Source organism: Silurus meridionalis, chromosome 25 (genome assembly GCF_014805685.1).
Source record: "Silurus meridionalis isolate SWU-2019-XX chromosome 25, ASM1480568v1, whole genome shotgun sequence".
Taxonomy (NCBI): domain Eukaryota; kingdom Metazoa; phylum Chordata; class Actinopteri; order Siluriformes; family Siluridae; genus Silurus; species Silurus meridionalis.
In genome coordinates, this window is record NC_060908.1 from 14,186,012 (window position 1) to 14,246,959 (window position 60,948).

Consider the following 60,948-nt stretch of genomic DNA (forward strand, 5'->3'; position numbering starts at 1 on the left):
TTAAAAAAAAACAGTTTTATTATTATTTACAAAAGGCTTAAACAAGGTGGTATCAAAAGTTTTGAGTTTTGTAATGCTGCACGCACAGTCACAGGGCGCACCGACCTTCATAAGTCAGTGTGCCAAAAGACATGGTTCATCGGGAGCTGTGCAACCAACCACATGCAAACTCTGTCATCGAGCTCTCCTCACACGTGAGTTTCTCACCTGAAACAACACGAACTCGCTTCTGCACCCACCCTACTCACCAGATTCGGCTCCTGTGGACTTCTCCCTCTTTCCCGAAGATAAAGATCCAGCCTGCCGTTTTGGCACCATTGCGGAGATCCAGCACGAAACACAGAAGTTGTTTGACACGCTTCGAAAGGCAGACTTCCAGGCATTTCAGAGAAGGCAGGAATGCCTGGATCGCTGTACGCTGTACAAGGGGACTTTTTAAAGGTAATAGTGAGTAAACTTCCTTGTAAACAGAGGTAGTCTCAAAACTTGACCTGGCCTGAAATCGCATACAACATGGAGCCTGGTAATGATGCCGAAATTCCCTCTGTGCAGAACTCTAGAACACGATGACCATTTTTATAAAAGGCTTCACAGCAAACCCTTATTGTGCACCACTCCATTGCTCTATTATAACTAGTAGCAAGGGGATCTTAACGAGCTTGCAATGGTTCCAAACAATTCCCCCAGGATCAAGTCCAAAATTCCCCATTTCCCTGCACCACCTTGTATAAGTCCATATTTAGCAGGATTGGTGTTCCAATGCTACATCATGTTTGATAATCTTATCATGATAAAGGCCTCATTCAAAATAAAATATCACGTGTACTTTGAAATCAACACAGTTGAAAATCACCCTACAAAGCAATTAAACTGCTCTTCTTTGGGCTTTTCTGAGTATCCTGAAACTTCTAACATCAGTATTTGTTAGTGTTGGACAGTAACAAAGAATTAGGATTTTCTTTTCAAATATCTGCACTTTGTCAGAGTATTTTCTAAAAACAAAGCTTGCATAGTTTATTATTCACATATAGAGTAATTATCATTGATCAGTATTTTGCATTTGATTCGTACAAATCTTTATGATAGAATGGACTTAGACACATTCAAAAGCAAGACCTTTTGTACAGTTACTCAAATAGAAATGCAAAAGAAGGACCTTTTTTACGCTTTCTGGAGTAATTTTTAAGCAGTGGATTTAACATTTTTACTTAAATACAGGAATTATGTACTTCATACGCCACTGCCATGTGTAGGTCAGAATGACTAGAAAGAAAGCGCTTTCCTAAAAATAACGTGTTGGTCTGTTGCTGTTTTGAGAAATGAAGGCTGCTCTAAATTTCCAAGACTTTGAAGTGAGAAGCCCTGGTGCAGAACTGACACAACCAAATACCAAGAATCCCAACTTGGCCACACAGGTCCTCAGTTAGAAGCTCTAATAGATAATGCAACAAATATACATCTAAATCAGTGACTTACATTTTCTGGCTTTATATACAGAATGTCAAAGAAAAAGACTTTTAAGAAAAGTTTGAGATGCTGAAAAAAGAATTAAATAAGATACTGGACAAGTATTTGATGGCATGAAAATATGGTGGTCTGAGAGAGCTTTGGAGCTGGTGAAGTGGGAATCTTGAACAATAAAGGTTTATACACCATGACACTCTGATGGTGTATAAATGGTGTATAAACCAATTACATTCGACAAACAGGACAATAAACCAAAGCACAGCTTCAAAATATGCAAAACGAATGTAGGGTAGAAGCAGTCAGCTGAAGTTGTGTCTGTAACCGGTCAACGCATTCACTGAATCTCGAACTAAGTAAGATGTTGTAGAAACAGCTTAACTGAATGGTTGCCCATTCGACAAACAACTCCAGGAAGCATGGTTCCATGACGTTACTAAGCAACTGAAGAGCTTTAAGGACGAATTTGGACTGTAATTAATATCAACTGTCTGTTACAATGGTTCAGGACCACAGGTTGCATGAACAGTTCCATGTTTAAGCACATATTACTGAACTGTACACCTCAACAATGATGGAACTGCAATAAATCAACATTAGGTGCCACCCTCATAAGGATCGTTTCCATTTTGAGTATGTTTCTGCTCAAGGTTTCTTCCTCATACCATCTCAGGGAGTTTTTCTTCTCCACAGTCACCACTGGCTCACTCATTAGGGACAAACGTACAATTATAAAATAATAATGTGCATCTCCATAACTGAGGCCAATGCGATTCGCAACTCGATGCGTAAACAATTTACTTAGATGCCGTCTGACTTCTAACTTTCTAAATCATGGCCCTTTTACAAACAGGCCTTTGTAGGGCAAAAAAAAGAAAGGTATTTAGCTTAAATAAAAAATAGGCATTCTTTTCTTGTTCCGTCTCCAGCTCTACCTCTGCCATGTTAATCTGTATTCTATGTTTCTCTCAGGACACGCCTCGTCTCCGTAGTTTTCGATACGTCATGTTCACGTAGCAGCAGCGGTGCTCGAGAAACGGTTTAGCAAGGAGAAATCGATCTACGTAGAAAATATTAGTTCTAAATAATAAAAGTCTAGCCCATCAACTAATGATTATATATAAATAAATCACCGACGTTCGCAATATGTTCAAAACGATGCAACGCGACTCAAATGCCAACTTCTTTACAATGTACAATGTACAATGTACAAATACGATGTAAATAGGTGAATCTCACCATCTCTAATATACTGTATATAGTGATTGGACAACTGACACAGACATTTTTTAATTTCTTCCTTTAATAAAGCCATTTGACCCACATGCCATCCGGGTTGCTAAGACAACCAAAAAGATGGGCTGCGTCCAGCTGGTGTGGCTCTGAGCAGAGCCTGCTGTGATCAAGCGATAATGCCTTTCATTACGTACAGCTCCCGCGACTGCTTCATAATGTTCGCCAGACCAGGTGTTCCAGCCACTGCCTGCAAAAAAAACCCCACTGCTTGGACACATTATCGACGATCGATTCTGGCAGAGGCGTGTGCTCTGCATTTAAAAATAAGTTAGATCAAGCTCGATCTTTAACGCAAGCTTTTCTCAGCGAATGAATTTGGGAAACAGCTCATGCACGAACACTTATCCGGTTTGTTTTGTGAAAACCTGCCTGATTTGCATAAGCGGAGACTTTACATCGCATACGCTCCTCCGAAGTGTATAAACAAGTCTTTTATTAGAGTAACCCGCATCCTAAAAATCTGCTAATTGACAGGCACTGTAGTCTCCCTCGATATCCATAGTGTTCCTGGAACAAAGTCTTAAGACAGAATCAGGACCCAAGATGTCATTATCAAAAGATATATCTCTTTTGAAGCTTCTTGTCACAGCCAAACTTTCAGCACCATGTTTTTTGTATTTGTCTCCGGATTGGAGCCGTTACCTATGATTGATACGCTCTGGTAACAAAGTGGCTGTTGCTTTTTACGATATGGCTCCGGTTTGCAGAATAGTGCAGAGGAGTTCCAGGAGGTGAAGGGACATTCAATCTATTATGCAGGTCCTTTACTTGAATACAAGCCATTCATCATCCTGTGACACTATCAAAGCATAATGTCTTCACCACTTCAGGTACATGCCCTTATTCGTAGGCAAACAAAGGACATTCACACTTATCACACTATATTGTCATTGATTGTATCAAGAAAGTTTTTGGAAAGTTTTGCTCGAACAGAGGACAAGACAAATATGCACATGGGATGTCTATTAGTCATGGAGTTCATCGCCCAGATGGAGAAATATTTCCATACAATTTTGATGTGGTAATAGAGCTGCTTTTTTATATTTGTCACAAAACCATTCCACGTTTGACATGAGCACAGGAATCTATCTACGGAAAGGATTGCCAGCAGAACGTACTGGTGGATCAGTTCGGTTGCTAATCCTTTAGAGTTCCGAATCACATTTCTTGGGAGATCATTAGTATATACCTGGACTGATTCAGTGTAGCTGATAAATCTCTCATATTCATGAACTGAAACTTTACAGAGGTTTAAAATTGGTGACGCACACACATGAAAAAAAGACCACTCAAATCTCTAATTTTCCAGAAGGGGTTTCAATCATTCTCTATATAAAAAAAATCCCAAAGTGTTTTATTTATCTTACAAAACAGCACTTTTTGTTCAATTTCAGCTGTAGCTTCTTTAAAGCAAGAAAGTTTGGCTATACCTTATCGGGCGTTATCAGGATATCCAAAATTCCTAAAGATTTTCCAGTGTTGGAAATCACTCAAAAGAAATAAAGCTTTACCTCTGATTCAGATTTTTAATTGGAAATAAAGTTTAAAATCTGTATATTTATATGTTTGTTTGGTCAAATTAAACCTTCTAAATGACAGAGGAACATGCATGTGTCTCTCAAAAACCATAAAAGACAACGTGTTTCCTAATTATTAACAGCCACTGTATATGTGGCTCAGGTGATTGACAGACGCATGTCTCCAAATTGTAACATCGAATCCTCTGAAGGCTAAAGCCATTGCCAACTAACGTTTTCTTAAGGGCAAGAAGCACCTCCTTTTGCATGCTAATAAGCTCACCTGGGTATTCATCAGCTCTTAAATAGACCTTTCCTTGCACCTCTAGCTGGAAAAAAAAAACAGGCGGTGTTTGAAATTAGAGTTCAATCTGCCATTTATGTCTGTAGGGGATTGTCTCATTTCTATTACTTCGTTTCGGCTGCAGTTAAAATAATTACTTCTGAACTGCTCTTTATTATTTATAACCTCGACTCCTCAAGGAAGAACGGACTGCTTAATTACGACGCCACTTCACGCTAAGACCGCAAAAAGTTCAAGCATGAAACCTGCCGTCTGCAACACAAAGAATTTGAATATTTTTCAGGCAGAAAAAAAATGCTTAAGGTGCCAATCGTGAAATATATTACAGAGGGTATAAACTGCAAAAACAAGCCAAACGTCCAAGCAAGTGGAAATATCCTGAATATAGTCAAATTGATCAAGCGTTTCCCATCAGAGGATTACAAAATACCTATTATAAGAGTTTTAAACCTATTTCATGCTATGTTTATTCTCATTTTTTATTTAAATTAACCCTGTGCAGTCTTGTTTTGCTTCATTGCTCATTTCAAGCATTGATTTCTAGAAAGATCAAATGTACCGAAATGTAAAGTAAAATGTCCAGAAATGTATTTCATGGTTTAATATTGTAATCTTATAATAAGGAAATACTTTAGCAACTGGACTTTGCACCTTTTCTGGTATCAGGACCCTACAGCTGATATGGGGGACGGCTTAGAAGATTATCAGGGTCTTTTTTTCCTTAAAGGATGGACGTTTACACAATATGCTGCATCTGCATTGTGAATGGACACACACAACTTTCATATACACTCCTTTGTCATCTGGAAAAAAAAGGTACCAAAGCATTCAAGCCCTCATGGCCAGACTGTGTAACAGTTTCTTCCCACAAGCCATCCTCAATAAGAGACTGCACTGATACACATACTTATACATACTTATACATATATATAAAGACACACTAAAACACCTTCATTGCAATTTTTTGAGACGTTTTGAGACGTTTTGGAGACAAGGTGAGGGAGGCGAGATTGAGATGGTCTGGACATGTGCAGAGGAGGGACATGGGGTATATGCTGAGGATGGAGCATGCAAAAATCATTCCTTAAACTCATTAGATGTTTACAATCGTTATGACTGTATGATACCATGGTTACAGTTGTATATAAGGCAGCGAACTCAAATATCGCACACGTCCCTCGAATGTAGTGCACCAACACCACTCCATCTTAGTAAAGAATGAAGTAATTAAATGAGCCGATTTGTGTAAAAAAAACTTACATTGAAGGTGTGATATGTGATTTCGCACGTTTCTTTTAGTGGTGGTTTTTACATTAGCAGCGTATTGTGTTTCCTTATGAATCCCATTTCATATTTAGGACACGGCACCTTTTTTTGGTCACAGAACTCATTTCAATACAGTGATACACAAAAGCACAGCAGGCTATTACTACAAAAAGCATACATGCAGCAAATTTAGTTGCAGGATATGAAATTTTCTATTTTCAGTACCTTAGGAACCCCAAAATGCTGCTTGATATTTATGGGTGCAATGAAACACAATGTGCTCATGATGATCCCTTCCTATCAGCTCGGTATATAGAATATAGAAAAGGTCATGTTCACATGAGCCCGCAGGGGAAATAATACAGTGTTGAGTACATTTATTAAGGCATTTCCAGGAATTACTAATGATTTAAGCTAAAAGATAGGAGATGGAGCTGGAGGTAGCAGAGCTGAAGATGTTGAGGATGGACAGGATTAGAAATGAGTTTATTAGAGGGACGGTGCATGTGGGACGTTTTGGAGCCACCAGGAAGGAGGAAAAGAGGAAGACCAAGGAGGAGGTTTATGGATGTGGTAAGGGAAGACATGCAGGTAGTTGGGTTGAAAGAGGCAGATGTAGAGCACCAGGGGGTACGGAGACGGATGATCCACTGTGGCGCCCCCTAATGGGAGAAACCGAAAGAAGACTGATGATTTAAGCAGGTGGATAAAGATAGCATGGGAATAAAATATTTCTCATAAGAAATGATAACAGTTTTCTATTTGATACACGGGTAAGCGTGTTGTAGCGTTGCACGCTGCATATCACAGTGCTGGTGTGAGGGTGAAATATGTGACATTTACAGTTAAATGCTTTGTGGTTTCTCGTTACCACGAAACAAGCAACATTTTTTCCACTTCAAGAGAAAGGAAAAAAGACAGGGTAGGGAACAAGTGCCTACAGCTACTATGATGTATTTAATGTGGGAGGTAGTAGGTTAGCATATATTGCATTGGACTTTGGATCTAAAGGTTATAAGTTAGAATTTCAGCCACATCAAACTGCCACTCCTGGGCCTTTGAGAAAGGCACTTAACTGAGGAACTGTATGAATAAAAGTGGCTTTGTATAACGGCATCTGCCAAATGCCATAAATGTAAATGATGAAAGAAACTAAATAAAAAAGTATCCCGTTGAATTGTGGAGGTATAAGAGGAATATATAAACGCTTGGCAAATCAGTGAAACAAGACCACAAATTCCGCATCTTGCAATTACATCGAAATGGTGACTACACTTTTTACAGGCTGTAAGTCAGTCTGAGCGTTGGCATGGCAACACACAACATTCTATCCATCTGTGGCTTCTACAGCTGAATCCCAGCCGCTCAGATATTCAGCACAACAGCACATTTGCACATGGGGTATTGCTTAAAAAACAAGACATTTACATATGATGCAAGCTGCAAGAGTAATAATAATATTAAAAAAGCACATTTTAAATATACAGTTTTGCTTGATTTGTTCCATTTTCTGCGCTCTCTATTTCTTTATATAATCAACTAGTGTTCTGTGTACTGATTATAATAGCAGATGTATTGTGGGTGAAGTATCTCATATTGTGAGCCATTATGAGGGGAAAAAAATTACATTCTCACCAGAAAAATGGTGCACCTTTAAATATACCAACAAAATCCCATTTTGAGGTCATTAGTTAGAGCCTATTGACTTCCTTGGGTTGTCACCTTAGAATTTATGGCCTCTCAACAAAAGCATCGCCTCAGGTCACAGCAGTTGGGGATTTTGTACACTCCTGATCCTCTGCTTGGAAGGATCATGACTACCAGGCAGGTAATGCGAAATAAAAACGTGTTGCAAAAAAATTAGCAATGTAGTCACATCATGACCGTTTCGAAGAAAATAATAGTGTGTAAGGGATAAAATATTCTGTTAGAGAAAATAATCAAGGGTTGGTGTGATACCATTTTTTAGGTCACAGAACATCCTAACATCCTGTTTGTTCATCTAGTACTAAAGAAAAGTCTCAAGGTTAACAGGTTTTCTTTTTTTATATATGGACATCACTGCCTTGACGTTTCATGTGTACGATGTAATTTCATGTTATGTTATAGAAGATACAAGCAGTTAATTCCCTCAGCGGAAATTGCAGCTCGCCATGCTACTGAGAAAACAGAAAGCATTAAATCCTCAAACATCTTTTATAAAAGCAATTCAAGTACAGCCTTTATATTAGAAAGGATAATCTATCAGAACAAGCAAGAAACCTGATGGTGGAACGACTATCAGATCTGCTGAAATAAAAACCTGACAACAATGTGGAATATTAGAGTTTTAAATATAATATACTATATATACAAAAATGGAGTGTCAACATAAGTCAGGCCTCTACAGCATTTCAAAAAGAACAATGATCAATTGTTTTACTATTAATTTACCAATGGTACCAGATGGTTTCCAATTCAAAACAGCATTATCCCTTATTATAACAACATAGAGCTGCCGCTGAAATCCCATTTCCAGCACCATATTCCAAGCCCGATTATCCTTCTAGGATTTTAATAAAGTTCCTTGCAGAAATATAGCAGGACATTAACCATGAGGTATTTTTTGGCTGCTTGGAAAAAGGGGGGAAAAAAAAGAAATGAAATGTAGAAGAGAATGTCATACTTTTGGACAGACGTATTATCAGGGGAAATACTACAGCAGCCCAGCTCAACAATGGACTCTTCAAGTAAAGCCTGTGAAAGATTGTTGAAGAGATTGTTTTTCAAGCTCCGGCGCAATTGCAGAACTATCTAACATACAGTCAGCACATTGCACTGTTTTTAAAATGAAGTCCAGATGAAGAAGTGAAACTTTTTAGCCATAGCTGACAAAGTCAAATCCTGTCACAGTGCATGAAAATGTATTAAAATTCGCTTCTCCGTCTCAAATACCTCTGCCAGGAGAGCAGATATAATTAAGATATGAACTTTTTCCTCCACATTGCAATTTTTATACCTTGAATATTGGACTCCAATAAAATAAATGACTGTAATTAATGCTTCAACAGCTATCAGAATGAAGCAAACACTTAGGGCATAATGATCACATTCGTTTTCCTATTCTAATGACCTATAAACCTTTCAGCTGTACAATGACATCTTAAATGCCATTCCCATTACAGTAAAACAGCCATTCACTACGCTCAAACTAAATTTCAATGACAAAAAAATAAGTATGATAGTATTCAATAATTAAAACATTGTCATTTCTGAAATGCTAACAGGGCTTTAGCAGCTTTCACATGGAACATTGGATTTTGATGAGGGTTTAATGAAGCCTATTCGGTTATAAGCACATGACCATAAACGTATTGTAAAAGTTGGGGATGGGGTGAAATCAATTTTGGAAATGCTAATGAATAGATATTTCTTAATGTCTAAGTCTAACAAGTAGCACACTGGCATAAACCTTTTTTTTGCGATTCGAACTGAAAGTTAAAGTTCTGAGAGAACAATTTCTATAAGAATCCCTTATCAGAAAAAGTTTCATCCCTGTTATACAAAGACAATAAAAGTGGGCAAATTATTTATTCAAGAAATAAGTACAGACAAATTCTTAATGAATATAATTATAAGTATAAACTTTTCCTCACAGTATTAAATCACATGTCGTCAAATTATTGCCTCTTTCACCAAGGAAATGAAGAATGTGAAGAAAACCATGTTAATTAGCTAAGGCTAACTAGCATTTTACAAGCGTTAGCATATTGCCGGTGTTCTTATCACGCTAGGTCGTGTTTATGTTTAAATGTTGGCGATATCAACAGATTACATGCTAACAGCTAACTTAAAACTGATAACTGTTTACATTAAGGCAGGTATCTAATAGCATAAAGCTACAATTTTGGTCATTAGATGTTTTATTGTGCTAGCTTTTTTTTTTTTTTTTTAGCTGTAGCTGAATGCTGTTGCTAACTGACACAATACAACCATTGTGTCCATATTAGCATTTAAATTACAGTGATGGGTATTAGATTGAATACTTGCTCTATTATCTGTTAAAGGTGAGATTTGTAAAGAATCACAACATGATTGAAGAGAAATACTGTATAATGATTTTCAGTAATAAAATGGTATGTGGGATGTAAAGCAGAGAAACAAACTTGTTTTATCCAAATGAATCAAGAGTCAATAACAATCAGCCCACCGGTGGAAATTGTGTAAGTTGGCATGTCATTTTATATTTCACTTTGGCATTGTAGACAGGAGAAGGGTTTAATGGAGTAATCATTTGCCAATGTTCATAAACAACATATTGATCCAGTTGAAATCACATTTCCAGCATCTTGGGGTGCAGGTAGCCATGGTACAAATGATGGGTATGGACAGGTTTGCCGTATAATACACTGATTGGCATTAGTATGCAAGATGTGTGTGTAAATCGGTAGGCCAAAAGGAGACTTAATAAAATTGAGCATTCATTTTTAAACAAAAGTTCAGCAGTCTTTTGCAAATTCTAATTTGCAATGCGTGAGCTGAATTATAAGACAATGTACTGTTGAGTATACATTTGCCATCGCGAGGGTCTGGTGTGTTTAATAAAGTGTGCAGTTCATACATTTGCATTCATGCCTTTTGGCGGACGCCTCTATCCGAAGCGAATTACAAAAGTACTTTGAAGTCAGTATCAGTATGTATTTCTAAATGCACACTGATACAAGTGCATTAGGTCACAAACTAAGAAGACCATCAGTTTAAAATCTCAGTTGGGAGGGTTTATACTTAGAAAAGCATGTCTTTTGGCGTATAGATGAGGTTTGAAGACTGTTAGTGACTCGGAGATCTATGAAAAGTTCGATCCACCAACTAGGTTTCAGAACAGAGAAACTTTTTGATGTATTCCTTCTTTATACCCTGGTGGGATTAGTGAATTAGTGGAGTGGAGTGCGGTGTGGGGTGTGATAAGTGCTTGGAGGTAGATGGGTGCTGGTCCGTTTTTTGGCTTTTTAGGCCAGCGGTATGAAGTGGGAGAATTTTTTTTGGAACATTTCTATTTTGTTACACTCTATTTGATAATCCCAATAAACAGGGTGTACAATCACATATGATCTTCAATTAAGATTCAATGAAAATGACAAATGACCTGAGAACAAAAGTTATTGCTACGTTCTGCTTACATCAACAACCACCATGATCCAGGCTCAGAAAGATTCAGAGCTTGATTATTTTTTAATTGATCTTTTTTCTGTACAATTGCAAGTTTTGTTGAAATATTGTCATTGTCATTTTTATTAGCATACTGTGTTCCATGTGATGCTATGCTTCTGAGAGTGGATGGTAGCATTTCTGGATCATATTCACGCATGCCTTCTTCTTTGCACGATAGAGTAAAACCTTAATAATAACACTTGCTTTTTTCAGACCTTTGTTGCCCCGTCCCAACCTTTTTTTGGAGCTATCAAATTCGAAATTACCTTTTTTTCCCCTAAAATGGTACATTTCCTCAGTTTAAAGCTTTGATATGTTTTCTATGTTCTATTGTAAATAAAATATGGGTTTATAAGATTTGCAAATCATTCTATTCTGTTTTTATTTACAAATATAAAACTTTTTTGGAATTGGGGTTATATATGTAAATGCCAGACTTTGCTGGATTGATTGAGTGACGTCGGTTGTGGCGTCTACCACAGGCCTCTCTTTAGCAAACCCATAACCCAAGCAAGGTACACATAGTCCTTTTAAAAAAGCTTTTATCAAGGTCTTTTGGATCATTCAATGTCTAACTTCTCCCCATGTCTCTCCTCACCAAGGGTGGCACTATTAAAAGCATTAAGCCCCTTGTAAGAACACCTTGACAAAGTCTTTATACCAGAAGTGCTGCACACCATCTAACTTTCAAGGTTGTTAGAGCTGATTTGACCTAATAGTTGGGTAAAGTTCCAACACTTGTTAGTGTCCTAATAACGACAAGAACATCAATTTTTTCATTTGGGACAGAACTTGATCTCATCTTCATCATGATCATGTCTGCATGCTGCGTCCTTGTTGGTTAAATGGATCATAGTTAAGCCTTTATGTGGTCATCATGACATGATGTATTACTATTTTTTACCAATAACACAAGTGTCACCCAGCCTTCACTGACACAAAGACACGAACTTGACGATGTACTCACACAAAAGCGCATTTCCTTATGGAATGCATTAGCATAAAATTAGCATTGCACTTTGACAAGGTCTGTCCACGTTGTAAATTTGGCGCTTTAAAAAACACACAACCTTGGCCATTTTTAGCTGCTGACAGGATTCTCATTTGTCTTTTAATTAGACAGACTACAAGGTTAACCTTTACGGCTATTTTTCTGCTCGTTCAATTTACCTCAGGAGAGGACAAATTAGCAAAGAGCTTAGCATCAAAAGAGTGGCTGCATTCATGTTTGAGGTAGTAATCGGATGAACAATGCTCCAGCATGAGCCACACAAGAAAGGAAATGAATACTTGTCCCTGAAGACCTGCTTTTTTTTTTTTTCTCGGTCAAATGGATATTACTTGCAATGCTGTATTGGCTTTGATGGTTGTCTATTGCCAGCCACCTTATTGAATAACAAATTAAGTCCTCGTTGGACACACAAATTCTTTTTTGGTCTAATTTCCTTTACAATGCCTAGATCTGTTATCACTTAAATTCTCATTGGGGGATTTATTACTAAATTATGTACCGTTCAGACTGATGGATACATGGCTCTGAACTGAATATCCAAATTAACTGCTTTCTTACAACAGTTTGAATATTAATTGCATGAGATAATAACCAATGGATAAGGAATAAAGCCAATAATGCACTAGTAATCCGCTGTGTTTTGTGGAAGTTTGAATTGATTTTTTCCCCCTGTTATCATCTAGGGTTAGGAGGTGTTTAACAATCAATATGAATATGCTTCAGTGGTGCTGATGCTTAATTATTCCTTAATACAAGATCTGGCAACAATACATAGAAGTGTTTCATTTATTCCTAGAAGCCCTTAGCTAGAGCCAGAAACTAAGGTCGTCCAAGATAGACGTCCGACTCAAATGTAAAACTCTTCATCCCTGACGAAAAACATTGTATCATCTGCGCAGTATACATTGTGAACAGTCTGTGTAATTGTCTGGGTGCCCAGTGATGACCTTGTGTCACATTCAAGGTGTATTACAGCTTCGCGTCCAGTGTTTCCAGAATAGGCTGCAGATTTGTGGCAACAATGATGACATTGCAACGTTTTTACATTTCTTTTTTACTTCAGGTCCAAATGGTGCAGCACACAAAGAATGACCCATTCACATTATTGAGAGTAAAGAGTGATGGTGTTCCTAGTTTTTGTTTTGTTTTCTGTAGGACAGAAAGCTCCTTGTTGAAAGAGGTTCATTTCAGATTCAGAAAGAATACTTTCGTCTCCCACACAGATAGCAAATTAGCAATGGGCCAATGCTTTCACACATGTACCACTTTTATCCCTCCCATCTAGCAACATGGAATCATATTCACTATATTTATACTGAATTGTTTGCAAGGTTTTTGAGATTTGTTTGTTTTGTTGGTTCTTGCTGTTGGTGCTTTTGTAATGTCCTTTGAGAAATTGTTAGCTAAAGTCACACATGGCTAGTTACCAATAAGATGCATGATGTTGTGGATGTCTGTATGTAACTAATTTCCATTCAATATTATTTGTATAGCGCTTTTAACAATTAACATTGTCCCAAAGCAGCTTTATGGATAAAAATAGGTTATAAAATTTTAATTTATACATTAGTGCCTATAAGGTGCCAATGAGCAACCATTGGTGACCAATGGAACTCTTTGAAATGGAATTAGAAGGAAACCTAAGAGGTTCCAGACTCAGAAAGGAACCCATCCTCATCTGGGTGGCACCAAAAGTGTTAGTATTAGCATGGACATTAAATTTTAGAAATGGAGCTGAGTGTACAGATGAGGTGTTTAGGAAACTGGACAGACTAAAGGTTTAAAGCACTGGTGAATCACTTGGTTTAGATTCAGAAAAGGTCTAAATCCCATTAACACAGTAACTGTTACGTAAATTTAAAATGACATTTTGGTACAGGGTCGAATCAGGGCCAGTTTAAGACATTTGGAGGCCCTGTAATTTATATATTTTATATTTATATTGGGGAGCCCCCAACCTCCTTCCCTCCACCTTTCAGAATAAATAAAAAGCTCAGATTCAAAGCTACATTTGTGTACTTGTAAACACACTCCTACATGATGACAGCTCACATAGCTGCATCAGGAGCTGTGCTTTCTTTGCATGCTTGTTTAGCTTTTCGCTTAGCAGCCCCCGCGGGATGCATTCGTTTTGCTGTCATCAGGTCAGTATGCTGGAAAAGCTGGAAAGCCACCATGATGGTATACACAAAAAGTGGGAAATTGGGATTTTCACATATCCCATCTTCAGAAACTGGGGTTAGAGTGCATGGTAAGTCATGGTACCCTGCCCCTGGAGTAGATGGGGTCAAGGACCTTGTTTAAAGGCCCAACTGTGAGAGCTTGAGAGTGCTGGGTCTTCAACCCCCAACCTTATAATCAGTAACCCAGAGCTTTAACCCCTGAAACACCACTTAAAGACTTTGTCGGTTATAAAAATATTATCGTTAATTTCATCAAGTTGAAATTGTTCTCTAAGTATTGGCACCCCTTGTCTAAGGACCCCTTGTCTACCCATAGGTAGGTTTTTCCTAGCTTTGTGAAACTAATTTGAGTTGGAAATTAGAATAAATCTCATTTTGATTGAATATTGCAGAGTCCATACGATAGCCATGTGAATATTTAGAAACTTTCGACTTGTTTCTAAGATTTTATTTTTATTATATGAATAACTGGGGGTATTGGGGTCCAGTTCATCTGCCAGTGCACTGTGAAGAGGGTTGTGCTCCAAGCCCCGCCCCTTTTCAGTTGCGCGAGCGCCGCTTCAGTATTTGAGCGCGCGGATCGAGGCGCGTGCGGCGGCGGTTCCTTTCGCGCCACGAGTAGTTTTTTTCCCCTCAGTCAGTCAGTCAGTGAGAAGTTGAGAACCGCTCAGGCGGAGTTCAGTCTCCCGCTACTACTCTGTGTCCGGGACAGGACCAATGTTTTACCGGCTTTATTTCTAATGTTCCTGTGCTGCAGGACACACTCATTACCGCCCGGGAGAATCATGATAATGGGCAGCACGACACGGGGGGAATTACGGACCCTGGACGTTAAGAAGCTCCGGATTTAAAGGACAGGACTGTCGGGACAGGAAGGAAACAGTCCTCCACTCCTATGGCCTGAAGGTAAAGAATTAAAACTGAAAAATGTTTGTGTAATTATGTGTAATGTAATTATACTATATACAGGTATACAGTATAGTACGAGAGCCAGAGAAAGATGGAAAGAGGGAGAGAGACAGAAAAAAAAGAGAGCCTAAAAAAAGAGATAAACAGACAGAGGGATACAAAGGGATATAGAGAGACAGATAGAGAGAGAGAGAATGACAGAAAGAGGGATACACAGAGAGAGACTGATAGAAAGAGACAAAGTGAGAGACAGATTCAGAAAGAGACAGAGACAGACTGGGATATAGTGAGACAGATAGAAAGAGAGAAAGTCAGAGTGAGCGAGGGGCAGTGAGACAGATAGAAAGAGACAAAGTGAGAGACCCAGAGAGACAGACAAAGGGATATAGAGACTGATAGAAAGAGAGAGAGAAAGACAGAAAGAGGGATACAGAGAGAGACAGGGATACAGAGATTGGCAGAAAGAGAGAGAGAGAGAGAGAGAGAGAGAGAGAGAGAGAGAGAGAGAGAGAGAGAGAGAGAGAAGGATACAGAGAGACTGATAGAAAGAGACAAAGAGAGAGAGAGATTCAGAGAGAGACATGAGCCTGAGCATGCTGGAGCTCGAGCTGGGTGAGTTTCTCATACAGGGTTTAATTTCATATTTTATGTGAAAGAAATATCTATGATAAAAATATATCACAAATCATACTATGAACATATTTATTTTATATTTTCTGATATAAATTTTATATTTACATTTACCTTCAAGATACAATTATTTTTACATTTTTTTCTGCAATATTCCTTCCATTTTAAAGTTAATTATTTTATTTTAATACATTATTACATAAATTCATATATAAATTTATATATATATATATATATATATATATATATATATATATATATATATATATATATTTTTTTTCCCCAAGGTTCATTATTTTATGTTTATTACATTGTATTGTAATATAATCACATGCGATTTTATATATATATATATATATATATATATATATATATATATATATATATATATATATATATATATATATAAAACAATATAATTTAATAAACAAAAAAATATGTAGTATTATTTTTTTGTTTTGTTGTGATGAAAAATACTCTTTATTGTATTGTAATTTGTAATCTAAGTGTATTATTTTTATATTATATTCTATTTATTTTCAGTTGCTTTAAGGGTTGTATATAAGTTGTATAAAGGTTGTTTGTAAACACTAAAGCAATGAGGAATAGGTCAAAATAAATATTTCCCTGCAGGCTCTGTGCTGTAGGTGACTGTGGTGCTTTGCATGACTGAATCCAAAATGTTTAAACATCTACAAGTGATTTACTTAATAATTTATGTATTTATTATTTATGAGTTATTGATTGTGCTTAGTTGCAACATGGAATGCTCCTTACAGATGTTTTTCTTCAAAGCCTGCTTCACACAATGATTTTTTGTGTTCGTTGCATTTTATGGTTGTTGCTGTAGATAAACAGTGGACGATGTTGTTGTCGTGATTTATCGAAACAATTGAATCCAAAAGTTTTCCTTTTCACACTTTTCACGCATTTTTTGCCAGGTTCTAACAAAACTGCTTTCCCGTTCTCTGAGGTAGGTTTATTGGCAGGCCTGAGTGCTGCACTCTGACGCCAGACGTGATATTCAGGAGTTATAAAAATAAACATTGTGGTGTAATAATATGGGAAATATCAGTATCATATCAGCATTACAGAGCAACATCGATATTATTTTGTTTGTCTACAGTATATTATGCAGCCGTAACTCCGTCTCTCCTTGGTGTATCACTCAGTTTCTCTTATCTCTTCTGACACTGCTGTTTTTAAGGAACGTATGATCGAGTGTTTAGCATACATAACAACAAAAGAAAATGTACTGTACTGAAATGAATATAATATATAATATAATAATAATAATGTTGCCTTGTCAGTGTGCACTACAGCTCATTTTTTGTGTTTATCATCCTCTGGCCCTTCATCATCACCATCATCACTTCCTGTCCACATTATGCAGCTCTGCTGGATATTTCTGGCTGATGGCAATGACACTCAGGTGTTTAAAACCCACACTATAGTTGATGGCCATGACACCCATAGTGCCACCTTAACACCCACTAACAGGACACCACTGTGTCAGTGTCACAGCCCTGCTGAGAAAGATCCACTGGCCAAAAACTCTATGTTCAGCAGAGGTGCAGGGATGTCGGGGTGCCATGGTGCTGTGGTGCATTGGTTCTGTGATATTGTGAATTAGAAGTGTGGTGTGTGCTGTGGGGTGGCAGTGCTGTGGAGGTAGTGGAGAGATGCTGTGGGGTGGAGGTAGTGTAGAGATGCTGTGGGGTGGAGGTAGTGTAGAGATGCTGTGGGGTAGAAGTGCTGTGGAGATGCTGTGGTGTGGCAGTGCTGTGGGGGTGCTGTGGGGTGAAAGTAGTGGAGTTGGAGTGGTGTGGTGGTACTGTGGTGTGGAGGTGCTGTAGTGTGAAGGGGCGGTGGTGTGGTGGGGCAGTGGTTTGGAGGTGCTTTTGTGTGGAGGTGCTGTGGTGTGGAGGGGCTATAGTGTGAAGGAAGTGTGGAGGCGTGTGGTGTGAAGGTGCTGTAATGTGAAGGTGCTGTGGTCTTCAGGTGCTGTAGTGTGGAGGTGCTGTGGTGTAAAGATAGTGTGGAAGTGCTGTAGTATTGAGGTGCTGTAGTGTAAAGGTAGTGTGAAGGTGCTGTAGTATGTAGGCAGTGTGGAGTTGCTATAGTGTGGAGGTGCTGCAGTGTAAAGGTAGTGTGGAGGTGCTGTAGTGTGGAGGTGCTATATTGTGGAGGTGCTGTGGTGTGGAGGTGCTGTAGTGTGAAGGTTGTGTGCAGGTGTTATAGTGTGTAGGTGCTGTAGTGTGAAGGTAATGTGGAGATGCTGTAGTGTGGAGGTGCTGTAGTGTGAAGGTTGTGTGTAGGTGTTATAGTGTGGAGGTGCTGTAGTGTGAAGGTAATGTGGAGATGCTGTAGTGTGGAGGTGCTGTAGTGTGAAGGTTGTGTGTAGGTGTTATAGTGTGGAGGTGCTGTAGTGTGAAGGTTGTGTGTAGGTGTTATAGTGTGGAGGTGCTGAAGTGTGAAGGTAGTGTAGAGGTGCTGTAGTGTGGAGGTGCTGTAGTGTGAAGGTTGTGTGGAGGTGTTATAGTGTGGAGGTGCTAAAGTGTGAAGGTAGTGTAGAGGTGCTATAGTTCTCTTCAGTAAAAAACAGGAATGGTTGACAGTTGATGCATAAACAGATGGGTTACAAACACTTAATGTTGTGGTAGGCAGATACTCTACAATAGGTGTACACTCTGAAATGGTAACTGAGTGTATTTCCTATGTGTAGTCCCCATGTGCGTGTGTGTGTGTGTGTGTGTGTGTGTGTGTGTGTGTGTGTGTGTGTGTGTGTGTGTGTGTATTTTGTGTGACTGTGTAGGAGGTTTCTTTTATCACACCACGGAATGGACTTGTTCCTACATTCCTGCCCCCTATCTTTTTCTCTCACTTTATATCTTTTTCCTGTGTTTCTTTCCCTCACTTAGAATTTTCATCTCTCACTGAATCTCTCTCCCACTTTCTCCATTCCTGTTGCTCTCTCTGTCTCTTGTGCTTCGTCTTTCTCCCTCTCTAATTCTTTTGCATCCCCTCCTCCACCCCTCCTCTCTTCATCTTAACCTCACCATGTCTTTGCTTTTAAAGATGGCTGTATTTGGGGTGAGTTGGAGATGGAGTGCACATGCATCCACAGTTTGAATCTACATGCACTTTTTATGAATTTATATTAAGAAGAGACTGAAGACAGATTACTGTCCACTGTGACCCGGATTCCTTGTGTCAGATTGAACTAAGGTGAACAGAACGGTTCGAGCTCAATACGCTAAAACACACACAAGCACAAAACCTAAATGTTGGAGCTTTTCGAGAACCAGTCGCACTTACTCGACCTTTTTCGATTTCTGTCATCCTGCGGCTCACATCCAATTTCCCTCCGTGACCGATGATTTTCCTCTGATGATAGCAGGTCCATCAGCTTTTGACAGGTGTAGCAGGAATGGCAATGATGACCATATTTCCGCCTCACCCTCCAGCCAAGCGTTTCACACTTTCGCACCAAATGGAGAGTGATGACAGCAATATTTAATATTTGCGCCAACAAAAGGAGAGACCGTCTGTCTGCCGGGACGTAACGGAATGCCATTTTAAAGATCACAGCCTGAAATGACCGATGGGAGTAGATACACTGGTGTGAGCAGGTCAGTGACTTATTACCTGGAAAACAATTACTCTACATGGTGTTTCTATTGAGTTTTATTTGTTATGATACGTTATCTGTTGGCAGAGGGTTAATTTTAATTGCCGCTCTGTTGAAAAGCTCATCAGTACCTGAACACACTATGACATTTATTTGTTTGTGTGATGACACAGGCAGCTGAGAATATCATATTTAGGTTCTGCTTAAAAATAAAAACCTGCTTCTGAGTGAACTTCGAAGCGATTTTACTGTGAATTCGACCCAAATGCGGGTAAAGCAAACCGGGTATTTTTGGTTGCAGCATTGATTTTGGGGATGCCAATTTGAGCTGAAAGGCACAAACTGAACCAGAGCTAGAACATACAGTAGACGTGTTGCGCTTAAGAAATGCCATGTGCTCTGGACATTTGGACAAACACATCACAAAAAAAAATACAAACCCTTGATGGGTCACAAAAAAAATGTATACTAAATATTTCTATAAAGGTCTAGTTATATATTGAGTCCCGGCTCTGTGTAGTCAGTCCTGATTTTTGTGATTTCTTCAAACGTTGACTTTTCACGCCTGCTGAAAACTTGCTTATGTTGGACTACACAGTGAAGCACTTTTTGTGTGCTAATCTGAATTGAATTTCACACCACATGCCCTCCGGTTGCTCCCTGTAGCACAGTAGTTGACCAGTACTTCGGCCAGCCTACACAGAACAGGGCGGCTTGTGTTGCGTGCAACCCAGTGCGATTTTTATCTCTGCTGTTGTTTAGAATCCCTCATCCCTCCCTGGGAGGATCGCTCTTACAGCTGCTGCAGTAATCGTATGGCTTCGGGCCACGAATAATTTCTGATTATAATCATATGCGTGAGTAAATAGCGTCTATCAAACACGAATGCGTTACCAACCTCTCGCTCTACTGGAGAACAATTCAGACATCGTCCGGTTTATTTGAGACTCGGCCAAGGGGTTAGAGTTTACCCGTTCCCGTGGCTGTACGAGCACAGCTTTTTGTGTACGAACGATTGTGTGGTGTTGATTTGTTTTTTATAGTATATCGTGTAACAGGGTTACGACTTGGTTTGGGCTAGTGTTTAATTACAGTGCAGAATGTGTGCGGCCGAGGTTTCTGGCCTGCTGCTTATTCTTCATGCTGTAATCACTTTTGTTTGGTGACCTTTCAAAAAACACAGCTGTGATGAAGAACAATGTTGGTCTTGCGAAGCTTTTGTTTGAAGCTGCTCATTAATTCAGCTATTTTCATCTCTTTATGAATAATCATGCCTCTCCCCTTTCTGACCACGCAATTAAAAGCATCCTTGTGTGCATTTCAGTGGCAGCATGGCGCACGAACAGCGGCGTACAACTATAAAGCCATTGAATGTCAAGCGATCGTCAAAGAAGCGTAGTGTTTTACATACACTAGCTAGTAGCTAAAATATAGATGGCTGGCTGGATTTCAGATCACACTTTTATATTTTAATGCACTCATTTTAACATGATATTGGTTCCATAGTAACAGCTCATTCAAGTCCTGTAAGACAAAAAGTGATTGCCTATATGAAAATCGACTTGTTAGGAAGAAGTCTCACTTGTCCATTTGGAATAGGGTTTAAAAGTTCTGAGATTTTTAAAGACTGGAAGCTTTCCATTGGAATTAACGGGAATTAATGGGAATTAACCGGGAATTAATGGGAATTAACTGGGAATTTAGAAAATTGCAGGTTTTAGCCGATAATAGGGAACTTAAATGTACTGTATTTAAAATAAAAATGAAGGATCATCTTGGTTTAAACCATATTTAATGCAATTTCAGTTTCTATCCTACACATTCATTAATTAAATGCACACAGCGCACTTACTGCAGACCACTAAAGCCACTCCCCCTACATGCACTGCATTCCTCCATAACACAACACATAATTTCTTGTATACTGCACATCAAAAAATGGCCATCTTGGCAAGTATTCACATAAATTGCATAAATATTACATAAATTTATGTTTATTACTTCCTTGTGCTATTATACTAACAATTAAATCAAATTCCAATTCAATTCTTACATTTGTTTATATATAATACAGTTCATATAAATTTCCCAAAATTTCGGATTAATTACTTTAAATTCCCATAAATTCCTGGTAAGTTTTTTTTTTCCAGGAAAGAAATGCAATACGCTTTATGTTTTATGAAAAATACCTTTTTTTCAATTTCTTGAGAGAAAAAATGGAGCAGATTTGGATCAATTACAGTAATGGAAATGTCGTTATTTATTTATCGTCAGTTTTGGTGCTTGAATTTAAATGTCAATATAAATATCAAGTTATGTCGATATAAATGAAAAAACTGAACGGACATCATGTTATACCATGATTTTTTCTATACTGTGATATTTTCAATAAGTATATATTTTGTTTGCTGCTTAACCATACGGGTGACTAGAGCAGTGCTGTTTAATAGAATGTCAGTAAAATACACTAAATGTGCAAAAGTCTGTGGACACCCGATCGCAAGCGTGTGCTTTTTAAACATCCATTTCCACATGTAGTCTTCTTTTGCTGTTTGGATAAACTCCACTCTTCCAGGAAGATGCTCCACTAAATTGTATAGTGTGCTTGTAGAGATGTGTGCACATCCAGGGTACTCCATATAAAGCATATCTTCATGGATCTGCTTTTATACATGGGTGCATTGTCATGTTGGAACAGGTTTAAAAATCTTACTTCAAGTTAAGAGAAAATGTATTGCAACCACACGCAGAGAAATCCTATACAGTTGTGTTCCTCACTCTTTGTGGTAACAGTTTGTGGAAGAACCACATATGGCTGGACAAGTCAGGTGTCCCAATACATTTGTCTATAGTATGCAGTTACCTCACAAGCCTACCTTTTGTGTGATATTGGGTTTTATGGCTACCACACTATCAATGTAGAGTATTAGCTCAGTTCAGAGACAAGATTTGATCAGAGCAGAAATAAGTCCAGTACAGAATTGGCCAGGGTGCTTCAGCACACACCTGACAGAGGCCACTGTGTATTTTTGTGCCATGGGAAGTCTACGTGGGATTGGTTCACACAGCTGGTTCACACCATGTCAGAAGCAGGCAGAGGCAGAGGCGGGCCAGGAACACCATCGGTTGTTAGGATACGGTGCTGGCACACAGCCCTAATGAGCTCATCGGAGGCTTGTTAGAGTCCTCCTCCAATGCTTCTCTCCAAAAAGCATCTGCTTCACGATATCCCTAATGGCTGGCAAACAGTGGAAGATTGCTGGAATGTACAGAAGTTGAACACCGTGTAATGCAGTCAATGAAGCTCAAAAATGCCACATGGTCTGAGCTGCGTTTGGGTTGAAAAAGAAGTTCAGTACATTACGTAGCACAAGCTCTGTAATTAACACACAGCAACCAGAAGTGGTTTCTGCGTTAACGTGCACAGTATGTAAATACTTTTGATCTCTTTATAGTTATGTTAAGCAACGTGGAACATCTGATAAAACTAGTTACTTCCTGTAATTACATGCATTACAGCTGCAATATACAGTCATTCCCTCACTAGGACTTCTTACTGTTCTTCTCTTCTCTTTTTTGAAGACAAAAAAACAAATGAAACAGACTTCCCCAGTGTGAAAAATCGCTGATACTGGAAACTCCTACCATCACTGTTAAATAAACATCTCCTCTGAGAACACAACCATATGTTTTTAAGGCTTATGTAACAACACGTTTTCACTTTTATTATTAGGTTATATAGATTGCTGTCTATTCAAGTCTCTGTGAATAAGATGGAATAGAAATGATCAATGGTATAGAAAGATTGAGATATCAAAACAACTATTGTCATTAAGGAAGCTGGGAAGGTGGTGCAAATGCAGATAAATGTAATTATTGCGCAACACCTGAAACATGCGGTTTGAACAAAACAAGACACACTCAGTAGACAATAGCTTGTGTACACCTGACCATAGGATTCGTATGTGATTTTTAAACATCACATTCTGCATCTTTAGTACCTAATTACTGTTATAATAAACTGTTTTGTGCACAGGAACATTGTCATGCTGGAACAGGTTTTGGCCTCCTAGTTCAAGTGAAGAGGAAAATTTATGCTAATTCAATCCAAAGACATTCTGTACTGTAAATGTAATGTCGCAGCTTTCAAAAACAAAAGTGTTATAATTAATTTTTTTATCATAAAAAAAATTTTAATTAAATAAACAGAAGAGAAAATCCAGCTCAAATTAATATTTGGTGTGGCCACACTTTGGCTTTCAATTCTTACATTTGCACAAAGTCAGGGATTTTGTAGGGTCAGAATCAGGTGTTTGATTAACCAATAATACCAAGCAGGTACCACAAATCATCAATTTTATATGAAGTTTGAATGTTATGAAGAACAATCTTCAGCATTGAGAAAAACAAGGAATATCTGTGCTTAGTGCTCCAAGATGTTTGGAACGACCAGCCGAGTTCCTTCAAAAACTGTGTGCAACTGTACCAAGAAGTATTGATGCTGTTTTGCAGGTAAATAGAGTTCCACCAAATATTGTTTTAAAGTTGGATTTTTCTTCTGTTCATTTACTTTTCAGTTTGTTAAGTAATTTTTTTTAGCCTGCATTTTACTGTATGTATACACACATTTTACTATTTATATTATTTATTATGTGTCATAGTCAGTGATTCTGGCTATATACGTTACACCATGAACACACCTTAAGAGCTAATCAATTCTGATGCCTGTTATACCAAAACTCCATTTCTATATAATTAAAGACAGTAGCAGGGGCTGGGAAACATGTGAATCTGCAAATGGTCCTGCAGATCAAAGTCTGTTAGTTCAGAACATTCTTGGACTGAAAAGTTTTCCTGTAAAACTTTCAGTTCTCAATATTTTTGCCATACACTGCGTGCGAAAGGTTTAAAAGCTGATTTAACTGCCTGTAACAGTTTCAGTTCTGGATAGTTGCCCTGTTGAAATGCAGGGAAATTGGAAAAGCTGCAGGGCAATTTCATGCATATATTACCTTACCATGAAAAACATATTAAAATGCAGCGTTTGGTTTTTATTTAATTATTCATCGATTCCCATATCTGTCATTTCATGTCTGTGATTGTATCCACTGAAAACATTCTGTTTATAACACTGGTAAACTGTTTAATACCTGTCATATGTAACTAATGTTTCTACTTTCCGGTTCTTGTCTGGATTCTCCATGTAGGTCATGTCACACTTATACTGTTACATTGACTGGAATCACATTCAGGCTGGAAGAATCGTCGTAGAATAAGTTTTAATATCTTCACCTTAATACTAGAGTCTGTAAAATTGCATCAAATTGCATACTAGCAATTTCCTTTGTTTAAAAAATGTGTCTAGACACTACAAAGAACAAAGTAAGACCTCTGTGTTCCATGGCAGCTCCTCCCACTCACCTGAGGTCTATTGCCATAGAAACGACATTACACATCACCGTTAAAACTCTTCAAATGAAGTTCACAATTATCTGAGTCTAAAGAGAAAAGCTGACCATTGCCCTGCTATTATCATCAAAGAAAGTAATGGGTTTAGGATATCCATCAAGTGTAAATGTAAGAATGTTCTATATGTATATAAATATAAACAGTTTCTTTGTAATGTATTATTTCTATAGCATTTAATTCGTGTTTATTTATTTATTCAATGATACATTATCACCTATACAGTACATCAGATTCCTAGTTTAAGTGCAAGTAAGTTGTTTGGATAATCTCACACAGGAGTCCTGCAGCCCAAACCAAATGCATTATGGGTGTTTACAATTCTCATTGTTTATATAACCCAGTCTGTCTAAGTGTCACCTGAGTCAGCTAAAAGATCTCGATTATTTTCTTTATTTTCTTAAAATGTTTTCCCAGGGTCAACACGGGTTTATTCCTGCTATAAATCAAACTGTCTATTTAAGGCTGAATGTTAGCAGTTTCACAGTTTCACGAGATTCAGCCCTACAGCCATGACAGGGGTTTGTACCAGTTTCCGAACAATGTCCAGCTGTTTTTCTGTATCAGCGATTTAAAATGCATTGCCTGAGTGGAGTGTGTGTGTCAGTGTAATTATTTTGGTAAAATTCTGTCTGGCATGAGGATGTTTAGCAACAGAAAGCCATTTTCTCAAGGTCACCAGGTCTAATGAAGGTTTCCAGGATGAGCTAACTCTGAGAACACTATGAGACAGTTAGTCCAATGACCATAACACATAGGAGTCTGATTATTTCTGTATTTAAAAAAAAACAGACTGTGTACAACAAACACAGACCCATGCTTTACTTACAAATGGGGAAAAGTTATAACAGCTTTGCTTCCACAAAATGTACTGGTCAGTATTGTTGTGTACTTTTAGGTGTTCAGTGTAGTGTATTTTTAACTGTAGGTTTTCATATGGAGTCTAAAGGGAGGGGGTTATTCAAAAAAAGTGTTGTGGACTGCTCTCTAAATAAAGAGTAGATGGAAATGTCAACGCTGAGAAAGCTATATAATTATACACCATCTTTAATTATACTAAACATGACAACAATCACACACCTCAGACAATTTGGAGGCAACAGTCTGCCTACCGGTAAGTTCTCGTAAAGTAGGAAGAAACTTAAGAAGACACTAGGAAAACGATAAAACTATACAGAGACAGTAACCTTAGTTCAGGATTAAACCGAACACCCAAGAGCTGTGAGGTGGCAAAATGCATTCAAAGTAAAAATGCTTGAAAGGTTTAAAAATCCAATTTGCACTTGATGTAAATGCCACACAGAGGTAAAATTTGAGGACGAGGAAAAAAAAAAAAACGTTTGAACCTTTTCTAGGGTTGTGCTTCTCAGTCCTGAATAGCTTTCTATTTAGAAAAAAACAAAAAAAAAACCCAGAAAGAGCACTTAGAAATTGGACGTGCTGTAAGATGACTTCAGAACACCATCTTCACTTCTTGTTAATCAGTCCTTGTTCTCCACAGCTGCAGTTGACGATCCGCCTCCTCCTGCCATCGCATTTCTTGTTTTCTTGTTACATGTTGACTGTACCTCTTGTTTACTCGTCTCCTCCGACAGCGCGTGAGGCGTGATGGCTGCTGTCCATGGTGCTGAGGGCTGTTGAGTCGTTCTGATTGAGGGAGAGGGACATGAATCCCTCTTTATTTTCTGTCATGCCAAGAGCCCAGATTAATTCTCAGTTTTCTTAAGTATTATCTTCACCCGAGCTTTAAATGACTGCTCTGAAGGGTCTAAACATTTTTAAAGGTTACTCTTGTCTGTTATAGATGTTTGTGCCACCCTAAAAAACTTGCATCCCCCCACCACCCCCATCCCTTCAAACCTTGCCAATTCAGACACAAAGAAATATGGGTGCTTTAATCTTTCCAAAGCTTTCTATTTACTTGCGGATAGAAGTTGCCATCATGTTTATAAAGCAGGCCGATGTCTCTTATGGTCCTTCCCTCCGTGTGGTTTAGCACCTTCCAGAATTTTCCAATCTCTCCAGCTTGCTAATGCGGAAAGCCACACTTTTTTTTTTCAGAAAGGCTTAAAAACTTGTAACTTAATCTACCTTAGATAAACCGTGAAGGCTGGATGTGTTTGTGCTGTTCTACAACACAGTGCTTCACTATATAATAGATATTCAGAGGACACCCAATTATAAACGGTTTTGTCTAAATTAGGAAATAATATCTTCTTGTGTCAGTCATGTAAAAATTAAGCATACACGAAAACAATATCAAGCTTATCCTAGATGTTAAAAACAATAAACATTGTACAGGATATGATTACACTTAATACTTTAATGAGTCTTAATGAACACTTGGACATCAGAGGGTCTCATAAGAGGTTTTGTAGTAGATTGAATAAAGCGCTCGAGAAAACTTGCTATAGGAGAACAAATTTTCAGGAAAATTTTCATGGGAACTTTATCTGGGGAATTTCAGTTATATTTTTGGAATAAACTTTTCCAGGAATTTATGGGAATTAATTAGAAATTTGTGGAAATGTATATAAGCTGTATCATATACGAACAAATAAATATTTTATTTGTTCATAAGCTTACGTGCAAACCAAATCATGTTTTATAAAATGACGTTTTTGACTGATTTAATCCTTAGTGTAATTTTGTTGCACAATAGCTTACACACAGCACACAGTTTATGTTTTAAATATAAATATATTTATATCTTATATTTATGTAATTTATGTGACTACTCACCATTTATTTGACATATTTTGTGTGCAGGATTTATGAAATGATTTGTTATTTTATGGAGGAATACACAGTGCATGTAGGGGGTATGGCTTTAATACCCCTGCAGTAAGTGTGCAGTGTGCATGTGCTGAGTAGATATTCAACTGAAATTGCATTCAATCTGCTTGTTTTAACCAAAATTATCGTGCAAGATTTTTTGTTTTCTAACTACATTTAAGTTTCCTGTTACCTGTAATTTTTTAATTCCCACTTTCTTTTCTTTAATTCCAGGTTAATTCCCATGGAAAGTTTCCACTCTTGAAATTATCCTTAATATTAAACTGTTGTTGCAATTTAATCATGTTAGCTGCATATCTGGAACTAAGGTAGTTTGCAGAAATTACTGGAATACCCCTGAACTAATACCTTTAACAAAATAGCATTAGAGTAGCCATACATTTCTGCTGTCTTTGCTGGGTGAAACCCTGATCACATGATCATAATGTGTTATTGGTTATGCAACACAGACGAGCACTGAACAGTGCTGCACCTCGACTCTTGACACATCGGTGCAATGAGAATATCACCGTAGTATCTGCTACCTCGTTTCTAAAAGGGACAAGCGATCCCTCTCGGCTTTATGCAGTGCAGAAGCTGGATAAACTACTCACACAGAGCTTGTGTTTATTGTTCGAGTTTAGAGATTGATATTGATCCAGACTCCACTCAGCTGCTGAGAGTGATCCCCTGCTGCTGAGCTCCGTGACTCCACCGAGATGCTGGTAGCTCTGATATGGGGCACAAGATACAGTGTTTCATCACACATCCACACGAAACCCCTTAATCATTAATTAACTAATGCATGCAAATTCACATTGTTGCTTGGAATATGAAACCTTATAAGAAGCCTGATATGATTCGGTAAAAGGAATCTCTGACATTTATAAACAGTAGTCGTTTGCATGAATATGATGAATTGCATGCGGGTGATTTACAAAAACGGATCATGCCGTAGGAGGCGGCGTGTACGGTTTGCATGCGAGCTAATACATGACCCGAGTGTGAAACTCAACACACGCTTTATTATTAATCATTTGAGTCACTGTTAGAGCTCCAAGAAGAATCTCTCTGATTGAAGTCACAACGACGTCGATAATTCCCCCCCACTGGCATCTGTTTTCCGAACTGAGAAACGACCCGCAAAGCTTCATCCCTCGGTGTCAAGTGGTATCACATTACAGCCGACTCAGGGGAAAAGGTCACGAGCAGCAAGACAAATTAAACATGGCTTGAACTTAACTTTTATTTGCATGACTGTCCTTAAATTGCCCCAGAGTGAAATATTACTCACCCTGAGTCAGGTTCCAGTTAAAAATTGTAAATAAATGTCTTACACGTTGTTTTTAAAGGAGCTTCTGGCAATCTGTGTTCTGTATTATCTTTATCGGAAGCAATAATATAAATAAATAAACAAGAGAAAGAGGTAAAGAGAGGTGTGTGAGAGAAAGAGAAATGAACATGATGCAACAATACTAAACTGATCAACAAGGACTAAATCAATAGGCTGATTTGCCTGCGACTTTAAAATGATTTAAGGAATTCCAGTTTATGAACTGGTCAAATACTCATCAAAAGCTACTACATTCACTCATACCATGAGTCACTGGTAACAATGAATACGAAATTGTTGCAATATGAATATAAATCATATCATATCAGCTCATATAGAAGCTTGAGGTTGTGAATTTACTCCGGGAAAATTGAGGAAAAACTAAAAGTAACCAGATGCAAACTATATTGTTCAAAATAAATCCTGTACATTTATTTTTTTAACCATATAGTTCCATGTCAGGTATTTTACCGAAGCACAATATGAAATCAGTAGAGCCTTATGCACTTTAAGGACATCATTTAAGGTCTATAGTCATCATGCTTGGGGGTGTTTTGAGGTTTTACCTCATGCTTGGGGAAGTGTTAGCACAAGGGTCAGAGGTGGGAAGTATCTGTACTTAAGTTGATGTCTTCTCATTGTGCCGTTTTAGCCCATCAACCTATTTCTTGTCATGGAGTGTCTATTTCAACCTTCCACTGGTGTATCAATTCCTGGCTCTCACACACCACAGATGTAGGCTAGAAGGCAACAAGAAGTCTGGGGTTAACGTGGATGAGACAGAAGGAGTCACTGATGTAAACATGACTGAGAACAGAGACATTCCTGATCAACTGATCATCATCATCTGTTTTCTGCTTGTGTTTTGTATGGTGGTTGTTCAGCCTGGATACATTCATTAGAAAACAACATTTGAAATTCTTTTGTATTAATATATTCTTTGATGTGAGGTCAGTTACCAGCGTGACACTAAAACAGGTAGTAGTAATGGCTACTTTTTACTGTATGTACATGTTAGGACCCAAACTTCTGTGTAGTCAGTACTTCAACTTTTACCAGAATATTTTAAAACATGGGTATCTGTACTTCTACTTGAGTGAAGAATGTGTTTTTTTGCCATCTCTGACATAGTTTAAGGCTCTGAGTTACTGATTGGAAGATCACGCATTCAATTCTTAGCACTAATATCCCACTGTTGGGCCCTTAAGAAAGGCCCTTAACCCAGCTCCAGGGGTGCCGTATTAAGGCTGTATTGAGCCTAGTTTTCTAACAAGCTGTGATATTTGAAGTACGAACTTTACTGTGCTGTAATGTGACAAATAAGAGGCTCTTTCTTTCTAGTCCTTATAGTTCACACAAGCTGTTTCAATGACCACAAAATAAAAACAAGAGAAAAAAACAAAAATCTTTGTCATTACATTTGTAACATTTTCAGTATTCATCACATTGGCATTATATGCTAAAAGAGGGTGTGGCTGTGAGAATCAGTATAAATATTTAATTAATGTGACAGTATGTTGTGATGCTTTGTTTATTTCTAGTCTGCCGTGGCATTTTCTTCTGTTTGTTTGCAAGCTGGTCGTGTAAGATTACGTTTTGGACATGACAGCAGAGGTAGCAAAGTAACCTGTTTAAACTATTAGGGAATTACACATCCCCAGGAATGTTGGATGCCTTCACAACCTTGGTGCTGAGTAAAAAAAGGTTTCTGTAGTATGCAGTATGCAGTATGTAGTAGTAGAAGTAGAAGTATGAAGTATGTATGCATTAAAAGTATGTAGTATGTAGTAGTATGAATATGCAGTACATAGTAGTATGAGTATGTATTATGTAGTAGTATGAGTATGTAGTATGTAGCAGTATGAGTTTGTAGTATGTATGTAGTATGGGTATGAAGTATGTATGCAGTATGAGTATGTAGTAGAATGAGTATGCAATATGTAGCAGTATGAGAATGTAGCATGTATGCAGTATGAGTATGTAGTATGTATGTAGTATGGGTATGTAGTATGTATGCAGTATGAGTATGTGGTAGAATCAGTATGCAATATGTAGCAGTATGAGTATGTAGTATGTAGTATGTAGTAGTATGAGTATGTAGTATGGGTATGTAGTATGTAGTATGTAGTAGTATGAGTATGTAGTAGAATCAGTATGCAATATGTAGCAGTATGAGTATGTAGTATGTATGTAGTATGGGTATGTAGTATGTATGCAGTATAAGTATGTAGTAGAATTAGTATGCAATATGTAGCAGTAGGAGTATGTAGTATGTATGTAGTATGGGTATGTAGTATGTATGCAGTATGAGCATGTAGTAGAATTAGTATGCAATATGTAGCAGTAGGAGTATGTAGTATGTATGTATGTAGTATGGGTATGTAGTATGTATGCAGTATGAGTATGTAGTAGAAGTAGAAGTATGAAGTATGTATGCAGTATGAGTATGTAGTATGTATGTAGTATGGGTATGTAGTATGTATGCAGTATGAGTATGTAGTATGTATGTAGTATGGGTATGAAGTATGTATGCAGTATGAGTATGTAGTAGAATGAGTATGCAATATGTAGCAGTATGAGTATGTAGCATGTATGCAGTATGAGTATGTAGTATGTATGCAGTATGAGTATGTGGTAGAATGAGCTTGAAATATAAAGCAGTATGAGTATGTAGTATGTATGCAGTATGAGTATGTAGTATGTATGCAGTATGAGTATGCAGTAAAATGAGTATTCAGTATGTAGTATGAGCCACAGTCAGATCTAAAACAGATTGATTAGGTAAGAACAAATGATACTATTTAAAGGAAATGTGTTTTAATATTTAAACTGTATTTAACCGTTTGAGCACCTTCTTGTACATTGTGTTCCTGCTGTTGCCTAGAATAAAACGTAAACGTTTGGAAAAGGCACCAAACCTTTTAAGACCTTCCATATTTCAGTATGTATTTCAGATGTACATGACAGGAAGACACTTTCTGTTTCTGTGGCTTTTGTAAAATCATCTGTGGTCATTTTTTTACAGGTCACTTTTCTTGACACACACCATGTGTCAACATATGTAGCTCTTCTCATCTCCAGTTTATGTCCTTTTCCACAAACAGCTTGGCTAGTATATGAGATCAGACAGAGCAGGGGGTTTAGCCAGGCAGCACCAGCTCCAGTAGCCCCAGGGCCAACTGGGAAATTCAGCAGTATAGGCAGGAGAAAGAAAGGGCACAAGTGGAAGAGAGAGTAATAGGTTCCCTCAGTTAACTTCCAGTCACAGAACAAACCTGTGAGCCACCCACCCAGGGCTATACAGCCAATCACGGGTTCTGTATTATCAGGTCTGGACGCAGGTGGCCTGGCCTCCAGTCAGAGATGAACCTCTGTGTACAGTATTATACCTATTATGGATTTTTAGTAGCTAGCAGAATCTGATTCATTACCATGGTCACACCAAATACGACGTGCAATCTGTCCACAGCAGCAGGTCAGGGATACGTGTACACGATTCGGAGCACGGCACATGCTCTTATTTCCATAACCCTGAAAAGTTTATATAAAAAGGGGTTATTCTGTCACATCACATCTTCCTGCACTCGATCTTGTTGAACTGTCGCTAATCAGTTATTTATTACCTAAAAACCTTTTCTATTTGGAATCCTCTTACCTGTTCCCGAACCAGCAGGAGATTCCCATTTTGACCCTGAGAGATTTTTTTTTTTTTATCTGAATTATGAATTTGGTTTCACTTGAACTGAAAGTGAAAAAAGTCCCCTGCTATTCAAACACTTTCAGTGTCGCAGTGAAAGGTTCATGCAGCTAGATAAAAGTTTTAGCAGAAGCAATATAATTCGGATTCAAAATATTTTCATGGCAACCCACAAATGTAGGTCTCAGCAGGAGCATACAGGCTACTACACATGCACCGCAATTGGGTCTTCTCAAGACAAATACATTTCACAGTCACATCCATTAGCTTCAACCCAACAGGATATGAAAAGGTTAATATTCTTTTGACATTTAAAAATGGTGTTTTTATGGAAAGAAAACACAGGGGTGAACGATATATATCATCTATGATAATATTGTAATTGTTTTAACAAAGTGCAAGTCGACTTTTAGAGTATACAGTATCACAAAACCCAAACAAAGCACACCTGCAGACTGAACACATACATCATTTGATGATGTTTAGTAGATTCGATTTGTGTGCATGGGCATTTATAGTGCGGTTTTTTTTACTGCATGGTTCAGTCTTTAATAATGCATTTAGAATGATCGCAAATTCAAGATTTGGGGCAGGAAAATGTGCACATTTCTATCATTTCATATAGTTAATTACAAATATTGCTTTTATACAACAGTCCAATAAACAAGCAATATATATTATAAGACTCAAGTTTTAGACATCACATTGGCTGTTTTTGCTCAAATTCACCAATAAAACTAAGCCACAGCACTGTTTTGCGTCTCTCAGCAGTAGTGAGTAAGTGAGTTGTTTGAACTGAATCATTTAAATGGGTGATTCAATCAATCTCATGGACTCACTTATTAACAGTGACTTATTTCCAGTTTGAATTTCATATTTAAAGTATCTTTCCTCTGCAATGCATCGATGAATTTTGTTGATACTGATTTCATTCGCTTGGTAACAGTTAAAATGTCTTCTTCTAATTGAGTATTTAAATGTAATAATTCTACTCAAAGATACTTATGCTTTCCATTACTTAAGTGTTCAGCTGAAACTATAAAAATTGCAATCTTAATTTTCCAAACTCGCCCTGAATCACACTACTGCAACCTCCATGTTTCCCTACAGAGATCACGACTGCGGGCAAAAACCTGCCGACTGTGTAATCCATTACTGTAAGCACGTTACCTCTGCCCTTTTAAGCATGTCTGTATATTTATCATGCAAGAAACAAGTGTCTTTCTTTAGATAAGCAGTGATACACACTGGCACATGCACGTATATTTATGTTTAGATGAATATAGTTTGAATAACAGCATGATAAATACTGACAGTTGAAGAGATTGTTGGAAAAGTCATTCCATATTATATGATTCTTTAGACTTTCTCCACTAGAGTGTGCTTTTCAGAAGCTCGATTAATATGTGAAATTGATACTTTTAGTCTGAGTTATGGCACAATTTCAAGACTTCACACCTCCAAGGCTATTTAAATATCTCAGTACATTAGCAGTGGATGAGTTATGCTTCATGCATTTGCCTTCATAAACACACACGACTCTCTTTCAGCCGCATCATTCAAATATAACAAACGACAAAGACAACAAATGCCTTTTCTCTGAGCTACTCCAGTGCCCGAAGGTCTTTCATCTCCCACCAAATACTACCTTTTGCCCTTTTATAAAGAAACATACAAAAGCCAAATATCAGCATAAATGAATTTACGCACCGCTTTAAGCATTGTTTAACATATTATGCAGAAATGTCACTGCACTGTTTAGTTTTTCTCCACATTGACAGATTTGTTCTCTGCCTTCTGAAAGCACATGCTTGACCTATGACCTCCGGCTATAATCTGATCATCACGTCCGTGTCTCAGTTGTCTATTGTAAGCTTGGTTTAAGTGTTTGAACATCAGCAAACATGTTGATGTGACAGCAAACAAGCTGGTAAATGGAAAAACTGCATTCTTTTGATTCAAAAGAGGAGGTGGAGTTACTATCTAAAGCCCCCATCTTTTTTTTTTTTTTTTTTTTTGATTGCACAGTTGTGTGCATGTCTGAGCATTTTCTTCAGTCTAAAGGCATTAAAGTATAAAAATAGCAATCTGAATTTGAATGAACTTGTCTCTCTGACATTTACATAGATTCCTTTTCCTTTTTATCTCACAATCAGTTATTAGGATGTTTTTCAATTTGTTTTTGTGACATGATTGTTTTCTTGCTATTAATACTACTGACTTGAGATGTCACTGATGGACACACAATGGACATGATACATGGAATTGCCTTCTTTGCAGTCTTTATAATGACTATAATGTCAGCTTCTTGTTTATTTTTATCGCACTGACATGATGTATTATTGTTTATCAGGTTTTTTTTTTATTGTACTGGAAATCAGTCACACTGACAGTTTTTTTTTCTAACATCACACACATGACTGAACAAGACTCATACATGACACATGCTCGTGGAAGGAAGATAGATGAGGGAAGCTGGTTTCATGAGGGGGTTGGGTTGGGTGGTCAGGAAGCAGAGAGGTCAAAGAGCATCCAGGAGCATTGGAAAATGGCAGGAAACACCTTCATTACGCCTAAACCTCATGCACCTTTCATTTTCGCATGGCACCAGTCGGTAATTGTTACTTGACCTGCACTGAACTGATCTTCTTTATTCCCAACAGTAGTTATAATCCCTTTTTGTCCTGACAATCTAAAAAAAAAGATCTAAAAGGCGATCTTGCGTTCCCAGCAAAGCAGCAAAATGCTTTATATGTAAGTCGGTGAGTGTAAATAAACAGCACGGAAATGGGTTTTACATTCAAAGGACGTGAGTGGAATAATTATCAAAAGGTTGAGCTGAGGATTAGGGCGCTTTGTTGAAAGCTAGGGCGATTTTGGCACAAAATGCAAAAAGCAGGAAGCATTAAAAGCATTTATCGAGGCACGAAAGAAGAAGCTTCGAACTGATGATTCTGTAATAGGAATTCACAAACGAGAAAGATTCAGTTGTAATTGGCAGGAATTTCAGGGACATACGTCGCATTTCAAAGCAGATGCATAAAAAAAAAAAAAAATTTGGGGCTTAAAAACGTCTAACTTTGGAGTGGCAGGCAGGAGCCAAACCCAATCAGGCGAGAGAGAGCTAAGGGAAAGAGCAGTCAAATGAAATAGTAATAAGGAGCAAAGGAGTGAGAAAGTGTGATACAGATATAAGGTAGTTTTTTTTTTTTTTGCATATTTGAGCGAAGTGAATTATAGCAACGTTATTACGCTTGTCATTCATCATCATCATTTAAGTTCCCTTTTATAGGCTATTCTGCTATTTTGGAAATTCTCAGTTTATTCAATTTAGGTTCCAGACAGGATTATTCCAATAGAAATTTTTTCAGGCTTAAGAACAATTCCTGAATTCCTGCAGTCCTAGTCACAGGTGCTATGCTTTTCTGAATGTTTGCATGAATTACTGAAGTTTAAAGATAAACTTTGTCCATGATTTGAGCTTGTGGTATATAAAGTTGTCCAAATTGAGCTAAAAGTGGTATTACATTTTTGGAACAACGTGTGGTGTTCGGCAGCCAGATTTCTGCCCAAGTTGCTTGTTTGTTCTGTTTCACAGCAGTGGGATTTCGAGCACTTTTTTTTCACAATGGTTTTGGGCACTCGGTAGGTTGTAGTTATTCAGGGTTAAAAAAGGGTTTTGTTGAATATAGAGCTGCAGCTATTGATTATTTTAAGAAAAAGCACAAATACTAAAATTTACAGGAGAAAATAAGAAGGGTTTTTTAAAATGAACAAGTAATTTGTTTTCTTTTTTAGAAAAAATTAAATTTTTATTGCTGAAATTGCACACAAGAATATATGTGAAAGCCAATTTAGTGCACTTAATTGACATATTACATCAAAATGCAAATACATTTTGCATTTTGGCGGTAAGAGAACGTTTATTTTATGCCATGTTTCCGCACAACGTGAAAACAGAAGGCGAGAAGGGGAACTTTGTGTAGAAAGTGGCATGCACACATTTCCAGCCCAGATTGTAGGTACGCCACGTTTATAAATGATACCCCAGAGCGAACCAGAGTTTAGTAGGAGGTGCGTCAGTAATAATGGTCCATGGGGAAACAGTGTGTAGTTAAATGGACTAAACGAAGCATCGAGGCAAATCATTTGCCTTAATGCTTTTTTGTATTTGATTTACTCAAGTTACTCCAGGAATCGTTCAGCCCTATTTGAATCTCTTTTTGCTCTGCTTAATACCCTCGAACAAATTTAGCTAACAGTAGTCTGTGAGACTGTGTAATATTTTCTACTCTGTATATAATGCATAAGTTGCCCCCTAAAGGTGACCCTGCCAATAACTTCAGCAATCTGTTCGTTCTGCGATCTCATTTTCAGCTCATGCCCATTTCCTTTTAAGTTTCACAATTGGCTATAAATATCAATGTACGATTTGTAGATACCTGTAATCCTGACAATCTGACCTCTTCTGTAGTGGTTCACTCACTTAACCTCTAGGGGAACGTGATAACAGTCACGTGGTGAAAATGTCAAATCTCCTGTTCGCATCTGTGAAAACACGACTGGAAACGTTTTTCATTCCCCCCATAATTTCACAAGAATAAAATAGCGACTGAAGATTTAAGATGTTTTGTACAACATGAAAGTCCCAGTGGTTAGACAGTGCTGTAGTTGGTGTATTAAATATATATCATAATGATCATGCTCCTGTATCTGTTATGGTACCATGTATCTCAGGTCTTCATTCATTCAACTTCAGCAACTGATGAAACCTGACCTGCAATACAGCACCCCATGTCTTTACAAAATTTAGGACATCACTCAGCTAATAGTGATGCACAAAACAGGTATCTGATGAAGTATAGGAATGAAATAGTTTAACTTTATTTAAATGTATATTTTTTTTTATTTGAAGTATTCGAAGTCTTTACATTTTAAAGTTTTTTTAACTTGCCAACAAAGTCAATAATTTTTTTATTTATTTAAAAATGACACGTTTGTGAAAGATCCAACTAGATTTTGGAGCTCTGGAGATTTGTGCCCATTCAGCTATAAGTGTGTTAGTGAAGTCAGATAATGATGTAGGTGAGTTCAGGAGGCCTGGAGTGCAGTCAGCGTTTACATTTATCCTAAAGGTGTTCAGTAGGGTTGAGGATCAGAGCTCTATATTAGATCTTCCACTCCAATCCATGTAAAGCATTTCTTCATGGAGCTGTTTTTTTGCACATGGACATTGTCATGCTGGAACAGGTTTGGGTCCCCTGGTTAAAGTGTAGGGACAATTTAATGCTACCACACTGCCTGAACAATTGTGGGCCTCCAAGTTTTGGGAAAGAACCGTATATGGCTGAAAAAGTCAGGTCACCCTATAATGCCCATGTAGATAAGCACTTAACTTTGGAGACTCCTTCCAACAATGAGAAATAAAGCTCTGTGATTAATGCTGGAAACTGAGCAATAATGTTATATTCAGAAGTTGGTATTATGAACGTTACATGAATTAATGAGATGTGATCCATAATGTTTGAACCTTTTTATCTGTTGCTAAATAAGTGTTTAAAAAGGTGAAGTCATAATGTTTTGGCGGGTTATAGTGCAGTGATGCTGCAAATGTGCAGTGAAAATTTTGAAACGTTTGTAAAATACATATGTGTTGTGGGTGCATCTTTCCTGTAACAGGCATCCAAACAGCGTAAAGTTGTATTTTTTTATTTCCCATCTGGCATATACAGAACGGCAACATAAACAGAGCGAATTAACACTCCCTGTAGTAATAGGAGCAAAACAGACCAGAATCTAGAATTTTTCATCTAAAATTGCAAAAGCTTATAAAATCACCTAAGTGTGTGTGTGTGTGTGTGTGTGTGTGTGTGTGTGTGCATGTGTGTGTGCATGTGTGTTCTATCCCCAGGTTTTGATTGTAAGGACTTTATTGATTATCTTCAGGTAATTCCATGTCATGCCTTTTTAAGTAATTAAATTGTGTGGATAATCTGTTAATAGAGGAAGATTGTCCTCGAGGGGAAAAGGTTCTCTGGGTGATGGGGATTGATTTACATTTTTTAAATCAATTTACCCACAACTGAGTGTAATGGGGAGAGTAAATGTGAGTTAAGGAGAACAAAAGTATAATAAGTTTGAAAGTGAGCACAGATTGTGCACTCGTGACCTATCGAATTTGTCCTTTTCATTTCCTCAGTATTTCCAGTTATATCATTTTTTTGTAAACTTCAGTTATTTATGGTATTTGGCAGACACCCTGATCCACAGTGACTTATAATTCTCTCTGTTATGCACTGAGAGGTTGAGGGCTAAGGGCCTTGCTCAAGGGCCCAACAGGCAGATGGGATTTGATCATGAATCTTGTGATCAGGTCACTGAGCTACCACCTCCCAGTCTGGACCCATTACTATTGGAAGGTTTACAGATTAGGCATAAGAGTTCGAAGGAATTGATCAGATATTATGGCTGTCTCACAATTTCACTGACATTTAAAGCAAAGTAAAATGTATTGCATTGTAAAAGACAGATATGTGTTGCTTTGTCTTCCAAGACGCGACTCGTATCGTTCTTTTTTTATAACGCAATACATTTTACAATGCAATACAATACAATACACAACAGTACTGTGTGCTGAAATATCTATTAATAAATATATGTATGTATTTAGTTATTTATTAGGGTTGATATGTTTAATCGCTATTAATCTCATTATTTTCATGAGTTAACTTAATCGCACATTTGTATCTGTTCTAAATTTAACTTAAATTAATGCTTTTCAAGTTTTTTATAATCTAATCAACATAAACATGGACAAATATGGATGCTTTATGCAAATGTGTGTTTATTATTAGTGAAATCAAATTCAACATAGAGCATGAAAATATTCTTGCAAATGTTTTAAAGTAATTATGGTGTTTTAAATGACGTAAATCATCAGGACACCAAACTGAACTTTTGTTATGTTTCCACCCGGACGTTTTAAATTGTCGGATGTGCGCATCATGGCAGATGTTGGTGGTTGATTTGAAACTTGGTGTATCAGTAAAATAAATGTGATTAAAAATGATTCTTTTAGCTGGAGTTTATTACTATTTTTATAACTGAGTGAAGAATTTAAGTTGAAGGTTTTCATTTCGCCTCTTTTATATTTATTTATTTATGTATATTTTTTTTAAAAAATGGTCAAACAGAAATGCACGCTGCATTAATAGCGCGTTTATAAAAAGTAGTGGCATTAAAATAAACAAGTAAATTTTAATCGAAAGACATCTAAATACTCATCTTAGAGATTTGATTCATCTTTTATTTCATTTGAATCATTCATTCATACCTGCACATACACACACACAATGTCATGACTGGATCAGATTTGTTGGGTTGTAATGGGCGTAAGGTAACAGATGTAAGCGTTTATAATTCACTTTTAATAATATACACTTTGTTTGTGGGCGCCTGCACATAAGATTTGCATATGAACATCATATTCCACATTTAGTCCCATTCGCTGTTATAATTCCCTCCACTCTTCTGGGAAGACTTTCCAATACATTTTGGAGGGTGTTTGTGGAGGTTTGGGGAGATTCATTCAGCTACATGAGTGTTGGTATTGTCAGTAAAGTCAGGTGCTGATTTAAAAGAGGTGAGGAGGCCTGAGTTGCAGTCAACGTTCACATTCATCCCAAAGGTGTTTATTAGGGTTGAGGTCAGAGCTCTATAGCAGCAGGTCTTCCACGCCAACCCATGTAAAAAAAATCTTTAATGGATCTGGCTTTGGGCACAGACATTCTCATGCTGGAACAGGTTTGGGAAACAGGGACAGGTTTATGAAAACCTGTAGTGTGCCTGCAGTCAAAGTCATCACTAAAACCTGTCCTGTAGCAATGACATACAAAATACATTAATGATAATGAAATGTAGGTGACAGAGCAGAAGCGAGTGAAGGAATCTGCTGTTAATTCCCCGTCAATAATCGTCTGAGGGAAGAAACCATGACGAGGCTTGCGTTAGTGACATAATGTGAGGATCATTTACTCTGCTGGATCAGTTACTCTGCTGTTTCACTCGTTGGATATTTAGTTTGTTAGTTGCCAAAACGATATCGTGACAGCGTAGCCTCGTAATTTTGATCTAATCTGTAGTCTTTACATCGGCACAGTCTGCAGTGGGTTGACAGATTTTTGAATGTGTGTGTTTTTTCCCATTGTGTTGGTGTTGGAGGTCAGGGGGTTGCTGTGTTCTGCCTCTGCTCTCCAGTCACGCTCTGTTTGTACGCAGCCATCCCGACCCCTGCGCCTGTGATTGCTTGGCCCTCCGGTTTATGTGGCCGCGTGGCGCAGGAGGTGATGTACAGCGTGTTGTTGGTGCAGGTATGTGGACTGTGTGCGTCTGGCGGTGTTTTAGTACTTTATTAACATTTATTGCCTTTTTTGTAGCTGGTGCTCTGGCTTTATGTTTGTTTTTGCAATTTTGTCTGATGCAACCTTGAGTGTGAGGAGAGCCACTGTTGTCTAGGTTCGAAATAAAGAAAGGAAAAGCCAAAAGACAAACTAACAGAGCTCCCAAACTTAAACACTGAAGAAAGATGAACCCCCCTCATATAGCTTTCTGGAGAATATCTGACTGGAGTGTTGTGAATAGAAATAATGCACACGTATGAGACTTGAAAATTGGGTTACACAGATTGAATTTCAACAGCAAAAAGTAGTCCGTCTCAGTGTTGGTGTTAAAGCAGAAATAAACAGTGAGTAACAGGATGTAATTAAATGTTCCAGTTCAAAATAACTAAACGATAGCATCTACAAATATTATTCGTATATATTTAAATGTGTGTGGACACCTTACCATAAGATTTGTGTGCTTGGTGAACATCATCCACCAACTACCTGAGTGTAACTGCCACTGTTCTAGGAAGATGTTCTACTAGATTGTGGAGATTTGTGCTCCTTCAGCCACAGAGGTGTTAGTAAAGGCAGGTACTTATGTAGGTGATGTGAGGAGGCCTAGGGTGCAGTCAGCATTCCAAATCCCAATTGGAGTAAATTCAGATATAAAGCTTTTACTATCGGCAGCCTCGCTAGCGACGAACTCTGACCTCTTTTTTTTAGCACTGCAGTTACAGTAGCTTCTTTTAAACACATTGTCAGCTTAAGGCTAAATCTGTTCTCATTAATTATTCCACTCAACAAATTATCCGCATAAATTTATTTTTTTTTGTTTTAGGTCTTTGAGCTTTTTTTTTTATCTGGTTGTATTTGTTTGTTTATTGTTTGCTTACTGTTTATATATTTATTTTGTCTATCCAGCCATTTATTTATTTATCTGATTATTTATTTGTTTTTATTATATATTTTTATCTATCCATTTGTTTATTATTTATTTACTCTGTATGTTTATGTTTTTTATATGCTCAGAAAGCCTCTCTGCCCTCTGCCTCACGCTGATTTGAAAGATAAAATTCGTGTTGTGTAAATTTCCTGATCAATACAAAAAACCCTCTGTCTCTCACACGCAGACGAAATCGATGCGCTTCCCGCTCAATGCGCTTTATTGAAGGAGGAACGGACACGGCGTGCTGCCGAAATGCGTGCGTCTTGGCTATTATTCGCGCAAATGAAGATTAGTACGCCGCTCGACGCCATCGTTTGAATTCATCGATCGTTCTTGTGGTCTGACAGATTAATAATTTGTGCAGCCCCACAAACTCCTCAGCATTTTCCAGTGGCTTATTCCTTCTTGATGTCCATTTGTAATTAAGTCTTTAATTTCTAATCATAATGAAATGGTTTTAAACTTAATAAACCTACAATGACTACAGTATAGAGACATCTGACTTTTCCATCCATATGTGGTTCTTCTCCAGACTGTTACACAAAGTTGGAGGCACACAATTGTATATGACATCTTTGGATGCAGGAGCAGAAAGTGAACTAGGAGACCCAAACTTGTTCCAGCGTGACAATGCTCCCGTGCACAAAGCCAACTCAATGAAGATATGGGTTGGACTGGAAGATCTTGAGGTTTACTTCATTTCAAAACAAAATGAATTTCTCAGTCCCACAGCGCTGTTGTTTTCTTAAAGCTGATGATCAGAAGGTTGATTGGCTCTAATATGAGCTCTTTCTAGTACCAGCTTACTCAGAGACAAGAAAGAAGAATTAACCACATGCATATTACAATTTTGACTGTAACCAAACCTTTCTATATCGCTTTTGTGAAATTTTCAAATCCGTAACAAGGTCGCAGGTCATTTTACACTTTCCTCTCCTCTCTCATTCCCTCTCTCTCTCAGTCTCAGACATCTTCCCTGGTAGCAGCTCATGGATTTCCTGGTGGAATATGGCCTCAACGAGACCCACCGCGACAACACGAGCGAGGCGTTCAATGGCACGGACGTCGAAGCCAAGCACCAGTACAACTACTACGCCATGCTCTTGACGCTGCTCATCTTCGTCATCGTCTTCGGCAACGTCCTGGTGTGCATGGCCGTCTCGAGGGAAAAAGCACTTCAGACCACTACCAACTACCTGATCGTAAGCCTTGCTGTAGCGGATCTCTTGGTGGCCACTTTGGTTATGCCCTGGGTGGTGTATCTGGAGGTAAGGAGCATTTCCAGTATGTTAATTTAGAATCCAGAGGGGTTCAAGAAGCGCGTTTATGTAATCGTACAGGATTAACTCGGCTCCTCTCGCCTCGTTTTGGTGGCGTGTGTCGAGGAAGTCATTTCCTTTTTTTTATCTTCAGCATAACAGCTGGTAAATCATGCCTCCTCCAGCTCCTTTCACATTTGACATTTTTCCCTCTACATGTAGTCCTACGGGAAGTGACTGCTTTTAAAAAGTGCTGCCTTCAGCTTTTTTTTCTGTGTGTCACTGCAGAGGGCTTTCAAAAGTTTTTTTTTTCTTCTTTTAACCAATCAACAAAAAGCAAGGAATTAAAGCAAGAAAATTGAGATTCATCTCTTTGGCCAGTCCCTTTTTAACATCTCCACCAGTCTGTTCTGTCTCTAGTCTTAGGATGTAGTATTTTTTGATTATTTTTAATTGTGATCCAAGAATCCTAATTTAGGGTTGCAGCAAGTTGAAAAGTACACTATATTACCAGAAGTTTGCTCTTCTAATTCCATCCACTTTTCTGGGAAGATGTTCCACTAGAATTTGTGAACATTTGTGTTAATCAGCCACAAGGGTGTTAATAAATTCAGGTACTGATTTAGGTGATGTGGTCCAATTTATACCAAAGGTGTGGATCAGAGCTCTATAGCAGAACATTATATATATTAAAAAACCTCCTCATATATATTAAAAACCTCCTCTCCAAACCATGTAAAGCAGATCTTCATGGAGCTGGCTTTGTGGAACAGGTTTGGGTCTCCAAGTGAACGCAAAAATATTTTTATTATACCGCATCAAAAGATGTCCTGTACAATTGTGTTTCCTCCAACTGTTTGGAGAAGAACCACACATAGCAGAAAAGGGCAGGTGTCCCAATACCTTTGTCCATATCGTGTATCTGTAAACTGGGTTAATTAGCTACAAGCCATGCTTATAGACTAATAAGGAAGGCTTAAAGACACGGATGCACGAGACTCTGAGACAAGCCATAGAAACATCATTGTATGAATAAATAATCAATGGCTGCCACAAAAGAGACAAATACAGTCAATACCAGAGAAGAAGATATTGTGTGTCACTATGGAAACCTTCACATGTTGAATCATGTGACATATTTTCCATAGTAAAAAATAATAGTAAGTATTCAGCGTAATTACGTGGGTTTGGGAGCTTGTACTAGCTAGACGGTAGCTTTGGTAATGGTACCATTGAGTCTAAGGAATTTGTCTTTAAGGCAATAACATCGTATAACCACAAAAGCTCCACAGAAACCGACATATACCCACACAACCTCAACTGCAAATCACACACACGGTGTATTCCACAGGTTCTTGAATAAGGTCACGCAGTGTGTGCGATTATAAGCTTTTTTTTTACCTTCTTTATAATTATGCTTATAGTGATGCAATGTAAATCGTTAAATATCTAACATTTTTGCGTAGTTTTCCAGCGTACAGAATCGTGTTTGTCCCACTTGATTCTACGATTGTGTTTCTGTTGTATAATTCGTGCCACAGAGCTACTAAGTGTTCACGAGGTGGCTTTTTGACACGAATATAAAGTCCCACAGACGTCACACTAACCCGGCATGGCGTTGTCAGCCGTACATCCACATTTCCTGAGAGTCCTCAAATTGCACAGAGCAGAGGAAAGCGCACGGAAAAAAACCTCTTATGAGGGTAAAAGTTGTCGTTAAGCATGCAGAGAAAAAGCCCCTTTACAGCCCTGAAAGTATTTGTCGAAGTTGCACAGAAATCATGGTGGTTAGTCACTTTATATTCGCTCATTTATCATAAGGATGAGAGAGACAAGAAAAGGAGAGTACTTCATCTATAAAGGAATGAACGCGCTCACGCCGGTGTTTCACACACCCTGAGGGATCGTGATGGCATGTGCACGCTCACTCGAATGAATCACATACTGTTTTAATAACACAATGCAGGCACAGATTAACTGTACTTTCCTAACGATTTGGATTTTCAAAAGTAAATGAAACTGATTTATAAAAATAACCCATTTATTCATATAATCCAGCCAGAGTAGACGACACACGCCAGGATGTGTATTCAAATATTCATTACCCTGTCACACAGGGAATTCTGGGTGACAGACCGGTCTGGATGATATAACAGTTGACTTGTCATACCAACATTCTTTGGCAGCGTATGCTTAAAAAACATACAGCCAAGGCAACAATTTATGATGCAAACATAATGTGTTTAAATGATAATTTAAAAAAAAGATCTCGATTTTCTTCTGGTACTGGCAACAAGCCTGGAAATACTTATAGTACTGATACAGCTTATTATTATTATTATTATTATTATTATTATTATTATTATTATTTTATTAATTAAAATGTATTATTAGTAGTAATAGCAGTAGTGGTAGTATTAACATGTATAATGATATATTATTTTATTTGTAAGTATTTATTGGTATTATTATTATTATTATTATTAGCAGTAGTAGTAGTAATACAGTAGACAGACTTTATTTACCAACAGTATATTTATTACATATTTATTATATCAACAATACTGTAGGTACAGTCGTTTCTCACAAGCCTCACAACTCAGCAGCAGTAATTTGCGTGCAGTCTGAGAGTGAATGCGTAGTTAATGTTGTAATGGATGATTTACACCTGATATAACAGGTAAAGAAAGTTGGGGAAACAACATTCCAATAAACGTGCCGTTCGTCAACTAACAGAGTCAACTGAAATTATGGACGAATGTACAGATGGGTTCTGTTCCTCATGTTAAAGTGGTCCTGAAAGGAAGCTGTTTAAATGTTGTTTAAGTGTTTAGTGTAGTAATATTTCAAAGAATCTCTTTTGTCTAGATAAGATCGTTCAGTGAAACTGGTTTATTTTGTCTGCCAAAGACTGATGCCAAATGCTATTGGTCACAATCACAATGGCAAATTATTCCTGCAGTGATATACAAACCTGAGTCCCTGTTTGCTTTCGGATTCCTGCAAGCCAATCAAATCCAGACAAAATATGTTATGTTGTGGAACTGAAAGGCGTTTGAATTCTGATTTTGGGTTCCTTTCAAATCAACATTCAACAATCAACATCAAGTCACATTAATACTGATGGTCTTGTCTAAACCGCTCAACTGTCGCTGAACTGGTTAGAACAATATTTATTTTATAATATTATTTAGACACAGAAGCAAACCCGGTCACCCTTAGAGCATTGATGGGTAAGAGGAACAACCAATAGCGTAGAATCGCTGGAACCAAGAACACGCCTCGGAGTGTAAAGGGATGCAAAATTGTGACGGATAATATTAAGCCATACCATGTAGTGCCTTATGTGAGATTATGCACACGTGCCAGAACCAAGAATCCAAATCCAAATACCTCTACAGCACTGTGACAGAATAAGTCCACGGCTAAAGGAAATCCAGGAGACAGGCAGCATCTGCCTCTGATTTTGCCACCATCTTTTTTTTCTACCCCCTTTCTCTCTTTCTTTCTCTCTTTCTCTCCTCTCTCTTTTGAGTTGTGGGTCAGATCACGCAATCCCTGAGTTAATAATAATAACAATGGCCTCGGCAGCTAATTTTTAACTGTACTATGCAGCCACCAACCAGAAAATTAAAAAAACTTTCTGAAGCGTATCTTGACCTGCAGGTTAGCAGCATGTCTACCGTGTCCTCTTTTACTCTTGCCTCATTTGTTAGCTCAAGTCCACACATCTGTTGCTTGTGGAAATAAGAGACGACTGGCGCTTTTTGTTCTACAGCCAGTGGCCAGTGGAAATAAAAAGCCAATGATTCGGTAGCTGTCCTTCGAGTAGCTAGGTTTGACATTGTGTGAAATATACCTTTGTTCCATTCGTTCACTGTTTAACGTTAGCATTATTAGCGTGTAAAGGATCATCTAGTCCATTACTGTGTGAGTAGTTCATATAGAAATACTAGAATGAGGACATTTATTTAAACCAGTCATTTGTAGCTGGAACTACTGTCAGATTTGCTGTTATAGAAATAATCAACACCTGGTGACTGATCAAAATCAAGAACTTCACAGTGGTATAAATGTGCTGACGGATCGTCCATTATCTCCTCAGCAGTCACAAGATTGCTGGCCAATCAGTGTCTAAAGATGTCTTTGAAATAATGGTTGACAGATTTCGGCGCCTGTCAGACCATTTTACCACTTAGATTCTCGGTTTTAATGCAGAAATGTCATTTGATGTATAAAATCAGGGTTCTTACGTATTTCGAAAAAGTATAAAAAAGAATGAAATTTGATTTGAGTGATTTCCAGGTCTGGATGATATTTCAAAATATTCGCAGTTTTAAAAAAAATGCTGCACATCAAACATGGTATGGTGTTTTATATGTTCTTGGAAGTTTTTATAAAACATTTGCATATTTGAGCCTGGAAAAGTATGGAACCCTGTAAAATGAGCACAAATCAAATCTGTAAATGAAATACAATTGAAAGTACTCTGGTCAAATGATAATGACATCCCGATTTCCTGTTAATATCTGCTCCTGTAGAGATCAATGGGAAAATACAAGAAGAAAACCGGAAGCTTTTCTAAAGGAGTGATAGTCTCCGTGTCGAAATGGAAATATTTCCACAAGGATCTGGAGCAGGCGTATACCATTTACACCTGCGCATAACAGGACATCAAAAACACACACAGACTCGCATACTGCATCCTCACGTACAGGGAATTGAGAGTAACCAATTCGCCTCCTGAAATGATTTTTCGGGGGGTGGCCAGAGACCAGAAACACCAAACTAAATCCACTATGAACACAACAGGACAAAACATGCAAGAGATATCAGAGCTTCGATATGAGACCCAATACTGCGAGGGAGCAACACTAGTATACATCTTGAAAAACTAATCATAGAAACCACAGCATCCTCCTACAATATCATTCCCCCTAATACAACTACTATTTTCTAACTGGTGAACACAGTGGAAACCCCCAGAGCACAGAGAGAACACGGGGTGGGATTTGAACCCAACACTTGCTGAATGAAAATTTCAGACTCTTATCCAGTACTTTTTGTTCTTGAAGACTTGTGATTCGTTTTTATCTGAACAATATTTTAGTTTTTTCTTTAAAGTAAAGAAAGTCCACTGGACCCAGCATATCCTGCTAATGCACTTTTTAGTAACGTATCCTTGTCAGAAAGATAAATTGTTCCATGACATCCCTGATTAATTCATACTGAACTGCTCACTCAGTATCAGAGAGTTCCTAATGGGAGCTCTCATAAAATGAAACAAGCATGGGGATAATCATTTATGAGGCACTAATGGGCGAACAGAAAGATAGCAGGTTTGAGGAATAACCGGGAGGTCAAAAAGCCGCTGAGGCTGAGCACAAAGCACAGATGTAAACATGACAGCCTACACCTCCACCCACTACCCCGTCCCCCCCCACCACAACAGTCCAGCAGGCTTCTCTAAAATACCCCTCACCTTCTAATTCACATGCTGCTATCCATCCATCTGGTGGATTGCCAGTGTTACCCAATGCACTTAAGTGTTGAGTTGAGTGCTCGAAGCATGGCCACAAGGAGGTTTGAAAGCGTTTGTGTAGTCTGAGTAATACCTCGGTGCAAAATCGGTGCACACGCAGGTAATAAAACGGGTCCCTTAACCCCTAAGGTGCAGAAGCCTTTTGTGTTTGACAGGACACAGTACTGAATCGGTCTCCCGAGCCCAGGGAATATCCTCTTCTGCCTCTTACAGGACAGGAGTCAGGGTTATTGCAGCTTCTGATGGCAAGAAATGTAATCTTATACGTAATGATTCTTAATCATAGCAAATGTTTTAACTGGTGTTTTTATCCTCTTCCTTTCCTGTGATTTAGTTCAATGTGTGTGTGTGTGTTGCAGGTGGTGGGCGAGTGGCGCTTCAGTAAAATTCACTGTGACATTTTTGTCACTCTGGACGTCATGATGTGCACCGCCAGCATTCTTAATCTGTGCGCAATTAGTATTGACAGGTAGGCCTCCCATGAAATTGCCATCAGTCCTGAGAAATGGTCACTGTAAATGATGTGTAGATTACAGATCAACTCGTATTTTTGTTTGCTAGAAAGGGTGTGTGTGTGTGTGTGTGTGTGTGTGTGTGTGTGTGTGTGTGTGTGTGTGTTTATGATGAACATGATGTATAAGAGAGATACATAAAAATCACACCTCAGTTTCTGATGGCTGCTTAGACAAGACATTAAAGCAACAGGCGACCGAATTTACTTTATGGATTCGAGTTGTCTGTAGCACAGAGGTAACTGAGGATTATAACCACGCTCCCAAAAAAAAAAAACACGTCAAAATTGAAAAGCGGCTATTCCGTCACCGCTGTCATAGCACGTCTCCATTATTTTTGTTTATGTCCCCCTGTCTTCCTGACACCCTCTTTTGTTTTCACCCTCTCTCTTGTTTTCCGTTTCTCCCTCCCACCCGGCCGGACCACTCCCGCAGGTACACGGCCGTTGCCATGCCACTGTTGTACAACACTCGGTACAGCTCGAAGCGCCGCGTCACCGTTATGATCTCTGTGGTTTGGGTTTTGTCCTTTGCCATCTCCTGCCCCCTGCTGTTCGGGCTGAACAACACAGGTGATGGTTTCTTCCTTTCTACACGTGAAAGCAGGTAAAGCCAGCACCTGAACATGGTCGAGTGGATTTACACACACGTATACAGAAGTTCTGAGACGTTATAATTGATCTGGAGTTAGACGTTTGTGAGTGTTAGCAGCCAAAAATGTACCGATCATCAGTCGAGAGATAAGCTTTTTATTAGTGGAAACACTGGGAAACACTGGGAAACACTGGGAAATACCCAAACGTGCTAAAATTTCAGCAGTCAGTAAGGCGTAGGAATTCCTACCATGACAGTTCCTCAGCCTCAGCGTCATTACTACAGTTTATAATCAGTCTCAACAAGGGTTATGCGTGGGATTGCCGTTAAAAATCAAAACAAAAAAATAACGCGATACTTAGCACTTACATTTTGAAGAAAACGAGTGGTGCTCGCACGTGCAAAGTTCGACACCATTTTGTATCCTGCACTTGACGGTCAGTAGGGGGAGCAACACGTGTCTACGAATTTGGCCAATATCAGTAGCCAAATTGATTTTATTTAACTTGTAAGATAATTTGTGCAACAGCAGACTGTCAAACAACCAAGCGTTTCATATGTTATGTGTCTGCAGTAGTTTTGTAGTTACATTAGGATCTGTGAGCATGAGACGTGAACCCAAAATGCAGTGGTGCTCATGCAGTAGTTTGGTTACTGCTCTCGGCTCATTGTTCCGATATTGCTTTCTGAAAAAGTGTGAATCGCGGAAATTTGATCGTGAATTTCAGTGTAGGAATGACAGTAAAAAGTAACATCCAAAGAATTGCAGGCGATTGGAGAAAAGATCCGTGGCTGTATGTGACTAAAGGACTAGTACAGTGCTTATTTCCTACGAAGACAATAAAAGACGATCTCGAAATAACGAGGTATTAATTAGAAATTAGCGCACAGTGACACGCAAAACTATTAGGACATTTTTCACGGCCTCCAGTACAAGGTGACGATCCGATGTGTTTCCTCAGCGACACGCGACGACGCCGTATGCGAGATCGCCAACCCGGCCTTTGTGGTCTACTCGTCCATCATGTCTTTCTACGTGCCCTTTATCATCACCCTTCTGGTCTACGTGCAGATCTACGTGGTTCTGCGCAAGCGTCGGAAACGAGTGAACACCAAGCGCAGCTGCCAGAGGACGGAAGCAGAGCCTCAGCTTCCTCTCAAGGTGAAGCACGCTTCTCCAAACATCCACAGCTTTTTTTTTTTTCCTCTCTTTTTTCCCCCACAGCATCTGCTCAAATTAATTATTTGAACAGCTGCGTCTAACGCCTAGGACTATTTTCCAAAGGGATTTCAGTAGCAGTCGCTGTTTCACAATCGCGCAATCGTTCATTAAAAGGATGATTAGGGCCATTTATCACAAGTTCATAGTGTGCGCTTATAGAATGTAGAGAAGTGAAGTGTGAAAGCGAGCGTCTGAAATGAGGTTCGGAGCTCGCACACAGCCCGAGAGCTTTTTTTTCGGGGAAAGTAGATTCATGAGCACTGATTCGGTTCAGCGAGTTCCTGCTGGAGCTGCAAAAGGCCCTTTTAAAGCTCAATGTCTTTGATAATGTTCTTAGTGATGTACTTAATTGTGGATAATGGATAGATGGTCAGCTGGCAGCATCAGTGACAAAACAAAATTAGTGTATTTTTAGTTTTTTTTCGTCATGCGTTTTAGCCTTTCCCCTGTGTGTCATTATTTCATAAAGCACACGGGAGATGCATTACCAGGTGAACAGCGTTAACAAAATAAAGCCATTAAGGCCGGGAAAATCCTGCTATATAAACACTTATGAGCAATTTCCAACAGCATAATTGTCTTTATGTTTAGAATAGCGATTAAGGTGATTATTTAAATTTGGGAAAATGCGCATAAAAGAATTAGTGCGGGGGACAGAAGGTCATTTGCACAACTATCTTGAGCCTTTCAACCACCTACAGTAATTTGTTGTTTTTTTCCCTCAAAGTCTGATTTAAGATCCACCAGTCCACATAAATGAAAGTTTAGTCATATTATTATTATTATTATTATATATATTTTTTTTTAAGGCTCACCCACCATGACACACTTGACTAATTCAGATTTTTTAGTATTATTTTTATTATTTAAAAAATAATCATAAAAAAAAGTCTATGATTTATTATTACTTTTGCAGATCCTTGAGATGTATTGAGCCATATTTCTACACGTAATCCAGTTTCTTTGCTATGTTTTTTTTATAGTACAGTAATCGTTGTTACAGTACGCACCAAAACTCTATGAAAACAATTGTAAGCAGATGTAAGAAAATAGATATTTCCGCGCCACCCTAAATCCGTCTTTCTTGTCCCTACTTCAGGAAAAGTGCACTCACCCGGAGGATGTAAAACTCTGCACAGTCATTGTAAAGACCAACGGGAGCATGCCTGCCAAAAGCAAGAAAACAGTATGTGAGATGGGAGTTGTTTTTTTCTTGCATGTGTATGCGCATAAATTTATAAACATAATAGCCCGGCTTACAGAATTGCTACATCCAATCAAAAACTGACTTGAGAACTGCCTGTGAATTTCCATCACGATCTGAACTCACCTGAATGAGCAGGCCTGAAGCTGTGAAGCTTGTGAATATATATTTCAATGCTTTTGTTAGCTGGAATGATAAAACGGGGCGCTTGGTGTCACAAAAATGGCTCTTCACACTTGATTTGAGCCATGTATGTGTAAGTAAGCTCTGTGACATCCTTTCACAGCTGGTGATAAAGGAGGTGATGCAGCAGGACAGCAATGTGGAGGTGGGCCTAATGGCCAGCCACAGTCCGCCGGAAAAGCTGAAGCTGGCACCCGCTGCAGCAGGCTCCACGATGGCCAGTCAGAGTCGCGCTCCTCCTTTGCAAGACGAGTGGCAGCCTGGAAGCGACGAGAAGAACGGCCATGCCAAAGACACGCAGATGCCGGCGGGAGCCAAAGCTTTCGAAACACAGACCCTGTCCAACGGCAAGACACGCACCAACGTCACCAAGCCCATGAGCAAGAGAAAGATGTCACAGCACAAGGAGAAGAAGGCCACCCAGATGCTCGCCATTGTTCTAGGTGAGTCGGTTTAAACCTTATCAACTGCACGGCATAACCAAATCCAGCATGGCATAAGCGACGTCAGATGTAGTCTAAATTGTCTAAACCAGTCTGCCCATGAGTTATCTCAAACGAAACTGGACTTTTTGTCCACCATAGCCTCATTTCTCTTTTTTTTGGCTAACAAGAGTGGATTTTTGTGCAAATTTTGTCCATTCTGAGCTGTCTTTCTCCTCAACCTGGTTGCTGAAACCCTATTGGAGGTCGACCGATTCATCGGTTTTGCCGATTATTTGGCACCGATGGACGTTTTCTGAAACTAAATGTCTGTTGCTGAAGCGGCTGAAAAGGTCGGCTGTCGTTCCACTAATCACTAATGCCACGTGCTGTTTTTTTTCACACGTGAGACTGCACGCTGCACAGAGAGCGCTATATGTATTAATTATTCATTATGTAGGTACACTATATGGACAAAAGTATGGTATACATGACCTTTCCTGCCATATGTGGTTCTTCTCCAAACTGTTACCACAAAGCTGTTCTTTAGATGCGCTATAATCAAATTTTGCATTGACTTGAACTTGACCGGTTCAAGCCTGGAAATGCCCCCATGCACAAAGCCAGCTCCATGAAGATCTGCTTTACATGGTTTGGAGAGGAAGGTCTTAAAAAACCCAGTGTAAACTCTAGAGACTCTTATTCTGTGTATGATTATAAGCACTGTACTGCTGTCACACGATTGGCTGATTGGATAATTGCAGGAATGTGCTACCATGTGGGTGCTGGTATTGATATACTTGCTGAGTGTATATATTGTCTTTTTAGACAGTAAGATTCGTGTCTTTTTTATTTGTTAGAAAAAAACCTGTAAACATGTTTCCTGTAGGTACAAATGCATGACAGTTTGTCCTGCAAGTTCACTATATTGACACAAGTTTTGACACCTGGTCATAAGTATGGCATGTGCTCTTTGAGCATCGCATTCTACATTTAGTCCTAATTTGCTATAATTCCCTCCACTCTTCTGGGCAGATGTTCCACTAGATTTTGGAGTGTGCTTGTGGACATTTGTGCTCATTCAGACAAAAGCCTGTATACAGTTGTGTGCCTTCAGCTTTATGATAACAGCTTGGGAAAGGAGCACACATGGCTGGGAAAGTCAGGTGTCCCAATACTTTTGTTCATACCGTGCATTTCAATTACATGCCGGCGTCCTTCTCCTTCAGGAGTTTTCATCATCTGCTGGCTGCCCTTCTTCATCACTCACATCCTAAAGACCCACTGTGTGAGCTGCTACGTGCCTCTGGAAATGTACAACGCCTTCACGTGGCTCGGATACGTGAACAGCGCCGTGAACCCCATCATATACACCACTTTCAACGTGGAGTTCCGCAAGGCTTTCATGAAGATCCTGCATTGCTAAGCGCCCTTTGCGTGAGCGTAAGGTTAGTGCCATCGTTTTCTCCTCTGTCTGAGGTGGAAGACTTTTTTTTTTTTTTTTTTTAAAGGACAGAATAAATATCACAGACACCAGGGCTTTTCAGCTTGACTCAAATGAATGTAAATCCGGAGGTTTTTATTTGGAGGTTCGAAGCTTTGTAGTTTTTAAAAGCCTCTGAAAGGAGCCTCTGGCTAAAAGAGCAGGGGAGAGAGCGTGAGAGAGAGACAGTGTGTGTGTGTGTGTGTGTGTGTGTGTGTGTGTGTGTGTGTGTGTGTGTGTGTGTGTGTGTGTGTGTGTGAAGAATTACGCAGTATGGAACAGAAGAACTGCAGTAGGGGTCCAGCACCCATGGCTAGAGCCCTCTTTAATTCCTTTTTTCGTGATCTTCATTCATCTTTCAACCTCTTCTTTTTGTTCTTCTTCACTTGTGGAAGTACAATGAAACGTCATTTCTCCAGAAAAGGCTTTTAATGGGCTTTGAGCATTCCTATTGGCTTTCACATTCATGAAGCTCTAGAAAACACAGACTGTAAAATGTCACCGTTGTGAGTGTGTCAAAATAACCAGAAACGCAGGAGACGCAACTACATGAAGAAACTGTTTCGAAGACCCATACAATTTCTTTCTTTTTTTTTTTTTTTTACTTTATTACATTCCATAGAGATGATATCTTCTGTATGAACAATTGTTCTGGTTTTGAATTTGGAGTCTCCTGTGCTCCATGGGTAACATTTTTTTTTTATTTGAATGCTTTATTTTTATGGGCAGACAAATAAATCAACCCCTATAGAACGACCTCCAGCACCCAACAAAGTATTTAATGCTGAATAACGAAACAATGATACCCTGATAACCTAATGGCAGAATGTGTTGGGAACAAAATGCATTCGAAGAACCAGGCAGCAGTGCAGAGCAGTGAGGATTATTTCTCAGTAGACCTTCAGAGAAGTTCAGAAAAAAAATCTAATACACTCAATCCATTATGTTTAGCTTTAACAGGACTCTGAGATTGTAGTCTATCCAGCTGGGGTAGAGACTGGGATGCGTGTGTGTGTGTTTATAGGGTTTTTCAGTAAGTGGTAACCTTTTGAAAGAAATGTTTTCAGGCTAAATTTATTATTATTATTATTATTATTATTATTATTATTTGTAAATCTAACATGTACAATAACATTAAAAAATAAGTTGATCATTCAGCTTTTGATCTTGGCCCTGGTGCACATACACTATATGGACAAAAGTATTGGGACACCTGACCTTTCCTGCCGTATGTGGTTCTTCTCCAAACTGTTGGAGGAAACACTATTGTACAGGACGTATTTGGATGCGGTATAACATAATTTTGCGTTCGCTTGGAAACGCAAACCTGCTCCAGCATGGCGATGCCCCTGTGCACAAAGTGAGCTCTCTAAAGATCTGCTTTACATGCTTTGGAGAGGAAGCTCTTGAGTGGCCTGCTATAGAGCTCTGATCTCATCCCTACTGAACACCTTTAGGATGAATTTGAACACCGACTGCATCCCAGGCCTCTTTACCTTCTCACCTTTCTCAAAAAGCAGATGCCAGGTGTCTGCAAACTTTTTGCAATATAGGGTGTGAACTGCATTTGCACGTTTTTCTTGTTGTACTACGGAATGAGGCATTTTATCAAAGCATATAATCCTAAAGCAAAGCAATAAACAAGATGTGCAAAGATTTATCTAAGGTGAAGAAAATGAGACTCTTTGATCTTGTTTAATTTGTCCACAGTAGCTCGAGCCCGTAAAACGCTTTGTCTAATTGTCGTTAGAGGAGATTTTTCTAGGTGCGTCATGTCCAAACCGTGGCACAAACACGCCCGGGCAGATAAATCAATAGTGTGGGCAGAACGAAAAAAAATAATCATTTTTATTCGAAAAGCAAAGCGGATTTGTGAGGATCAAAAACAGATTAATTAAGGAATCATGAATGATATGAGGTTTGCACAATGTTCTAGAAAATAAAAACTCTCGTATCACTTCAGGCCCAGAAATGCGCTGATGCCGTATAAACGGTTATAAATATATAAAAGGGTTGTTTTTTTTGTATGCTTCAAGCCTTTCACAGGAACCAGTATTATCGCCGAGGGATTTCTCCTTTATCATTGCTGATGTCTGTTTTGTTTAGGTTTGTGTTATTGATTTGCATATGTATTTGTTTATTATGGGAATACAAATTGGATTTCTTTTGTATGTTAAATGGACTTTGCAGACAAATACATGGCTACAAAAAGCCAATAAAAGGCCTTCCACACACACACACACACACACACACACACACACACACACACACTATATTGTTTTCCATGAACCAACGGCATCACAAGGACACTGTAACTGTATATAGTGCAATTAAAACGAAGCCCATGACAAAAATGATTATGCATGTCACACTGATTCTTCACAACCTATACCTACTGTATTTCAGCTCTACAATACAAAGTTATTTACGCATTGTTAAGTTTGGATCTGTTTTTATTTTTGTCTCCTGTATACAACAACCAAAAAAATAATAGACATCCCGACGTGTATTATGTGGGATAATCCATCATGTGTCTGCTAAAAAAAAAAAGCTCCATGCTCATGTGTGCAATATTTATTTATTTATTTTTTCCATGACGGTTTGAAAGTCTGGATGAGAAAGTACAGGCTCGACATGTTTCTGTCCACGATGGATGCAAAAGTGTTCACTCGCATCACGGGAACGGAGCTAGCAAAGGATTCTTGCACAATTCTTTTGCTCACGCTACAACCGGACATTTCTCGGGTTTTGGAGACTGAAAGGAAATGATAATGACAATAAAACAGAAACGATCATCTCATGCTGCTGAAAGATTCTCGAAAAAATGGCAAAAAATAAATGAATAAAAAAATAAAAAAGAGCATCAGAGGTTTTATCATGAGTGGCAGCAAAAATATATTTGAATGAGAGCTGCAAGCGTGCCTACAGTAACGGTTTGATTTATGTATCTATGATTTAATATTTATTATATTTTTTTCATTCATTTATTTTGCTTGTGTTTATTTTTATATTTAATATTTTCGTTTGTACATGATAAAAAAAAAGCTGATTTTGGAGACAAAAACAGCGAGATTTATTGATTTGTTCTTATTTATTGATTACTATACGTCTGCATGACGACTTGTGACTACCTTCAACTCATTTCATGCTTTTCTTTTGCAGTATATGTTTTTATTATAATTATTATCAAAAGGAATGTATATGTAAAGACAAAAGAGATTTTTTTCTTTTTATTTCAGAAAAGTGTGTGTATGTGTATATACTGTATGTAAATCAGTTTTTTTGTTCACGTGGTCTTGTCTGTGTTGATTATCGTATATACACGTGCATACTACGTGCATATTAAACTACGTGTACTACACGGCCATGGACGTTTTGCCTTTCGAAGGGATCACTTTTGCATCGATTCGTTTCAAGTCGACGGTACGTGATTATTTTTGTAACCGATGTAAATTGTATTATTACAGATGAATAAATCACATCATGAATTACATCCATTTAAGTCATATTTAATTGTGTGATTTGGTTTTTTACTTGCTATACACTGATCATACACTCTGTGGTCAAAAGTTTGTGCACCCCCTCACCATCACATTGTTTGAAGCACATAATTGTATAAAGATTTCTTTGTATTATGTAACATCACAATTTCCTTTAATTAGAACAATGCATAAAGGGGGCTACACGATTACATGGTTTTAAAGGTTTTAACTTCATTCAGTTCAATTTATTTTGATTTGTATAATGAGTTTAACAAAGCAGCTTTATAGAGATAGAGCGGTAATAAAGAATGTATACGTTTGTTCCTTATAATTGTATATTTGTTCAATCCCTTTGAACACATTTGGGATGAATTGGAACGCCGGCTGCATCCATGATCTTCCTGTCCCACATCAGTACCCGACCTTACTAATGCTCTTGTGCTCTGAATGACCACTGATCTTTACAGCTACACCCAAAAATCTAGTGGAACACCTTCCCAGAAGAGTGGAGGTTATTATAACCGCACAGCAGGTTTTTTTATTTATTGGTTTTTAATGACACTTTTTATCCTTTTATATTTACAATAAATGTTGGAATGTGGACTGTCCAATAAACAAATACCTGCTATCAGGATCTGAGAGACAATAGCTTGAAATGTCCCTTTGTCCTGAAGACTCCTTTTAACAATTTTTTTATTATTTTTATTATACAAGCCACTGTATAAGTGAGTACAATGGATTCAATACATATAAAAGAGCTGCTGTTACACTATGAACCAATCAGTAAGAAGGATTCAACAGCACTGTAATATATTACTTCATATTTTCCTATTATATATTTCCCGAATGCACGTGATGCTCCCGATTATTTTTGGTTTTACAATCTTTAACGATGTCCTAGAGGAAAACGTGTGAATTGCGGAAGAGTCTGTTGCGTGGATTGTAAAGTCTGGAACAAAGGAAGGAAAAAGTCTTGAATGCAGATGAGCCTTCGGCGAGCATGAGGGAATACTTATTATAAGCACGGCTGAGAGAAATTACAGAGACTGCTAATAATTACAGTGCGCTGCACCCGAGCGCATATGGCCTTTCATTCTGACTGATCAAGATGTTTAAATTACAGAGTGGGCCTTGAAATAAAATTGTCCACTGACAATTCCCACCCATTACAAACTTTTATTTTTTTTTTCAGAGCGGTGTTATTGACAAGTTTCAGCTTCTGATTAGAGTTAGTGAGGATCGTGATAATAATCATATCATGCAATTTGTTTTGTTTTTCAGCCCTTTTTTCTTAAGAGCAGCTGAAAATTAAAAGCACAGAGCCAATAAACGTTGTTTATGCACGCCCTCATATCAATGGTGTGAGGTCAGGAACACGGATGGCATTTTCGTCTGTAGTTCCACGGCAACGCCTCCCACTCGGCCGCAATAAAACTCCCAAACGGGCGACGGTCTCGTGGTGAGTCATGCGGAGGCTGCCGACGCAATAGACGGGTTGATGCTCATTTCCTGTGCAATCACCGAACTTCTCAGAGTGTACACTCGAGGACGGTGGAATGGTAGAAAGGGCTACACTTTCTCTATAGTTGTTATCAAATATATAATCTGGTCGCTCTCTGATTCATTTTTTTCATAACAGCCGCTAGAAGACAGTACAAAATAACATAACAATAAAATCCCTAGTGAAGGTGTATTGGGAATTGTACTGGTATTAATAGGTTGGACTTTTTGAAAAGTGCTTGAAATTTAAATGAGCCCTGGTGGACAAAATAAGAAACTACAACAAATCTTCTTTCTGTGATGGTTTCTACTGTTTTGTGTCTTCAACAGGTCTCATTCATTTCTAGAGTAGCTCAAAAGCGTAGAAACGTGTAGGGATTTTTTCAGAGTCCGTGAGTTTTTCCACCATTTGCGCTTTCAACCGACAACAAGTAACAGTTGGCGAATTGCTGGTATTTAAGTATAAATCGGCCCAGGAAGTGCAATTCCACGATGTTAGCGTTATAATGACTTTCTGCTTCGCATACCAGTATATTATCCGAGCTCCTCCACGCACCATTGACCAGGACAACGACTCGTTGTTGTTTTTTTTTCAGAACCTCCAGCTTAACGAAGTGCCTCGTTCTGAATTCTGCAGCGGTGCTCCTGAGAGACGGCGTGATCTAATCCTAAAGTCACCCTGCGAATATCTGTTCAAACAAACCGAGCAGTTGGTAACGTGTTTTATTTGATTTATTTTTTTTCGCGGATCGTTTCCTAATGGTTTTTCAGGACCAGATCACTATCTTTTTTCTGCATCGTCGCCCTCTGTGGAGTTCCATATCTCTCTGCGTCTGTTCTTCTTTTAAAAAAAGGCTTTTTTTTTTTGTTTTTTTGCCTCAGGAGATAGAGCTGCAGGGGAGAGTAATGGTGCAACAGAAAGGAAAGGTCATTACTGATAGTTTTACATGCTTCACACTCTAAGCTATATATCAAACCAAAGCACCTGGAAAGCTCAAGTCTAACATGATAAAGGGAAAATGCTGGATTTCAAAGAAAGTTTTCTGCATTGATCTTTTTTTTTTAATTTTGTAATAATTTTTTTTAAGGACGTTTTTTGATATACGGTAATCCCCCGTTTACTGATAAACAGACGCCACCCCAAAAATGCTATTTAATGTATACAGTACTGTACTGTATAAACATTTTACTTTAATTTTATAATTAATATTTATATTAATACATTTCATTATTTCAACATAAAACTCATAAAAACAATTCCCTAGAGGTTTTTTGGTCTATGGTGGAAAATCAGCTAAACTAATGAGTTACGTGGCAAACACAATAAACCGGGGACGCGATTAAAGCGGTGGGATTACTGTAAAATATATGGACAAAAGTTTGCGGACACCTGACCATCAGATTCGAACCTGACCATCAGATTCGAATGCACATATTTAGTCTCCATTTGCTGTTTATAAATCCACTCACTCCTCCGGAACTCTCCACCAGTCAGGTGCTGATTTAGGGGAGATGAGAATATCTGGGGGTGCAGTTCCAATT

The 60,948-nt window shown here is 38.3% G+C and overlaps 1 protein-coding gene across 2 annotated transcripts; it reads left to right on the forward strand.

Annotated features, from left to right (window-relative positions):
* The first annotated feature begins 14,804 nt into the window (after window positions 1-14,804).
* Window positions 14,805-57,866, forward strand: drd2b (dopamine receptor D2b). Of its 2 annotated transcripts, none has more exons than XM_046839801.1 (8): window positions 14,805-15,138; window positions 42,965-43,271; window positions 49,164-49,273; window positions 49,752-49,922; window positions 50,873-51,072; window positions 52,232-52,318; window positions 52,623-52,962; window positions 54,171-57,866. In XM_046839801.1, the coding sequence occupies exons 2-8, from the start codon at window positions 42,993-42,995 to the stop codon at window positions 54,448-54,450; spliced, it is 1,467 nt and encodes a 488-aa protein (XP_046695757.1). In that variant the 5' UTR covers window positions 14,805-15,138; window positions 42,965-42,992; the 3' UTR covers window positions 54,451-57,866. The 2 variants fall into 2 exon arrangements, with proteins under 2 accessions (XP_046695757.1, XP_046695758.1); XM_046839802.1 differs by having other exon boundaries at window positions 49,752-49,888.
* The last annotated feature ends 3,082 nt before the right edge of the window (window positions 57,867-60,948 follow it).

Bases quoted from the DNA above. Each gene is read 5' to 3' on its own strand.
- drd2b (XM_046839801.1), top strand. From the start codon at position 42,993: ATGGATTTCCTGGTGGAATATGGCCTCAACGAGACCCACCGCGACAAC. The intron at 43,272-49,163 runs GTAAGGAGCATT...TGTGTGTTGCAG, and splicing joins CCTGGGTGGTGTATCTGGAG to GTGGTGGGCGAGTGGCGCTT. The intron at 51,073-52,231 runs GTGAAGCACGCT...TCCCTACTTCAG, and splicing joins AGCCTCAGCTTCCTCTCAAG to GAAAAGTGCACTCACCCGGA.